The sequence below is a fragment of the Schistocerca piceifrons genome, chromosome X (assembly GCF_021461385.2).
Source record: "Schistocerca piceifrons isolate TAMUIC-IGC-003096 chromosome X, iqSchPice1.1, whole genome shotgun sequence".
Classification (NCBI taxonomy): Eukaryota; Metazoa; Arthropoda; class Insecta; order Orthoptera; family Acrididae; genus Schistocerca; species Schistocerca piceifrons.
This window is the reverse complement of record NC_060149.1, coordinates 29,798,259-29,870,347: the sequence shown is the minus strand read 5'-3', so window position 1 is coordinate 29,870,347 and position 72,089 is coordinate 29,798,259.

The following is a 72,089-nucleotide window of genomic DNA, read 5'->3' as shown; positions in this document are numbered from 1 at the left end:
CCTTGACGATGTTTTTATGGGCAACCACACAAACTTACAATTCTTGGTAATTGAACTACGTGATGTGGCTGGAAGACCAGAATAGGTATTGCACACTCCAATCGCTTCTTCCAATGCCTCTTTGTCGCCAACAGCAGAATATTTTCATTCACATTCATGAACTGGTATATTCGCACATTACACTCGTTTCTGATATTTAAAACATGGCCTTTGACCTGTTAGCGGATCCGTGTTATGGACATCAAAACCTTTTTGTAAAAGCTGAGCTAGTTACAAAAGTGTTTCCCGTGTATATTCATCTCTCCCTTCTCCAATGTGCAGTACTTCTGGATGAATGGTGCAGAGTTGTGCTTCGCGAGGACAGTGAATTACGACTTTGCTTCAGTAGCGGTCTTTGGCGAGTATTCCGCATACCAGGAGAGCAGCTGCTACGGAGGTATACCATATAACTCCTAGATTCGTATGTCAACGTGTGGGAAGCCATTTATTTACTTCATGTATTACGTCAAAAGCAAACATTGTACACGTATTTATAAACACAACTTGAGACCAGAACGTAGGTGGTATGTGGCAAGTCCACTGCAGTGCAAGACCATGGGCATGATTGGTACTGCAAGTAGTGGGCTGAGCTCTGCTTGCTACGCGGCTATTAAAAGTGGTCTGTTCAGACGTGTTCCATGTAGTGATTATCGTGCTGTTTCATATTTAATCGTACGTGTTATTTAACTATGACTCAGGAAACTACTGCTAAACTAAGGTCTTGTTATAACCGTACCAATTAGTCACTATGGCTCGTCACGTCTCCAGTAATTTTTTCTACAGCTAGTCATTGAACTTGTTGCTGCTGAGTTGTTTTCCGCAGCTCCTCTGCCCTGTGACGAAGGCTCGACTTTTGCTCTCTATGGGTCATTGCTTTCTCAGACGGCGTCTCGCTCTTCTGGCCTAACATCTGTGTGCCATTTGTGACAGAACCCTCAGCACCACAGATCCTGAAATACTTATCATCGCTTTCTACTGTTAAAAATCCATGACCAACTTTTTTTTGTAATAAATTTTCCTCTCATGACTTTATTATTACGCAGTGCTGAAAGACAATGTAGTGACACAAAAGACGCTAAACCTAGCAGTAGAATATTTTGTTATTACCATCTTAGTACTTTTCATACTGTCTCACGGCTGTCCACAATCGTGAGCTACTTGTTTTCAATTATTTGTTTATGACAGTTATTTTGTCTATCAACAAAGCTATCTAAATAATGAACACTTGAGAATATATCCCATCTATACAATTAACTATTAAAATGTTATTCGTTTTTTCAGTGTTAATTTGGACGCTGTCATTTACACTTTACAATTTTTGAATTTATTGTTAAAAATGTGCCTACTGTATAATTAACATTTAGATCATCTACACCTATCATTGTCTAGTGCCCAGTACGCTTCCAACTTAATATGAAGTTAAACATTAGACTTCTTATGCCCATTCATTAAGTACTTCCAGAACATTGAAATTATAATACCAGTATTGGCATAACGTGACTGTGGAACCAAGTGAACATAAATACCGTGTGTATGTGTGTGTGTGTGTGTGTGTGTGTGTGTGTGTGTAAGCTGGTTAAAATGTAGCTTATCGGAATAAATTTGTCATGGATACCATGAAGCAGTGCAATCACCACGACGAATATCACATGGTCCAGAAAATAATGTTCCTGTAACACCTCCATCTGATGATGAAACTGCAGTGGCTCAAAAAATAATTAATGGTACAATAAATCATAGAAAATTCAGAAAGTAATTCGTTGCTTATTAGACAACACAAACCGCCAAAACAATGTTTTTGTTTGGTATCTTTTTTGGGTTCTCTACAGTAGCTAAAGCGACATTTTGCTTCTTAAAATTACTTTCATTTCCTGCCGAATATTCTAACCGCTAAGTATCCTCTGCGGCTTCTGGACCTTAACTTCACCTCCCTCCCCTATTTCGCAACCCTTACTGTACAAGCCAATGTTGTGGCACTGCAGAATTTTCCACTGCATGAATGAGAGCGATGGAGAATAAACTACTGCCTCATTAGGACCTTCTTTGGTTGGCAGCTGCGCGAAAAATATTACACATTCAGTCCCACATTCACAAAACATAGACTGCACACTCAGATATTTGTTGACATTAATTTTACGCGTTGTGCCACCAGAACGGAGCCGGTTGAGAGACTTTCAGGTACAAATAACATACGGAAATACAGCCGGATGACGTCTTCGACAGCCGCTGGTATTTCGACAGGTGCACACACTGTCATTTGCAAGGCACAAATATCCCAAGGAAGCGCTATGATAGGGAGTTTTAAACTTTGGTTTATAGAGAATGTCCGAAAAGGTAGCACCTCCTCCGCCCCCTCACACACACTGTAAACACTAGCGCCAAACCAAAGATGACCGACATCAGGCGTTATCTATAGTGAATGTTAATAAGGAACGGGTGAGGTAGGATTAACTCTGTCCCTCAGTTTTTTGACAAGGGAGAGCGCAAGATTCGACGTTGAATTTAAGCAAAATCCATCATCTCTATTTATAATTTCACTTGCTAATTTAATTTCAACTTCTTCTTTAATAGCAATTTCGCAATAGCGCGTTCCGCATGCGAGAATCTCCGTGCTGTTGCTATAGCAACACGGGGATTCTAGCATGGAGGGGACAAGTTCTCCTTGTTGGCTCCCTTGGGAACGCCTATGGCTGCGTCTGGGTCAAGCAGCATATCGTTAATACTGTGTTTCAACATTGCAGGAATGTTTCTCTTAATGAATCATACTAACTTACATCTCTGCACACTAACAGCAAGCTGCTATCCATCGCAAAAAATAGAAATTCTGTTCACGTCATCCAGTCACTTAGTGACGACACACTTCCGTAGACATATCGGTGCTCACCGAAACCCATAGATTAGTTCTCTAGGGCACTTCTGACGTCAGTTTTGGGTCTGATAAACACTTCCAGTCCAGGCCACTGTGCTGAAATACGTCATAAGTATGGAAATATGTCATAAGTATAACTATTCCCTTCTTTGTTGCTGCAGTTCTCGGTCAGTTTCTAGAGAAATTCGCTTTCGCGATTAGATCACGAAATTAACAACGAAGATATGCAGAGAATATTAGTGAGAAATATGTGGTCTTCCACTCTTTTAGCTGAAAAAAATGGGCGTCGTGGTCTTCGGTGTGGAAGCACATCCGTTCGATTCCCGTGATTTTTCCTGAGGTAGGGAACTATTGAACGGGGTCCACTTAGCCTAATGAGGCCAAATGAGGAGCTGCATGAATAAAGAAACAGCGATACCATCAGGATTCATCTACAGGTAACAAAGGCTCGAGGGATTGGCGACACGAAACTCTGCCAAGAAATATGGCAGAAAATCCAAAGATATTCTGATCGTACATAAAGTATACCAGGGCAAGACACAATCAATATCCTCACTGCACGACATCAATGGGAATATTACCGATGACAGAGCCACTAACACGGAATCATTAAACACAGTTTCCTAAATTCCTTCGCCACAGAAGATGAAGTAAATACTCCAGAATTCGTATGAAGAACAACTGTCAACATGAGTAACTTAGAAGTAGATATCCTGGGTGTTGCGAAGGAGCTTAAAGCACTTAATAAAGATAGCACAGCAGTTAGTTTCTTTTCAGAGTATTCTGATACGACAGCCCCATACCCAGTAATCGTGTAAAATTGCTCGCTCGTCTAAAGGTCCGTACCAAAAGACTGCAAAGTTTTACAGGTCGCACTAATACTTATGAAAGGAAATAGGAGTAATCCGCTGAGTTACAGACCTATATCACTAACGTCGATTTTCAGTAGGATTTTGGAACATATACTGTGTTCGGACGATATGAATCACCTCGAAGGTAACGAGCTATTGACACACAGTCGGCACGGACTCAGAAAACATCGGTCTTGTGAAACACAATTAGTTCTTTATTCGCAAGAAGCAATGAGTGCTACCGACAGGGGATCAGGAATACAGTCCATGTTTCTAGATTTCCGGAAGGCATTTGACATCGTTCCTCGCAAGAGACGTCTAATCAAATTGCTTGCGTCTCTAATGACCTCTTTGTCGACGGGACGTCAATCACTATTCTCTCCCTCCTCAAATTACGTGCCTATGGAGTATCGCTTGAGTTGTGCGACTAGATTCGTGGTTTCCTGTCAGAAACATTACAGTGCGTAGTGATCGACGGAAATTCATCGAATGAAACAGAAGTGATACCCGGCGTTCCCCAAGGAAGTGATAGAGACCCTCTGCTGTTACAAATCTACATAAGAGATTTAGGAGAAAATCTAAGCAGCCTTCTTAGATTGTTTGCGGATGATGCTGTCATTTACCGTCTTTTAAAGTCATCATAAGATCAAAACCAATCGTGAAATGACTTAGACACGGCATCTGTATGGTACGAAAAGTGGTAATGGTCTCCGCATAACGTCGAGTGTGAAGTCATTCGCAAGAGCACGAAACGAAATCTGTTAAATTTCGTCTACACGAAAACTCACACAATATTAAAGGCTGTCAATTCGACTAAATACCTAGGAATTACAACTATGAACAACTTAAACTTGAATCAATACATAGACAATGTCGTGGGGAAGGCAAACCAAAGACTGCGTTTCATTGGCAGAACACTCAGAAGATGCAACAGGTCTACTAAAAAGACTACCTATACTACTCTTGTTCGTCATTTGCTAGAGTACTGGTGTGCTGTATGGGATGCTTTCCAATTAAGATTGACGGAGGACATTAAGAAAGTTCAAAGATCGGTAAAACGTTTTTATCATCGCGAAATGGGGGACAGTGTTTCACGAATATTAGAAGCGAGAGCGGGTGGCAGTCATTAAAATAAAGGCGGTTTTCTTTGCAGCGCGATCTTCTCACGAACTTTCCATTACCAAATTTCTCCTCTGAAAGTGAAAATATGGGCAGATGATCATCGTAATAAAATAAGAGAAATCAGGACTCGTACAAAAAAAAAAAAAGAAAAGAAATTGGTGTTCAGCCGGCCGTCGTGGACGAGCGGTTCTACACGCTACAGTCTGGAACTGCGCGACCACTACGGTCGCAGGTTCGAATCCTGCCTCGGGCACGGATGTGTGTGATGTCTTTAGGTTGGTTAGGTTTAAGTAGTTCTAAGTTCTAGGGGACTGATGACCTCAGAAGTTAAGTCCCATAGTGCTCAGAGCCATTTGAACCATTTTTTTTTATGTGTTCATTTTTCCCATGCGCTGTTAAAGAGTGGAACAGTAGATAAATAGTCTGCAGGTGGTTGGAAGAACCCTTTGCCCGATGCTTCAGTGTGAATTGTGGAGCAGTCACGTAGACGTAGATGTAGATGTACACATGCTGATCCCATGTTCTACTATTCGAAATTGCTCTTCGAACTGAGGCCGTAAAATAAAAAAAATCTCACAATCACACGCAGGCAGCAGTCGTTCAGTGGAGGACAACCCAGAAGCCTATCCCTTGAGCGGCATTTACGCTTTACTACAATATTCTTGTCATCGTGCCTTTATTCGGTGATCCATGCTGTTATCGATTCTGTCTCTTATGAACTTCGTACCTCGCAATCTTGGAGGTCTTGAAACGAATCTAACAAATACCTTTCAGTCTCTTATAACTATTTCAGTAGATTCACTATTAACTATGTGGCGGTGGGTATTTCTTATCGTGCGATGTACTTGTGTTTCTTACCGGTACATTAACGGTAGGAGGGTGGAAACTACGGTTGTTTGTACGCTCCATTACTTGCCTAATATTATCTTCACCATAGTTTCGGGATGGAAAGATGGTCCTTGAAATTTTTTTAGTAGTTTCTAGTAAAATGTATGGCGTCTTTCTTCACGAGTCGCCAGTAACATTTTTCAACATTTCTCGTATGAGAGAAACAATCCTGTGACCATTCGTACCACCTTCGAAGTACTGTGGAGCGGAATGACAACCACTGCCTCCTAATCGTAGGACGATGAAGGCGGGGGAAGAGGCGGCGTGTTTTGAAAGTTTTTTCTAGAACACGTTATTCTACGACACGAATACTAAATAATACGAGTACGTAATATGTCAACCTTGCACATATACATTCAATATTATTTTAACAATACTGTCATACTGATATTTCTGCAGCTGGACATACGTCTCAAAATCAAAATAAATAAACCTAAGCACCTGAAGCATTATTATGAAATGAAGTTAATGATTTTAGATTTACAATTTAATCATGCCAATCACGTTGAAGAATAGATCATCTTTTGCAAATGTACTTCACTTTACGTGCGCTAGCTTTAGAATCCAATGAACACAGCACACAGCAGAAAAGTTAATAATTATATAGCGCTACGCTGCTTCTTAAATGACATACTAATTCGTTTTTTCAGTCATACTGGATTTGTCAATCGCAACATAAAAGTGTTCAAATCAAAGAGATCTCGGGCAGCAGGTAGAGGTTTTGCGCTTTGACACAATGAAGAAAACATTAACAGTGTGAAAATAGTAGTTCACAAACGTAGTACTCACTCCTCTGTTCAGTATTTCGCGCTCGGTCATTCGGGGGTTGGGGTTGGGCGGATCTGGTGAAAGTATAAAACTGTACTTTCAGACGGTCATAACTGCGTGCTACCAGAATTATGCCCGAAATTTTCGTGTGGCATCTTTTCATGGGGCTTATATCTTTTGTCGCCTTAAAAGATGAGATAAAGTTGACAGTGTTTCCTTCGTAAGTGTGGTTTTCTAGGTGCTGCACCAAAGTGGACGCGGCAAGCTGTTGCTGACACGCAAGTCCCCCTGTCGCTCTACATCTACAGCTATATCTCTACTCTAAAAGCTAATGTGCAGTGCACTGCACAGGGTACTTTCGACTGCAGCAATTATTAGGGCTTTTTCCCGTTCCATTCATTTATGGAGCGCGATAAGAATGACTGGTTAAATGCCTTTATGCACTCTGTAATTAACCTAGTCTTATCCCCGCTGTCATTTCCGGCCATTCTGAAAATACTCAGTTCACAATCCTCTACAGCCTGTAAAATTTTGACACTAAAGATCTGAGTCTCACTGTACTTCCAAATCTAACCAGTTTTACACACAAATGTTTAGTGCGCAGTAGGCCAGTTATGCAGCTGAAACACGTGACTGATGATATTAGCCCTAAATTCAACTTCAACACACAGTTCTTGATTCTAATTGCATCTGTGACACAGATCTGTGCTTTCTGTGGTAAACATGCAATATTTTTTGAACGAAATCCAATAATCCCATGGGCGATCAAACGCAGATGTGCGACAGATTACATGCTGCCCAGCGCTTTATGAACTCTGTCTTTCTCTTTTTTTTTCAGAAGTTGTACGCATGAACAATGTAGGAAAATCATAGTTCATTTGCAGTAATAACAAAAGGAAACGTTATTTACGAGAAACGAGTTGCCGGAATCGGCTGGAATGTAGTAGGGAATATGGGTGTAAAGTGATACCACAACTTTGGGGGCAAATTTGATTAGAAAACTTGAAGCTGTCCCCGGCTTTTAACGGGGTTGCCTCCTGCGTTTTACACGAAATTGCAGTGTCTGTGTTATTCTGAATTACGATGCAAAGTTCCTTTCGACTGCAGCCGCTATGAAATACATTAAATGTATTCGCAATGGCGAATATGGGCAACCATCAGCAGTAGGATGGAAGGACGATAGTGAAAATTTGTGCCTGATCGGGATTCGAACCCGAGTTTCCCGCTTATCGCGAGCGGGCACATTATCATTTTTTTGTTGATCTCTTTTTGTTTTATATTGTTCGTGGAATGGACGTCCGATGACACCCTTTCAGGTTTTTCGTTGATCCTTTCACACAGGTTTTTTTTTTTTTTTTTTTTTTTTTTTTTTTTTTTACACACACAGTGGGTAGCTAACCCTCTGACCGAACACGCTGAGCTACTGTGCCGGCATCATTTGACTATCCGTGCGTGCACAGCTCACCGCCCGACCCAAATTTCCATACGCCGTCAACCATGCTTGCATGTCCGATGGAACTTTGCATCGTACTTCAGAATAACACAGCACTGCAACATTGTATTTATCCGCCGACACGGGGCAAGTGACTTTCAAGTAAAATGTCTCACTTGTACGGGAATATACACAATGGATGTACGAGTACAGATTATAGACGAATGGTTGACAACATAGAGAAATTGGGATCAGACACTGAGTCGTGCACGGTAAGGCGACCGCTCGCAGTAAGAGGGAAATCCGGGTCACGATACGGCACAAATTTTCGCTGTCGTCATTCCATTCTACAGCTGATGGTTGTCCATATTCGCAGTTGCGAATAAAATGGTTCAAATGGCTCTGAGCACTATGGGACTTAACTTCTGAGGTCATCAGTCCCCTAGAGCTAAGAACTACTTAAACCTAACTAACCTAAGGACATCACACACATCCATGCCCGAGGCAGAGTTGCGAATACATCTAATGTATCGTGCGTTTTATGTCGGAGCCAAAGCAGTTGGTTTTCCTGTAGTTTGTCTTCCTTTTGGGGTTCCGGCATGTCGCCCTCCCATAACCACTAGTTCGAGGTGCCTCAAGCAGTCTAAGACACTGGAGTCTATTCTGCACGACGGAGGTTCAAATCCCCGTCCGGACATGTTGATTTAGTTTTCCGTGATTTCGCTACGTCGTTTAACGCAAATGCCGAGCTGGATCCATTTCTCTTCCTAATTCGAGCATATTCTCTGTTCATAATATCCTCCTCGTCAACGGGACATGTAACCCTACTACACTGTCGAGCCACATTAATGTGACCATCTGTTAAGAACCTGACCGCTGCGAGACGTGCAGGAAGATAGTCATTGAGGTTCTGGAAGGTACCGACAGGCATGTGGAGTCATGCCGATTCCAGTGCCTGGCCAGATCGCTAGGTCTCTCGGTTGAGGAACCATGGCTCGAACAGGTCGATCGATTGGGTTTAAATACGGCGAGCTTTCTGGGCAGGAGAGTACGGTAAACTCAGTCGAGATGCTCTTCGAACCACGCACGTCCATAGCGAGCTGTGTGACACGTTACACTGTCCTGCTGATAGATGCCATCACGCTGAGGAAAAACTAACTATGTGTAGGGGTGGACACGATCCCCAGGGATAGATGCGTATTTGGGTTGATCCACTGTGCTTTCCAGAACGACAAGAGCGCCCATAGAAAGCCACGAAAACATTCCCCGGATCATAATACTCCCTCCACCAGCTTGAACCCCTAAGGTCAGTGTGGATAGCCCCTTGGCTGACGGAATGGCCGTGCGGTTCTAGGCGCTATAGTCTGGAACCGCGAGACCGCTGCGGTCGCAGGTTCGAATCCTGTCTCGGGCATGGGTGTGTGCAGTGTCCTTAGGTTAGTTAGGTTTAAGTAGTTCTAAGTTCTAGGGGACTGATGACCTCAGCCGAGCCGTTCTAGGCGCTACAGTCTGGAACCGCGCGGCCGCTACGGTCGCAGGTTCGAATCCTGCCTCGGGCATGGATGTGTGTGATGTCCTTAGGTTAGTTAGGTTTAAGTAGTTCTAAGTTCTAGGGGGCAAATGACCACAGCAGTTAAGTCCCATAGTTCTCAGAGCCAGAGCCAACAGAAGTTAAGTCCCATAGCGCTCAGAGCCATTTGAACTATTTTTTTGATACCCCTTGCTACATCTGGGCCGTCAGTTGCCCGTATACATTTCCGCAGTCGTCATCCACCCAAGTAATCTATGGCCCGTGGTGCACCAGAATTGCTTCGGTGACGGTTTTGGATAGGTCAATTTTGCCATTCACGGTATACTTTAACCACGCCGTCAAGCGAATAATTTACAAACTTAGCCGTTTCGGAATATGCTTCCATGCTTGGCCAGGAAGTTAATGATCATGCCCTTTGGATGTCAGATAATGGCACCGTTTCCACCTTATATCAACTACTGAATTTTTTTTCCGCGTCCCCCGGGGAATGCTTTATATACCCTTCACTGCTGGTGCTGCCTCCTGCCCTCTGTGTGTGGTTATTGAACGTTGACGTCGAACATAGGCGATGGTCACATTAATGCGACTGGACCGTGAAGTTTCAGCTCGTGATTCCGACGCCCTATATGGAAGGCGTTCTTACCATAAGAGCAGTACTCTAATATTCTGTTAGCTTCATGGCTGCTACATAGAGGCGTTACGTGGTCGAGTAACGTATCTGGAGCGGAAGCAAAATTTCACTAAAAGACAACATCTTTGTGAACTTTTTGATCTACCGCATAGAACAGTATATCAACAGCTCCTGGCGGACAGATCACAGAATTGAACATAGTGTAGCTATTAAGCGGCCTGTGTGCCATGGTTCGGAAACCGACTACTCCACCACTGTGTATAGTTTTTTAATGTGTTTCTAAATGCCTGAAAGGTCTGATTTATTGGCTTATGCTCTGTCGTAAAATGTGATACTGCTTGGATGTGAGAATTTAGCAAACTATCAATTACATTTTTGCTGTATAAATATTTCAAACGGCGTATGAGAATATAAGTCCAGCAAGTTATCATTCAGTTAACGTAAAAAGTCTATGAATCTTACACTTCCCAATGTTGCTTGGGAAATTAGCTTCGCTGTGATGCGAAATAATTACTTTCTTTGCTTGTTTAGTAAGAGGATGTAGAAACAATTTTTTTTCTGTGCTGGATCTAAAGTGAAATTAAATGTATTTTTCCAGTGAGTGTTTCCTAAGGAAGCATTATAGGTAGCATAGATAGATACTCGTCGATTTCGGAATAATGGAGTACAAATAGAGTTTTGATTACCTTTATCAGACTTAATTTACAATGAAATCTCGTCCTGCTGCTTAAGATGTGAGTCTATTTTTTAGACGAATGAAGAACGTCTGGTGGCTTCATGAAGGAAACATTTTTATACGACATGAGAAAAGACTACATTAAACCGTGCTACTAGTTCGTGGGCACCCGAAATTATTGACAGTCGTAAGCAAATGGCCTAATCTGCATACGATGATCGCTGCCATTTATGTAAATTATATCAATACGCAAGTACTTAAGGTTAATGAGTACCGATGTAGTCTCACCTGTAAGAGTACTTTGAACTGAGCCTCAAGGCCTCATTTTTTCGACCAAGGATTAAATTGCGTGCGTGTTTCGCATACATTAACTAAAGTTATTGCTGCATCTAACTGCCTCCATGCCCGCAGAGAACATTTGATGAAGACATAGTAACAATTTAAAGTTGAAATGAATCTTTGTATGCATTACCGGCAAGCCAGAGAGGGGCCGTGGGGGAGTGTAATACCTACCAGAATATCAAAATGTTTCTCTTTATGGAAACCGTTTTCAGTACGTAACAGCCAACATTATGCTCTACTGTGCTGCTTAACGTATTCCTCAGCTTTTACTCTAACCGTGGCCACACAATAGCAGCTTACAACGATGAATACCAAAATACTGAAAACGTCCAACGAGCTTTCACCATTAACGACCTTTTATTCGTCAGCGTGATGTACGTAAAACAACAAAGAATTTCTCGCGCTAGAATACGAACGAGTAACAAAAATTCGACGGCATTTCAGTCAGAGGAGGAATAAATTTATAGCTGCACAGTCATGCGATAAAAGAAACCGAGCGCTGAAACGCTCCTCTCGTATTTTGAGGACTCACGTCCGAGTTTTAGTATATAGTGCCCGCACATTCATCAAGTATAAATCAGATCACATTCTTATTTTAAAAAGAATCACATTTTTTATGCACAGTGGGAATAACTTTGTATGACTCTCTCAGAAGGCGAAATTGGCTATTTCAAAATATATAGTTTCATTCCTTACATATGAATTGGACAAGTCATTGAAAACAATTGTCGTTCTATACTAAATGGTTACTGGATATTCATCAACATAAAAGAGCTGAAAACTATTCTAGCGAGATGGAAAAAGGTTTCCATTAACTGTAAAATAATTACATCTGCATTCTACGAATAGGAGTTATAGTCTCATTTCTGTGATCAGTCGGGAATCCTTTACTCCCGCAACAACGAATGCGACTAACGAGACCACAGCTTTCTCCTGTCCCTATTCCAGCCGTGCCACAACCCTTCTTTAGACTTCTCAACCCGAAACATAAGCGATAAACCATCACAGTCACCATCATCATAATAAGTGCAATACACCTTCGTGAAAACTGTTGTTATTAATAAACACCGATCTACCTTCCAACCAGACACTGACACGGTCATCCCGTTTTTAAATTTCAGATGAATGAACCGGCGACAGCCACATCATAAGCTCAGTTATCCTATTTGTTTTTTTTTTTAATTATTTTGCTCTCTTATCATTTTGGGCTGTCGGTTGAGCACTAGGCATCTACTTTACACTATAGTTTTGCTCTATTTACTCACTATTTTTTAAGTAAACCGCGATCTCAGCTACATTGGCACCATCTGTTATAGCAAATAATGTCCAAGGAATAGTACAAAACTCAGACATTCATCACCTTTCGATTTTTTAAAAAGTTTTTCAGGAAAGGAGCTCTCCACTTCCCGGACATGAACATCGGTAGTTGCGGAGCGTCACAAATTATTTTTGACACTTTGCAGTGCTTTCCATAATTTGCGTATAGTGCCTGTTTAATACTGTTTGTTATAAATATCGTGCTTTCCTGAGTTTTCATGCCGGCCCCTGGGACCGAAAGGTTCTAGGCGCTTCAGTCCGGAACCGCGCTGCTGCTACGGTCGCAGGTTCGAATAGTGTCTCGGGCATGAATGTGCGTGATGTCCTTAGGTTGGTTAGGTTTAAGTAGTTCTAAGTCTAGGGGACTGATGACCTCAGATGTTAAGTCCCATAGAGCTTGGAGCCATTTGAACCGAGTTTTCATTCGTTTCGTATCGCCTGTGATTTAAGCCCTAGGTTCAGTAAATATTGGTGATACGTTTACAAGTCAGGTTAACGTCTTCCTGCCGTCCACTCATTCTGTGTTGTTTTGAATTCATTACAATGCTTTACATAATATTATTGTTGTTCGAAAAATCTTGCTTTTTAGTTTTAATTCCCTTCGTGTCTCGTATCACCTACGTTTAACGAACATCTGCCGACTTATTCTACTTCTGCCTGACGCCTGGAAGATAGCTGCACAAATCACACAAAGGTAAGTTTTTACCAATCATTACTTTGTTAGAGTTTAAATGTGTTCTAGTACTTTTTAATGTACTGTACGTGTAGTGTCATGTGTAACAAATGTGGATGTTGTCGTAGGTTAGTTGGTATGGGAGAAAAATGTCAGGATTGTGGGTTGTTGTTTCACTAGTGAGAATGCAGCGGGGAAGCCAAAAAAGTGACAGAGGTGGTCCTTCCATGGAGTTTTAGATTGTGTAGTCGAGAAAAGAGAATGGTGGAGCAGGGAAGAAAGGCTTGTGCCCTTCAGGCATAATTAAAAATGGCATATTTTGAATTAGATGAGCTGAAGGGAGAAAGAGACAAAAGGATCTGCCAGAAAGTGACAAGTAATACGTAAAAGGCGAAAATTCATAAATCACAGTCCAGATTCCTGTTACCTGAAGTAGGAGAACAACAAGTTGTTGAGCTGCGTATAGTGCCCCAGACTCACAGGAACGACTTTAGGGCTGCATCGGTAGAAAAGTCTCTTAGATAGAAAATAGTCTTGCTGCTAGCTAGAGGTCACGGGAGAGGTGCAGGAAATTGCTACAGGCAGAAGTAGGTGTATAAAACCGTGTCACAGGCATCGTGAAACCTAGCGGTTTGCCAGGTGACAAAAAACATAGGGGCTTGTGTAGAGATTTTGATGGAGAGGATAAGGTACTTATAGTAGGAGGAACAGGAAACAGCCTGGCTACCAACGTAGAATATAGCATTAAAGGTGACATGGACGAAACAGGAGCAGCAACAGCAGCAACACACATTAGTATGGGGTTTGTGGATGTTTTACGGCGACGTGACCAGCCCTTGGTTAACACAGCTTTTAGCCGTGTGAACAAAGGGTTGATCAAAGTGCTTGTAACTAAAACAAAGTCTCATATCCGTGCCATGCCTGTTGGTGCAACTGGAAGAGTGGGAAGGAAAGATTTGCTCAGCATCTTGTACAAAGTGCTAGGGGAGGAGGGGGGGCACAAGCACACAAGACAAAATCCCTGTGATTACCGGAGTCAAAGTGGCACATTGTTTTAGGTTCGATTCAGTTTACAGTTAGACAGTATTGAACGAAATCAGTGCAGAACAGCACCATAATTTATGTAATAGTTTCCAGAAAAATAAAATCAATTTGTTTCATCACAACATTTGAAGGTTGAAAAACAAGATGGATGAGCTGCTTGTTTGGCTAGAAAATGTGAAAAAAATTCTGATGTGATAGATATTATGCACCTCTCTGAATACTAAAATAACCACAGGGCTGAAGAAGTTAAACATCAGGGATTATAGAATAAAATCGTTTTTATATAGTGTTAACATGGGAAAGGGAGGAGTTGCAACGTATGTAAAAGTTGGACACAAAGTCAAAAATATTGAAACAAATAGTTTTTGTGTTTATCAGAGCCTAGAATCATGTGCCTGTGAGTTGTTACTGCAGAAAACCTCTCCGGTAAATGTAACACTCCTAAGATCCTCGCCAGGAAATTTTCAGTTGTTTATGAGAAAACTGGATTCATTATTGAGCTACCTGTCAGAAAAAAAGAAACAGTTAGTTCTTTGTGGAGATTTCGTTGTAGATTTCTTAGAAGATATGGGCGGGAAAAATGAAATACAATCATTTTTTGGGTGCTCTAACAGTCCACGGGTGTACTGCCGGTTCATAGTGTCCAACGAGCACAATATTTTTGCGATGAGACATGACGCCATCTCCAGGTGCCCCTTTCGCTCCGTGGTCACGGAAACGCGTCGGCCTCTGTGGTAGCCTTGATGTGAATGCTCTGTCCACACAGACTGTTTCTTGCTCAGAGTCTTCTTAATTAAACTCAGTGCTGGTTCCCAAGCCTTGCGAATATTATTGCTGCAATCTCGGTTGATGAGATCGTCCATGGTGTGAATTCCTCTGGCCTCTCTAACCACGTTGTCCCAGTATTTGGAACTCTGTGCCGAGATCCTGATACGTTCGTACTCCATCGCGTTATTCTCGGAAAAACAGTGCTCTGCGACCGCTAACTTGCTGGGATACGTCAGTCGAGTGTGCCTCTGGTGCTCTCGGCGACGATCTTCGACGGTGCGCACTGTCTGTCCAGTATATGTCTTTCCACATTGGCTTGGGATCTGTTACATACGCCGGCCTTCCGCAAATCGAGATCATCTTTGACACTTCCTAATAATACACGTGTTATATTGGTCGGGAAAAAGACAGTTCTTACTCGTTGCTTCTCCCATATGCGTCCGATTTTTTCCGATAGTGCACCAGTGTACAGTATAAAGGCATTGGCTTGCCTCTTCCTACGTGACTCCTTCCGTCTCCAGAGGCTGAACTGTTGTGGTGGGCCAGAGAGAGCGTCTAATCTGCCATTATGGGATCCGTGTTTTCGGAATACGGTTCTGAGATGTTCCAGCTCGTGGAGAAGTCTCTGTGCGTCTGAGGTCTGAGATGGTGCGCGCACTGTGTACTAATGTTTTTAGTACCCATATTCTCTGCAAACGGTGGTGGCAACTGTTAACATGCAAATACAGATCATTGGGAGTTTTCTTCCGATACTCCGATACACACCGTGGTCCAGGGAACCATCAGCTCTTCTCTTGACCATGACGTCCAGGAATCGTAATCTTCCTTCTGCTGTGGTCTCTATAGTGAATTTGATGTTGTAATGTATGCAATTCAATTATGTAACGAAGCCAAAGAGTTTGTCCCTTCAAGGGAGCCGGATGACGAATGTGTCATCCACAACACGGGAGAAACACATGAGTTTCCATTTGGATGACGCCAGGGCTTCCTCCTCGAACTGCTCCATACACAAATTCGCAACCACAGGAGAGAATGGGTTGTCCATTGCGACTGCTTCTGTTTGTTCATAGTATTCTCCGTTAAACAGAAAATTCGTAGAAGTCAGGATATGCCTCTAAAGTTCGGCTGCCTTCTTGTAAAATTTCTGACCAATAAGGTCTAGTGACTGTCGTAGAGGCATCATGGTGAATAAAGACACGAGGTCATAGCTCATCAGGATATCTGAGTCTTTCGCCTTGAAGTTGTCGAGACGTTTTGCAAAGTTCACAGAATTGTAGATGTGATGAAGGCATTCACCCACACTGGTCTGGGAATCAGGGCAGCAGCTCCGTAATTACTTTACTATTGTATTACTAGCATTGACTCACTCATTTTTCCCACATTCTGCACACAGTTTTGTCAAAATTCCTGTTGATCAAAAATCTGAAAGAAATCTTTACGAAGTCTTTTTTTTTTTTTGTAGTGAATCAGATAATTTTTTTATCTTTTATGTGGAAATCAGATTATTTGGTCATCTTGGCTTGTTGGTGTAAGATGGTGGCACTATTCCCTATGAGCATAATAACTTCTGTCTGCATCATCTGGAATACGCATTACAACAAAACAGTTCCACCATTTCTGCAGACAGCCGTGCAAGACCAAAGATTGATAGGAGTTGCATCATTGCTCAGGTGAAGAGCCTACTAACACTGACATTTATAATATAAGAGTCATCGTTATATTCCTTATAATCAGCCACGATCATTTTGTTTCCAACAGCATATCTATGCGAACAGTCGACAATACCCACTCTTACTCCACATTCGCCAGAATGTAATTTCTTTTCTGTAGTATTTATCTCACCAAGTACAGGAACCGGTTTTCCAGGATTTGCTAGATTTTATTTTAATATTTAACTTTGTGGCTCAATGCCCGCTCTGATGCCACAGTCAACGTAAGTTAAAGAGGGAAAGTCGTGTGCGCCATTTTTCTATCAATCGCGTAAACCATGTTCTTTTCGTTATCATATTAACAGCAGTAGAATTTGAGAAACAGCCCAGCATTTACCTAAACGAACGTGGCAAACCACCTAAAAAACATAATCAGGTTTGCCAGTTTATCATCCTCGGTCGTTGATCCGCCACGTGGATTCGATCCGGCTCTTAGCCTACTAACCTCAGAGTCTCACAAGCCAGCGCACTGCCTGTTAAGATGAGCGTCTGTCCATGATAAGCTGCAATTTTGCATTAGTAGCAGGTTCCCACGCTAATCCAGGTAAATTCATATCATGAGCTGGGTCCAGTTCGTACATTTTGAGACTGAATGCCACAGAAACGTAACCTGCAATTATTTTACCAATCTACTCTGCTGAGTTCGTTTCAAATGTTTGCATTGGTTTATAATTATAAAATAAGCATCGTAATTCGTCAGATTGACTTACTGGCACCGAAAAATTCGATCTATATTTTAAGTTACAGCATGTGTGATCCCTGTGTTTCACATTATTTTGTTTGAAGCATTCGTTACTTATATGGCACATTCCTGCTGCAGAATTGCCACTTCTTCTACTCATCTCTTTGTTTCGCAACGAATAATTTTCTACGCACTTGGCAATGAGGTAAAGGTGTTTGTCGATCCATTCAACACAGTCACCCCCTCATTATAGCTGAAATCCTAAAAATACATCCGTGTATGTACACTGCACATGCAAAACAATATTATATTATTTCCGGACATGAATTTCGTCCCTGACATTTGGTTGTGGTAAGTTTTCGATATTTGCATATGTGACAATTGATTGATGTAATCATCTGACAAACGTGTCGAATTTTATATACTGTTTTCATACTTTGGGCATGACCCTGTTATTTTAACTTAATTTGATTCATCAATTTAGATGATTTAGGAAAGCCTGCAACTGTGTCATTCCCGTTTCTAAAAAAGGCCGTAAGACAGATCCACATAATTATAGACCTATATCGTGTTGTCAATCTGTTGTAGAATTATGGAACATCTTTCATGCTCAAGAATTGTGACGTTCTTAAAAATTAACAGCTCCTCTATAAAAATCAACATGGATTCCACAAACAGAGATCCTGCGAAACTCAGCTCGCTCAGTTCCTCCATGAGATCCACAGCGCAGTGGATGCCGTGTTCCTTGATTTCAGTAAGGCATTTGACACCGTCCCGCATTGACGTTTAATGAAAAAAAATGCGAGCTTGCGGAGTATCGGAGCAGACCTGCGATTGGATTCAAGACTTTCTTGCAGATAGAACTCAACATGTTGCTCTTAATGGAACTAAATCGACTTATGTAAAGGTACTATCCGGAGTACCATAGGGAAGCGTGGTAGGACCGTTGCTGTTCACAATAGGGCCTATATATAAATGATCTAGCAGAAAGCGGCGGATGGTCTTTAAGGCTTTCGCAGATGATGCAGTTGTTTATACCAAAGTAGCAACGTCAGAAAATATTGAGAATTTGCAGAACGACCTGCGGAGAACTAATGGATGGTGCAGACTCTGGCAGTTGACCCTGAACGTAAATAAATGTAACATATTCCGCATGTATAGTAAAAGAAATTTACCACTGTACAACTATACTATGACAAACACCTGGAGACAGCGTCTGCGGTAAAATATCTAGGCGTTACTATCCAGAGCGACCTTAAGTGGAATGACCATATAAAACATAGTGGGAAAAGCAGACACAACACTCAGCTTCATCGGAAGAATCTTAAGGAAATGTAACTCATCCACGAAAGAAGTGGCTTGTAAGGCGCTTCTTCGCCCGATTCTTGAGTATTGTTCGTCTATCTGGGATCCTTATCAGGTAGGACTGATAGAGGAGATAGAGAATATCCAACGAAGAGCGGCGCGTTTCGTCACCGGATCGTTTAGCTGGCGAGCGAGCGTTACGGAGATGTTAAACAAACTCCACTGGCAGACGTTACAAGAAAGACGTTGGGTATCACGGAGAGATTTACTATTGAAATTGCGGAACAGCACTTTTCAGGAGGAGTCAGACAACATATTACTTCCCTCCACATATATCTCACGTATTAACCACGAGGAGAAAATTCGAGAAATTAGAGCCAATATAGAGGTTTACCGAAAATTATTCTTCCCACGCACTATTCGCGAGCGGATCAGGATTGGAGGGATCAGATACTGGTACCTAAAGTACCCTCCGCTACACACCATTCGGTGGCTTGCGGAGTATGATGTAGACGTAGATTAAAATAATGAAAACTGAACCAGTTACTTTTTTTTTGCCGATTAATTCAACGCGTTTCGAGAATTTATTCTGATTTTCAAGTGTATTTGTACATTTGTTTCCATGAATATATTTGGTGATGGTGATGTTAATGCTACTACTTGCTAGCCTCGATAAGTTTTTCTGTGGTTTATATGATAACTTCTCGTGTTTGCGATCGGGAGCGCTGTCAGGTTCATTTGTTTTTACGATCATGCTGTGTCTAGACGTACAATGGAACCACTTCAAAATCTTTGCCTTCGTATTCTTTTTTCCGTGCTATAGCCTTCCACTCCTGTTCAGAATACTGAATATCAGACACATTAACAGATACATTTTTCGTTGCTTTTCTATGATATGGTACTATGAGAACAAGTTCACAAAACAGTGAAAGACATAAGTGGAAACAAGACCACTGAAGTAAACGATATTTCCTCAGGCTTATTGATGCCCCTGGGAGCCCCGTCCATGACTAAATTATTCCAACTGATTTGCAAGATATATGAGACAGGTGAAATAACTTCAGACGCTAGGAGGAATGTAATAATTCCATTTCCAAAGAATACCAGTGCTGGCAGGTGTGAATACTATCGAACCATCGGATTAATAAGTTATGGTTACAATATACCGACATGAATTATTCAGAGAAGACTCGACAAACTGTTAAAGGCCTACCTCAGGAAAGTTAGTTTTGTGTTCCGTACAAATGCAGGCGCATGCAAGTCAAAACTGCCCCTCAGCTTACCGTAGAAGATAGGTTAAGAAAGGCAAACCTACTTTTGTAGCATTTGTTGATTCAGAAAAAGCTTTAAACTGTGTTGTCTGGAATACATTCTTGGAAATTTTGAAGGTAGCTAGGTTAAAATACAAGGAGTCAAAGGTTATTTACAACTTTTAGAGAAATCAGACTGCAGTTATAAGATTCGAAGGACATAAAGAGAGGATTAGCCGATCGGTCTAAGGCGCTGCAGTCATGGGCTGTGCGGCTGGTCCCGGCGGAGGTTCGAGTCCTCCCTCAGGCATGAGTGTGTGTGTTTGTCCTTAGGATAATTTAGGTTAAGTAGTGTGTAAGCTTAGGGACTGACGACGTTAGCAGTTAAGTCCCATAGGATTTCACACACATTTGAACATTTTGACACAAAGAGAAGCCATAGTTGAGAAGTGAATGAAACTGAGTTTTAACCTATCCTCAATGTTATTTAAACCGTAGACTGAACAAGCTACAAAGAAAACTCGGAGCCAGAAATGTCCTTTAGTGGTTTGAAGAACTATATAGTGAACTCACACTGATGTCTCGGCTACCAAATTAGCGTGATATAAATCCTATGGAATCCATCTGGGTCGCTATCGGGCGCCATCACAGCGTACGCAAATCAGTGGACCATTTTTTGTACGAATTACATGATCTGTGCATAGACATGTAATGCCACATATCTTCACAAATCTACCAACAAACTGTAGGGTCCTTGATACGGAGAAGCAGTGATGTATTTTGGATCATCAGTTTATTTATGTTACATAGGTCCACTTACACCTTGTCTACTTTCCTTTGATGCTGTAGGATTCGGTCATCCTTGATTTTGTTTCTTTGGATGTGGCAGCATCTGCTAATGATCTGTCTTTTTATTCTCCTGGTGTGTGTGTGTGTGTGTGTGTGTGTGTGTGTGTGTGTGTGTAAATAATGTGTGATTGCTAATATTTGTTTGATCGTTTAGTATTTCTTCCTTTTCTGCGACTGTCTTTTGAATTTATTGCAGTGTAAGGAGACGTTTTTTGTTACTGAATCTGACTATTTTCATATTTAATTCTGTTGTGGTAGAGTACTAATTTTGTTGTGGGAGATGTTCACGAATGTTGAATGTTTGGTGCCATATTTCTATACTCTTTATACCTTCTTTCAAATGTTCTGCTCGTCTGTCCTAACTATAGAGCAGCAGAGCTAATACACTCAAGTTGGTAAATGTCAGTCATCCTTTTTCTTTAAACATCTGTGTACGAAATTATTAGTTTGGTAGGCTACTTTTATTCGTTGTTTGTAACCAGTTCTGTGTCAGTTTTATGCTGTTGTAAGCATGTACGAGCTTCTGTGTTTAGTTTTAGTGTTATGCCATTATTTTGTGGTATTGGTGCTGCTGGTATGTATGTTTGTGGTCAGTGTTCTGTGTCCCTGGATATGGGTGGGTTTTGCTTTACTTCTGTAGTTTTATTTTTATAACTCTTTCTATTTTCTTATTCAGTTTTGTAATTAGAGATACTTGGTATCTATGGTTTATTGTTATTTCAGTTATTATGTCCAGCTCTGTATTGTAGTTGCGTTTGTGTACTGGCACTGTGTTTAATTTGTCGAGCATGTACCTGAGAACTGTTTATTTCTGAGACTGGTGGATCGTTTGATGATTAATGTTGTAATGTCTCTACTGTCGTGGTTTCCGATAAGTACAGAAGTTGTATTAGTTATTTTCCTTTGTGACAGATACATCTATGAAATTTATGTGCCCTGCTTGTTGTTTCCCTGAAGTGAATTTTACATTTTAGTTTAGTGAGTTCATCTCTCTGTGTAGGAGTTATATCTTGGTTTCTAGTTCATCTACCAAATATTTCTTCCTGGTACGATTTTCTGAAATATTCTTTCCTCTATTTTCTTCGTGAAGATATTTGCTAACTTTCCTGAAATGTGTGATGCAACTGACAATGCTTTCTCCTGTGGGGAGGATTCATTATAAAATTCGAAGTAGTTTCGGTCTGTAATAAGAAATAGGAGTTTCCTTATTTCTTCTTATTTTCTATACCTTATTACGTACGATCGTAATTCGCAGCATCAAAAAACATTACACCAGATGAAAGTGGACCTGTAAAACATGAAGACATAAATATTTTTAGTGTCAGTGAAATCCACTGTACAAAATCGAGCACTTTTTTTGTAGAAGATCGTTAGGAATGATGTAGGAAGCAAAAAATTTTGAGTAATAATAGAAATTCAAAACATGAAAAATGTCTAATAACACTAATTTAAAATATGAGAACCGCTTGCGATGTCGCCAAACAGGTATGCACGAGAAAACACATTGTTACAGTGATTTAAAATAATGCGAAACGCAAGACTTTTAGCACAGTCGCAGAAGATTGTAAGTGTCCTGTATTACTAGCAAATAACAAATAGCTGAGCATGGCGTCAGAGGTGGTTTTGTTTACTGTCCGCGAAGACATTATGTTGTAAACAATAATGCCAGCGGAATACAATCTCAGCTAAGTCTGAAATTCAAACCGATGAAAAGCAGAATAAAAAGCTATGATAGCCACAAGAAACGGCCAATTATATTTTTCCTCTATACATTTATGTTGGGAAGATGAATGTACTTGTATCGTTACCATCGTTGAAAACACATGCAGGGTTCTAAACAATTAGGGCCAACGCTTTGCTGTAGCAGATGGAGGAAGCGGAAGAGGACAGATGGGATCATGGTCATATTTTGTCCAAAGTCTCCATTACCCTCCTACTGAGTTCAAAGCAATCTGAAAATTGATGAACGTTTTCCTATTTTAGTTCCTTACATTTAACCAATGCTTTTAAGATTTTCTAAATGTCTATAGCTCATAGACTGTGAGGCATAGCACATTCATATGAGCTCGTTTAACCATCCCTAAAAGAACTGGTCCGTGTTTCAGATTACATGTTACAATAAGTGTCCTGTACAGCGTGCGATTTGTGCTTTTAGCAGGGGGGGGGGGATGTCTTAGGGGGTTAGTATAATTATATATGTCACTTGCTTGGACCGTGGCGTTACCCATGGTTAAACAGATATTTATAAATACATTCCTGGAAATTGAAATAAGAACACCGTGAATTCATTGTCCCAGGAAGGGGAAACTTTATTGACACATTCCTGGGGTCAGATACATCACATGATCACACTGACAGAACCACAGGCACATAGACACAGGCAACAGAGCATGCACAATGTCGGCACTAGTACAGTGTATATCCACCTTTCGCAGCAATGCAGGCTGCTATTCTCCCATGGAGACGATCGTAGAGATGCTGGATGTAGTCCTGTGGAACGGCTTGCCATGCCATTTCCACCTGGCGCCTCAGTTGGACCAGCGTTCGTGCTGGACGTGCAGACCGCGTGAGACAACGCTTCATCCAGTCCCAAACATGCTCAATGGGGGACAGATCCGGAGATCTTGCTGGCCAGGGTAGTTGACTTACACCTTCTAGAGCACGTTGGGTGGCACGGGATACATGCGGACGTGCATTGTCCTGTTGGAACAGCAAGTTCTCTTGCCGGTCTAGGAATGGTAGAACGATGGGTTCGATGACGGTTTGGATGTACCGTGCACTATTCAGTGTCCCCTCGACGATCACCAGTGGTGTACGGCCAGTGTAGGAGATCGCTCCCCACACCATGATGCCGGGTGTTGGTCCTGTGTGCCTCGGTGGTATGCAGTCCTGATTGTGGCGCTCACCTGCACGGCGCCAAACACGCATACGACCATCATTGGCACCAAGGCAGAAGCGACTCTCATCGCTGAAGACGACACGTCTCCATTCGTCCCTCCATTCACGCCTGTCGCGACACCACTGGAGGCGGGCTGCACGATGTTGGGGCGTGAGCGGAAGACGGCCTAACGGTGTGCGGGACCGTAGCCCAGCTTCATGGAGACGGTTGCGAATGGTCCTCGCCGATACCCCAGGAGCAACAGTGTCCCTAATTTGCTGGGAAGTGGCGGTGCGGTCCCCTACGGCACTGCGTAGGATCCTACGGTCTTGGCGTGCATCCGTGCGTCGCTGCGGTCCGGTCCCAGGTCGACGGGCACGTGCACCTTCCGCCGACCACTGGCGACAACATCGATGTACTGTGGAGACCTCACGCCCCACGTGTTGAGCAATTCGGCGGTACGTCCACCCGGCCTCCCGCATGCCCACTATACGCCCTCGCTCAAAGTCCGTCAACTGCACATACGGTTCACGTCCACGCTGTCGCGGCATGCTACCAATGTTAAAGACTGCGATGGAGCTCCGTATGCCACGGCAAACTGGCTGACACTGACGGCGGCGGTGCACAAATGCTGCGCAGCTAGCGCCATTCGACGGCCAACACCGCGGTTCCTGGTGTGTCCGCTGTGCCGTGCGTGTGATCATTGCTTGTACAGCCCTCTCGCAGTGTCCGGAGCAAGTATGGTGGGTCTGACACACCGGTGTCAATGTGTTCTTTTTTCCATTTCCAGGAGTGTAGATGTTAATGCCGAAACTCACTATTCACGCGTATGCACTATCAGAGAAGCCATCCCTTGTTATATCTTTAAAAGTACATTACAGGTAAACCTTATTTACAAAATCATCTACCTACAGGTATACGAGGGGAATTCAAAAAGTAAAGGCACATTTGTGAAAAGCTGTACTTATTCTGATGATAGAAAACTGAAACATGCGTTATTTTTCTACGTAACCTCCCTGGACTTCAATGCAGTTTTCCCGACGTTTTACGAGTTTTTTTTATTTCGTCAGAAAATACGTTTATCGGTTGCATCTGTAAGCAATTTTGCACCGCAGAAATGACATCTTCATCACTTTCAAATCTTCTTCCCTGTAGTGCTTCCGTTAAGGGTCCAAACATGTGAAAATCGCTTGGAGCCAGGTCTGGACTGTATAGTGGATGTTCCAGCACCTCGAACGTCATCTCCTTTATTGCGTCGGCTGTCCGTTTGACAGAATGTGGGCGAGCGTTATCTTGTTGCAGGATGACACCTCTTCACAGTTTTCCACGACGTTTGGATCTGACTGCAGGTTTTAGTTTCGTACGCAACACATCACATCCACCATACAATATACCTGTCTCTAAAGCCTCGTTTACGGTGGGGCGACGTCTTGCGGCATTTTGGCATGCTACAGAAATGAGGCGTGCGTCGTTTTGTCATTTAGTTCTAAAAGTTTTGAAATGCTTAACTACTGCATAACACGTTTTCAAAATTAATAAGCAAACATATTAATAGTGTTAATAGTAAGACTGTATTAAAAACTTTCAGTGTTCGGCTCCACAAATTTAAATTATATGTAAAGTTTTACTCCAGGTTGGGATGCATAACCTAAAACCAGAGGAGGGGATGGTCTGATGCAGAGGGGGGGAAATCCCCCCCCATCCCCCCCTCCAAATCGCACACTGGTCCTGTATATGCGCATCGATGAGCTGGTACTGTCATGGAAGGATGTGTGACCACGCCCTTCCACTAGAACTGAACCAAAACACCGTGTTTTTCAGAGCATCGAGAAATGGTGATTACCTTACCTTTCTCTCCAATGATTTAACTTAAGGGGAAAGAGTAATTATCCACTATAGCTATTCGAACCTCTGGTTGTGTAGTGTGAACGTGCTGAGCTGATACGTGTCGATGCCGGCTCCGCCACGGAGGCAGGCCGAGCTCGGCAGCACTGAGGTGTCGCCGTTTCATTAGTCCAGCGCCGCCGCCGCCGCCCGTCATCCCGCTCGAGTCCTCCCCCGTAATTCTGTGCGTGCGCACCTGCTCTGCCTCTGCCTCGCCGTGAATATTTCAGCAGGCCATCTCGCGCCGCGGCGCCGCCTTTCCGGGTTCTAATCGCCGGCCAGCAGCATTTCCCCCGCGAAATGAGTGTGCCGCCCTCTCTCGCGAGCATCTTCACATAAACGTATTACTGTAGCGACGCGTTACGTAATACTACCATCCAAATGAGAATTTAGGCTCAGATGGGCTATAAACCTCTGCCCTGTAGAAAACAGGGTTATTACACTTTTTTTCTACCAAATATCGCAGGGTCTGTTCTTACAACAATGTGTAACAATGTGTTCTTATTATGAAGATACAAAAGTAGTAAGCGCCCTCATTGTTAAGATCTGTTTCAATAGCTATCTGGTGGGTGCCGGCCGGGGTGGCCGAGCGGTTCTAGGCGCTACAGTCTGGAACCGCGCGACCGCTACGGTCACAGGTTGGAATCCTGCTTCGGGCATGGATGTGTGTGATGTTCTTAGGTTGGTTAGGTGTGGTGTGGGTACTGTAAGACCTTCGGTACACACACCATCAGATTATTTGACTTGTCGCTCTAACGAAGTTGGCGAATGTCAGCAATATGTCTCGTGGTCTGATCGTGGCGTGTTTATCTTCTGCCGTTAGGTCAGACGATAGAAATGTCACTTGCACGCTTAGAGTAGCAGATTGACGGTGGCCGACTTGAAACAGAACTTGATTAATTTTCACACACATTTATTAAAATAATAAAAAGCATAGACATTACGTAACTTGATTCTGGATGCTGTTTACAATTGACAATCTGAAGTTCCTTTGGTCTTGGTGCGTTAATCTTATTCTCACATATCTCTGATACTTGACAATGTATCTATACATTTATCTTCATGGCTATGTACAGGAATATGGCAATCTTATTAGGCGCAGACTGAAACTTGACTATCGACTGGTACAGACTAATGCAGACTAGAACAGACTGGTGCAGACAAATGCAGACTGGTGCAAACAAAAGCAGACTGACTAATCGGAGGTCTGTACACTCGTTATAATATCTCGTGCATTCAGGTATCACTGCACGAGTCTGATCCGTGAGGAGAAAAGGTTCTACGTTAGCAGCAATCTCATTGGCTACGTTACATATTAATACGCGGATCAGCGGAAGCAGAATTTGGTCCATCTCTAAGGCAGCGCCATCTCCTAGTGCGGAGACGGACGAGCGCTGCGCCTGCGCTGTTGCGCTTAGCGGGGCGCGCTCTAGTAGGAAAGCTGTGTACGCGCTGACTACGCAGAACTATGTACACAACATTAGGTTTAAGTAGTTTTAAGTTCTAGGGGACTAATGACCTTAGAAATTAAATCCCGTAGTGCTCAGAGCCATTTGAACCATTTGAATAGCTGGTGGTAGTGACTGCACCATGTAAGTTCGTCTACCAACCCGTTATGCACATTTAGAAGTACATTATAGCAACTGTCACGAAAATACACACCTCAAGCTCATCAAGCTACAACATTGCCAGTTAGTGATAATTTTAAATATTTGTAATAATTCCGAAAAAATATTAGAGATCTCTATTTTTAGTCTAGAATACCTTGGAGTACATTGCAAAGGAAAGTTCTTAACGGCTGTTACGGAAAGAATAAAAAGTAATGTTACAAGATATTTTGAAGGCAATTTTTTTTTACTTCAACATGTGGAAATATAGAACCACTGAAACATTTGGATTGAAAATAAAATAAAACATTCTCAAAGTTTATACACGCATGTGATACGTATTCTAGGGTGAAAAAATAAAAGTATTTCGAGTTAAGAATAAGATACTGTAACAGATGTAAAACTATGCACCCTGTTTAACGAAAAATATCACCGCTGATAAATTTATGTTCTGCTGAACCTTGTAGCAACTTCCAGCGAGAAAATAGTTAAATAAAATATGAAATTAATTTTGGTAACATCTGAGATATACATCAATGATCCAAAACATTATGACCAGCTGCTTAGTAGCGTATTGTTCCACTTTCCAAGCACAGTAGAACAGGGATTCTGCCTGGCATGGATTCTACAATTCCTGGGGAAGATTCCAGAAGTACGTGGCATCAGATGTCCACGCACAGGTCAAAACATTTCCTCAAATTACGGAATGGTGACTTACGGGCACGCAGCTGGTGCCCGATATGTATTCCAATAGGTATAGATCAGGCACATTTGCTAGCTAAGACAACAATGTCAGCCGGCCGTGGTGGCCGAGCGTTACTAAGCGCTTCAGTCCGGAACCGCGTTGCTGCTACGCTCGCAGGTTCGAGTCCTGTCTCGGGCATGGATGTGTGTGATGTCCTTAGGTTAGTTAGGTTTAAGTAGTTCTAAGTCTAGGGGACTGATGACCTCAGATGTTAAGTCTCATAGTGCTTAGACCCACATCAATGTCAGTTCACTGTTATGCCCCTAAATCCCCCCAGATCGTGGTATCACGGTTCTGACTTCGCAACAGCAGCAGTTATCCTGCTGGAAGATAAGATCGCCGTAGGGAGAGACTAAAGCAGGATGCAATGCAGGTTGTCCAAAATAATGTTCGCGTAGTGCACTGGTTTCAAGATGCCTTCTATTACCACTGCAGATCCGATGGAAGCCCAACACAATGTACCCCATAGGACAATTCTGCACTCACCAGCCAGCGTCTGTGGCTCGGTGCATGTTTGGTACAGCCATTCGCCTGGACAACGGCGTGTAAGGACCCAGTCACTGATCCGGCGTAACAATGAAAGCGATTCATTCGACAGGCGACACTTTCTTATTGATCCACTGCAATAATCACTGACGATGTCGTTAGGTCAACACAGGACCATGTAGGAGTAGTGTGACGTGGAGCTCCATGTTCAACAATGGCTTTTGAACGGTGAGCTCCGAAGCACTTACGCCTGCACCAGCATTGTACTCTGTCGTCTGATCCGCCACAGATCTGTCGTGGATTTCACAGAGGGGGATCCTCCGATCTGTAGGTAGGTTTTGTGATGAGACGTGGTCGACCAATACCATACTGCCTACTCGTTATTTCACCATCCTTCAACCACTTTCCATCGGCGCGCACGACAGGCGACCAGCTTCGCCGTTTCAGAGATTCGCACCCCTGTCAAAACTGCTTCTATCAGTGGATTTCCGTATTTGCAGCCCGTATCTTCGCTATAATGATTGCCCATTCGTCTCTCTTCTGCTTACATTCTTTCCTTACTGCGTCACATGCCCGCAACACCAACAGAAGGCATTCAACCTCGAGGTGGGCAATCGTCGCAATGTTTCGGCTCATCAGTGTAATTACCGTATAGTGTCACGTATGACAGCATTTAAATATCTACGAGAGACTCCGTGCGCGACAGCAAGCGACTACTCGTATCCCGCCGCCAGGATTTTAGTTCCGACAGCCCCCCTTAATACGACCGAAAATGTTCCTTACCACCAGATTTCTTTTTCATTTGCAGCTCTTGCCGACCCTTATTAATGCACCCATCACCCGATATACGCTATACAAAAGTAACTGTAAGTACTGTCTGGCGAATATTCCCGTTGAAGTCTAGTAAAATATATTTCTGCGTGGTTTTTGTGAAATCCAAGTTTTATCGCAGTATACTACAAGACAATTGTGCTCAACACGCAGAAAGCGCATTTCACACAAAACTTTGTTATTGGTTCTGCATAGCTTTGCATTCCATTAAAAAATTTTTTCCATTATTACACTTTCTGAATCAAAAACAAAAAATCACTCTGTATTTTTATAGCCGTCCGATACTCTGCTCTGTCGTATTATCGAAGTACAGTACTACGCACTAACTTATTGACAAAATCGTCAAATTCCGTAATTACCGTTTTCATTTGCGTCACTTTCTTGGAGAATCAAAACACGTGCACATATATAGAGATTCTGCCGATGTTACTGCACTGTTAACAGGGGATACACTCTATTCGGAAATACCACAAGGTTTTGTTCTAATTTTACGAATTTGTGCAAAATTTGTATTATCCCTGGCTTCTTCACTGTTGGCGAGATCGGTAAAAAAAGATATTCCGCATGTTCGATACGACAGTTTTAGATTGTGTTCGAATGTCTTTCCGCCCTTTACGCAAACCGAGCGGAGTAGCACTCCACGTAGACGCCTGTTCTTGCATTTCGCTCGTTACCAAAGGCACGTCAATGCACCGCTCGACGGAAGACTGAACACACAACATCGTACGGAAACAGGATATTGAGTTGGCGTTGAACTACTGCATGTTAATAGTGCAACTACGGCAACACAGCTACGAGGCTGATGAATCGCAGTGCTTAGTGCCGGCGGACTCTAGGAAGCGGATTCGACCTCGAGGAGTCTAATTTCGTGACGGTCACGTATTCACAATCGTGAAACAGGAGCTAGACTTAACTAACAGTTACTAAGGAAAATAATAAAAATTAAATTTTTAACTAGGAAATAAAACTGTACAATAAACTGCTTGAGGGAATTAAAGACAACTAAAATGGGAACATCTAAAAAGTCTATTGAAACATCTCTCTAAAATAACAAATATTACACACACACACAGTATTTGTTCTAAATCATTGCCACGGGCACTCAGAATGTGAGGGACACTTACATCGCAACAGGTGTGGAAGACTTTCCCAAAATCCAGACGGACTCAGCTTAATTCAGGTGTTTGCCTCGTTTGGGTAGATCGCTAATGTAAAGTCTGACGGACAGAAAGTCACCTGCAGGCACTTGAGCACAGCACAGGTATTCCCATTACCATCAAGCGAGTTTGTTATCGGGTGGGTGGCACTACAATTACTACATTATTTAGAGTACTTAGAATAAGGATTCGTAAAAATTAACATAAATTAATAATAAACTTCGATGCTATTCTACAGTATGCAAAGTATAGTACATCTTAACGTCAAATAGTCTGTCCAAATTTATAATGATTAATACTGAAACGTATTGATAATCGTGGAACAAGAGCTAGACTTAACTTACAGCGACTGCAATCTCCACAGGGAATTGCCACACAAACAACGAGGGATGTTTGACTCATCGAGTTGACCTTTCATCTGCCAGACACACCTTCATACAAAACTGACTCCATCGAGTTAGGAAATGAGACAATTCATCTCCTCCCTCCCCTCTCTGCCAAATTACTGAGTCATGTCTATGGCCATCAAATCGGCCTCAAGATTTATGTTTATATTGATGATAAAGTAACAAAGATAATCTTTTTCATGTTTTAAGCCTTTGATAAATTTGTTTTAATACATTTTGGCACCCAACCTAGAGCGACTTTATTTGTCTTTCGCTTGAATTTACTTCATCAACCAAAGTTGGTATGCATATCATTTACTGTCTCGAAGGAATCACTATAGGTTAAGAACCACCTAACTATCAAAGGGCTATGGGTGGAGATGAAAAAGCAGTGTAACGCAGAACGCGCGAATAGCCATTATTTATATATCCAGTATTTGAGAATGAGAGCACGTAGTGACTTGCCACAAACATTACATGTAATTTCAAACCTTTACGAAACATTCCTCGCTGACAACTCCTATAAAATGATAAAACGAAAACTAGGTTATTCCTTACCACAGTATGGCTGTTCCTGCTGTAAAACCACAGCATGAGGCATGAGGTTTTAATTTATTACTTCTTTACTACTAACTGGATCAGCTAACTGTATTAGCGACACATTTCACAAGACAATCTTCACATATACCACTGAATGTACCAACAAAATTATATCATTGTAGGACACGCAGTTCAGATTTGACGTCAACTACTGAGATGTTTGAAAAAGTGCCACATCACACATGGCGCTTTAATTTATTATTTGTTTACCACTAACTCTATTCACAACACATTTCGCAGACAGTATTCCCATATATCAATGGGTTTACCTGCAAAATTATATCATTGTACGACACATAGCTCAAGAGATATTATGTCATAAACATAGAACTGCGTAAAAATGAAACCGCAGAACGAAATTCACTAGTGATACAGGTTAAATATGTGTATAAACAAATACATGTGAAATACGTTAAATGTTCGTGAAATATATACGTTACATAGAGTCACAGGTAAAAAGCTGCTCCTAACTCCCTGGATTGATGGATTGATTTCAGCCAAATTTGGCACACAAAATACTTACGGTCTGGAAAGATATACGTTACATAGAGTCACAGGTAAAAAGCTGCTCCTAACTCCCTGGATTGATGGATTGATTTCAGCCAAATTAGGCACACAAAATACTTACGGTGTGGAAAGATGTGGCTGTCTATACTGATCAGCATTGTCAACTTCGTGGCGCAATTATGGCACTGCCGAAAACTTCAGTTAGTAAACTACGTGATATGTTTGAAAGAAGACTGTTAAATGCAGAGAAAAGAAAAGTAACACACTGAATTGGATACATGTTAAGGTACCAATTATCACAATGTTTGTACCCATGCCGAGGACATAAAAATTGTCTAACTAACTACATTTTAAAAAATGCACGATTTCATTCTTCGTTCCCATATCGTGTACATATTTTTCTACGTTTAAGTTCACAGAACCATTAATGAGAATTTTCATGATTCAAGTGAATCGAGAAAGGAAAAAAAGAAAATTGGGATTTAAAATCCCATCCGTCACGAGGTCAAATGACAGGGTTGCTGCAAGAAGCCCACAAGAGCGTATTTTGAGGTATTTCATGAGATATGTTCTGTTAAATTCAAAGGCAAGAATATAAATACCACGAGACAAAACAGTTTATATTGTAGAAAGCCCTTTATACAGTACATGCCGAACTACTTGTCGCAGGGTCGTGTTGGATAGTCAGTTCCACAAGAAAGTGTCCGCCGTTATCATTACGAAATAAAAGACACTGTTGTAAATATATGTTTGCATGAAAATACACGTTATTACTAATTACACAATTACCTAACAGTTAATCCGATCGCCGCCATTATCGGTTATAGCTTGGCGCCATTTTCGCATGCTTTTCTTGAGATTTTCTTCATATTCTCTCGGTAACGATCTCCATATCGTCCTGATTTTATATGACAGCTGCTTCAAAGTATGTATAGATTTTCCTCTAAGCTTCATCTTAATATACAACCAAATATTTCTATCCGATATGTACCCGGAGACACTGTAGGCCAATCCATCGTGGCCGGCCTGGGTAGCCGAGCGGGTCTATGCGCTACAGTCTGGAACCGCACGACCGCTACGGTCGTAGGTTCGAATCCTGCCTCGGACATGGATGTGTGTGATGTCCTTAGGTTAGTTAGGTTTAAGTAGTTCTAGGTTCTAGGGGACTGATGACCTCAGCCGTTAAGTCCCATAGTGTTCAGAGCCATTTTGAATCCACCGTGGACACCCCATAGTTTTATAGCCACGCTGTACAGAGACGGCTATGATTTTTCGGATCATTATCCTCTTGGAGCACCCAGTTTTTCGAACCAAATAGTTTCTCAACGGATCTCAGAAGTCATTTTTGATAAATATTACACATTCGTGCAGTGTTTAAATTGGCTGTAAATAAGTGCAAATAGTCGAAATTGCAGTCGACGAAACAAAACATTCAACTCTCACACTGTTTATCTGCACACTGTGCAAAAGTGCATTGACTACAGGTTCGAGACCACTAACAGACGTGTCGCTGCTGGCCGGAGTGGCCGAGCGGTTCTAGGCGATACAGTCTGGAGCCGCGCGACCGCTACGGTCGCAGGTTAGAATCCTGCCTCGGGCATGGATGTGTGTGATGTCCTTAGGTTAGTTAGGTTTAAGTAGTTCTAAGTTCTATGGGACTGATGACCTCAGAAGTTAAGTCCCATAGTGCTCAGAGCCATTTTGAGACGTGTCGCTGCGGACGCTACATTTAAAATGATGGCCAACACTTTCTTGTAGAACTGACTCTATTCTAAAATACAACACAGTTTAAGTGATCAGCGTAATCCCTAGTAAACGGCTTAGCTCTTTCTCTCGCCAACTGCTTCAAATGTGAAAGAGCACCCGCTTCAGCATGTGATTCAATCAGCTGTGTCCTGATTCCCCGGTTTCTCCTTAAGCGTTTTGCGACAAACCTGAACCTAGGTGACCGGACGGCCATCCTGCATTGACTCGACCTCAGTAAACGAAGGCAGAATACGATTCAACACAGGAGGCTCGCTACGTAAAACGTACAGTGTGGTTCATATAAAGTTCAGTAGTGCTGAGCACTTTTCCGAGACTAGTTCACTAGAGATGCACTCCTTCATAGAAGCGACGTAGGAAAATGGCTCTGAGCACTATGGGATTTAACATCTGAGGTCATCAGTCCCCTAGAACTTAGAACTTCTTAAACCTAACTAACCTAAGGACATCACATACATCCATGCCCGAGGCAGGATTCGAACCTGCGACCGTAGCGGTCGCGCATTTCCAGACTGAAGCCCTTGAACCGCTCGGCCACCCCGGCCGGCCGCGATGTAGGAGAAAGGAATTGTAGACGGAAAGGACCCAGAGCTAGCTGATAAACACAGACTGGCGCTTGTTGTACTGAAACTGAAATAGCGTGTCTGGTTTAAGGAAATACGTCCAAAATGACTGTAAAGCGAATAGGCTCAACACCACCTTGACTACAGGTGTGTGCGCACCTCGGTAGCGTCTCACACAGATGGATAAATCTATAACGGAACAGCATTGTGACACACGCAGCAGCTATACGGAGTTTCATTTAAGAATTTCAGAACTGAAACTACCTCTTTTTTTCCTCTAAAGCCTCATAATTAAACTAAGAAAATTTATACCATTATGCAAAATAAATGTATGAAACTCAACACGTTTTCTGGGCACATAAAGCGGTCTTCACAGTTTACTGCAAACCGCAACTGTAGGCCTGAAGACAAACAATAATTTTTAATTCGTTGTTTCTCTCTCACCTCGGGGATTTACTTTCCCTTGCAGTAAAAAGAAAACATTCGCATGCACCAAGAAATAGACGTTTCCCTTTCGGAATCAAGCAACAGGTTGCTACAGAGCATAAGAATTTATTTTCCCTCATTATTTTAGGAAATTGTCCTCTCCATTTATCCTTCATTATGCACTGACTGCACGCGAAACCTATACCACTGTGACAGAATGAAGTACTACCTGAGGTAACGCTCACCTAGATAAAAAAACTTGACAAAGATCTTTTATTTCTCCGATTTCCCAGGCCATTAGGAACCCTATACACGAAAAATGTGTACATATTTTATGTTCGTGACTAAAAATATTGTCTTTGGGTGCTATTATTTTCATCTTAAGGCATTTACCTTGAAATCATTTCGTTTCCTGTGTTGCTTAATCTTTTAAACACTGAATTCATTAATACAAGTTTTTAAGGTAATTTATTTCAGTTCACAATTATTTCTCAAGTAGCTGCATTTGTATAATTGACCGAAATGATAGAGTAGATATTTTTATAAATGACCAAATGATTCTCTAGTTCTTCAAAATAAAAATCCTGGAAACTCAAAATTCTGGTCGGAATGATAGGCACCACTAAACATTTTACATCCACAAACTGAATGAAAATTTATTCTTTAGCACAGAAAAGTTTTATGACTGCACGAATCAGTAAACTGTTACAAAGAGTCGAACAGATATAAAACACACACAGTAGGGCAGTTAAAGCTACTCAGACGCTTGTCTCACTGTAGAAGCAAAGCGGTTTTGTTTTGTCAGAACATAATTAAAACGAAGGTAAATATTTTATTTACTGAATACTATAAACACAAAAGTGGATAAGAATCACGCAGTATACATCCAGCATGGCACAAGTATTTAGTCAATTAGGATTAAGAAATAATTACATAACTTCTTATTACTCTCCCAAAACACACACTGATACTAAAACAGTATTACCTCTTGCAGGTTCACCACATAAAAAGCAGTGATGCCACATTCAGCTATAAGCACATGTTTTATATATTGACAGGTAAGTTCTTCAGAAAACTTGATACACATTTCACTGCTAGATTCGAAAGACACTGTAAACTTCTCTAAAATAAAACAGTGCTCACTCTAATTTTCTGTAACACCTTATCATAACACGCTTTGTCTTATTTATCAAAACATAAGTATAATCCGTAAGAAAGATGAGCTTCTCATGTAACTATAGAAATTAAAAAATCGAAAGGTATTTCTACAGATGTAATACGTGTAACACCAAATCATTTGAGAACCACAGAAACTGAACAGTGGCACTTCGATGGAGAACACTTCGTGTCACACTACTGTAGGCATAATATAAGAAAAGGAGTAGTGGCTACATATATAAAAAGTGGAATAGAGTTCCCCTCCATATTCTTAAATGAGACCTGCTATTAACAGTTATTTTATTTCTGCAGTCTAAAGGCCAACAACTCAATGTTTCTGAACTTCACAGAGCTACTAGAGTACTAATAATACTTAGTACATATAACTAGGGTCTGGATATGTCAATATTTATTTCATCTTGGATAATACTGACAGTTTTCAAAGTATCGATTGAGGTAGCGTATCTCAATCTTCTATTTATTCCCCATAGCAGCATCCCCAAGTAAAAAAGGAGGACATAGTGCAACACATATTAGTAATTTATTTCTAAATCCTGCTGTCTTTCATGATACATATGTGAATAAGAAAGTAATTGGTTCCTCTGACTGTGATGGTTATCAGGCAACTGCAAAGCATCTTCATCAGACACGTTTAGTTCAAGAAGAACGAAATTACAAACCCTCAGAATAATTAATGGTGACTCGATCGTAACATTCAGAGAGACTTCACTGCATCAACATTGGGATGATGTTTGCTAAAGGCATACAAGAGGTAAGCATACCTGTCCAAAAAAAAAAAAAAAAAAAATGGTATGAATCCAGTTTTCCTTTAAAACAGTCCAGAGATAACTGCAGTGGAAAAGCAGAGGGAAACCCTACCACCACTAAAATGTGTGACATTTAACTGGTAGACATTAGGCAGAAGACCAGAAGCATCAAGATACTCAAAACAACTAAAAGAGTACCTTACCACTCCCATAACTTACCAGTATAACTGGACTCAGATATGTAACTTCCAGTTCTGATAGTGATATTAGCCAGTTTTAAACGGTTCCAGAGTGTTGACAAATTATAATTTTCTCTTAAATGAACGAAGTTAGATAAATGCTTAGCATGACGCAGTAAGTAAAAACAACAGCTGTAAGTTATATAAGGAACTGCAGAAGAAGGAAGGAAGGTTAGGGTTTAACATCCCGTCGGGATCCTTCGAGACAGAGCACAAGCTGAGATTGTTTCAAGGACGTAAATCGGTCATGCCAATTCAAATGAACCATCCCGGCATTTGCCTGAAGTGATTTAGGAAAATCACAGATAACCCAAATCAGGATGGCTGGACACGGGTTCGTAACGTCCTCCTCCAGTCCGTTAACCACTGCGCTACCTCGATCTGTGATGTGCAGAGGGATTTTTTCCTCAAAGCAACTACATTTCTCCTATCATGTTCTGTTTTGTTTTCAGATGATGCTGTCATTTACCGTCTAGCAAAGTCACCAGAACATCAAAACCATTTGCAAAATGACTTAGACACGAAATTCTGTATGGTGCGAAAAGTGGTAGTTGACTCTGAATAAGGAAAAGCGTGAGGTCAGCCACATGAGTATGAAAAAAAATCGGTTAAATTTCGGTTAAACGATAACTCGCACAAATTTAAAGGCTTTCAGTTCAACTAAATACCTAGCAACTAAAATTGGACGGATCACATTGGTAATGTTGTGGGGAGGGAAAACCAACGACTGCGTTTTATTGCCAGCACACTTAGAAGATGCAACGGGTCTACTAAAGAGATTGCCTACACTACGCTTGTCCGTTCTCTGCTAAGGTATTGCTGTTCAGTATGGGATCTTTGCCAGACGAACTGACGGAGGGCATGGAAGAAATCCAAAGAAGGGCAACTCGTTCTGGGTGATAGCGAAATACGGGAGAAAGTGACACAGATATGATAAACGAGTTGGGAATGGCAATCATTAAAACAGACGCGCTTTTCTTGCCAGACGAACTGACGGAGGGCATGGAAGAAATCCAAAGAAGGGCAACTCGTTCTGGGTGATAGCGAAATACGGGAGAAAGTGACACAGATATGATAAACGAGTTGGGAATGGCAATCATTAAAACAGACGCGCTTTTCTTTGCGGCGAGAACTTTTTACGAAATTTCAGTCGCCAACTTCCTCCTCTATAAGTGAAAGTATTTTATTGTCGCTATCCTACACAGGGACACAAAATCATCTCAAATTAAACATGAGAAAACAGGGCTCGTGCAGAATTCATTGTTCCCAAGCTCTGTAAGAGAGGGCAACTGTGGAGAAATAGTCTGAAGGTGGTTCGAAGAACCCTTTGCCAGATCATTGGGTGTGAACTAAAGAGCAGTCATGTGTATGTAGATGTTATTTGCATACTTTACAGGAATAGCCCACAGTTTCTGCTTCTGGCTGTTAATGTATATTTTGACCTATTTAGAAGAATGGGAATAATGGAACATGATGTAGCAATGAATGACAAAGACATAAGGAAAATTACTTTAAACACAGTAATAAAACAGGATCAATCAAGAAAACCAACCCTTCCTCCCAAATTTGTTCTCACCACATCGAAATTTGTAATAACGTTATTGAAAAGGGCCAGTTCTGTAGAAGCGCTAGAAGAAGAGCCATGTTAAAAAGAACGGTGTTAGTTTTTTTAAATAATGGTTCCAGCTTTGTCTTCTTGCTACTTTTTGGTTGTGTCGCCCCGTGTGAATATTGTTTATTGCAGTGTTTTTTAATAATGAATTTATTACAACCCAGACAATCATTTTCAGAGTGTTTTCAGTCGTATGACTGGCACATAAATCAGCCTGCTCAAGACATGAAGAATCTGACCTGTAGCTTGTCGTCTTATGTTTTGCTCCTGCAGTGAATTTTTTTCGGTTTCTGGACTAATAGGTTTAGGAACAGTGACTCAGCAGTATATGACACCCTTAACAAGAAATCGACCCCAGTAGGGTAGCCCTCATCCTTGTAAGTTTCTTATAATCCAAGAACGCGTCATAATGACTGACTCTATGAGAAACCGGACTATCTTTACAAAAACCAAATTTCAGTTTCTTATGATTGTGTATGTGCAATAGCCACCAACATACGTTACTACTGGCTAGCAACTGCTAAAATCAGTAAGGTCAGAATCTGACATTTAGAGAGAAGCAAAGTTGTCTGAAAACGGTGTATGTTCTGTATTACATACCGTCCAGGCTTGTGAAGCAAAAAAATAACTAACTTTGATTGGTACACCTGATTCCAGATTTTAAATAAATCCTTAAAAAGGTAGAAAATCGCAATCTTTACTACACTTCAAACATTTGTCTCAGTGAAATATGAGAAGTCTTTCCACTTACAACTTTCCACCACAAAAAGGTAATTGTGATGAACTATGCTGGGCCCACCGACGTATTTAAGTACTTAGATGGACCCAATACCTTTTAACACTTTCACAGTGCAGTCACTGAAAATCTATAAACTCCATATTTTTTTTCCTAGAGAACAAAGATAGAGTGCTTTCAGTGATAACCCGTAACAATACTTCAGTAATTTATCACATATTAAATTATAAAGTTCTTGTACTTCAGGAAACTGAATCTGAGTACCCGCCAAATTTAGTAAATTTGAAAGTATACCCATCAGTTTTCTGAGTGATTTATTTCTAATACATTTCAATAAGTGCACAGGATCAATTACAAAAAAGGGGCCTTGCGTTGTTTGCTGGATGTGGATACACAATACTCAGTTTTGGTTTGTTTTAGAAAAATGTCATAGTCTCCCTGTTTACAGATTTTTTGTCACTTACTGATGCTAGCACTTCGAACCCTGTGTCGTCTAGGTCAAGAACTACCTTCTTCAGAATAGGGCGCAAAATTCCGTAGTTACAGAGTGAACAGGTAAAATGTGTACAACATCCCTAAATGGAGATATTGTGCCACTTATTAGTTGAGGCTCAAAGCATTTCCAACAGTATTTCCGCCTCTAAAATGGAGATATTATTTAGTAAAGATCTCATTGGCCATAAAAGTAGCAATCGGTTCTACGGATTGCGACAGAGTAGCCTTATTCTTAATGTAAAATGACAAACTATAGTCAAGTTTTTCTAATTCAGGGCCTCATTAAGTCCTGAACAAAGTCGTCTCGTTGTGCTCTGATATGACATCAACATTTTTCCAAATTCTTCCATGAACCGGTGAGAAACTGGGAAAATAATTCGCTCATGAGAACAGAATAAGACACCTGGTTCGCATCTTAACCCGTGCTTGCTTGTCACAAAACTTATTTGAGGCTTTAAAATTTTACAAAGGCTTTTATCATCACAGATTTCAACATGTATATGTAAAATGCCTTGCATTATCTCTAATAAATGCTGTTTCTCATAAATATCTGGAGATTTACAGTTTTAAGTACACTTCAATGTACTACCTACACAATTAAAATATTTTTTTTTGTGGGAAATTTGCAGTTGTTCTACAGGTTAATTCCTCAATGAAACTCTGCTGCACCGTCTCACTGTTTACTAATTGTTACAGAATAGCACCAATGAGTTACAGATTCTGGTGTCTCATTATTAAATAAAATTACACTGTTTTGCCAATGATGCTCCATATCGAAGATGTACTTGAAACTTTATTTTAACTTTCGTTGGATCAGCTGAATTCATACTTTCATCCGTGGCTAACTGAATTTGTGCTGCTTGCAGTCGCATTCGCGTTTCATCAGGTGATTCCCAGAAATCCGTTTGCGATGAAAAGTAGACTGGATAACCAGAAAATATCAGTGGAATATATTCTTATTTTATCCCAAGTCGTTCGATATTATAGAGGTGGAGCCCCTCCACGCCCACACCGACATGATGGCCAACTCAATAGGTCTATGCTATCTCTGCATAATGGTTAGTTTTCACTAAAGTGAGGTGTCGCAGGATGTGAGTACTGCGATGTTGGCGTACGTCTGGATAAGGTTAACCATTAATACGTGCTTCCCCCATGAACCATGGACCTTGCCGTTGGTGGGGAGGCTTGCGTGCCTCAGCGATACAGATGGCCGTACCGTAGGTGCAACCACAACGGAGGGTTATCTGTTGAGAAGCCAGACAAACATGTGGTTCCTGAAGAGGGGCAGCAGCCTTTTCAGTAGTTGCAGGGGCAACAGTCTGGATGATTGACTGATCTGGCCTTGTAACATTAACCAAAACGGCCTTGCTGTGCTGGTACTGCGAACGGCTGAAAGCAAGGGGAAACTACAGCCGTAATTTTTCCCGAGGTCATGCAGCTTTACTGTATGATTAAATGATGATGGCGTCCTCTTGGGTAAAATATTCCGGAGGTAAAATAGTCCCCCATTCGGATCTCCGGGCGGGGACTACTCAAGAGGACGTCGTTATCAGGAGAAAGAAAACTGGCGTTCTACGGATCGGGGCGTGGAATGTCAGATCACTTAATCGGGCAGGTAGGTTAGAAAATTTAAAAAGGGAAATGGATAGGTTAAAGTTAGATATAGTGGGAATTAGTGAAGTTCGGTGGCAGGGGGAACAAGACTTTTGGTCAGGTGATTACAGGGTTATAAATACAAAATCGAATAGGGGTAATGCAGGAGTGGGTTTAATAATGAATAAAAAAATAGGAGTGCGAGTTAGCTGCTACAAACAGCATAGTGAAAGCATTATTGTGGCCAAGATAGACACAAAGCCCATGCCTACTACAGTAGTACAAGTTTATATGCCAACTAGCTCTGCAGATGATGAAGAAATAGATGAAATGTATGACGAGATTAAAGAAATTATTCAGGTAGTGAAGGGAGACGAAAATTTAATAGTCATGGGTGACTGGAATTCATCAGTAGGAAAAGGGAGAGAAAGAAACATAGTAGGTGAATATGGATTGGGGGGAAGAAATGAAAGAGGAAGCCGTCTGGTAGAATGCTAACACTTGGTTCAAGAATCATAAAAGAAGGTTGTATACATGGAAGAATCCTGGAGATACTAAAGGGTATCAGATAGATTATATAATGGTAAGACAGAGATTTAGGAACCAGGTTTTAAATTGTAGGACAATTCCAGGGGCAGATGTGGATTCTAACCACAATCTATTGGTTATGAACTGCAGATTGAAACTGAAGAAGCTGCAAAAAGGTGGGAATTTAAGGAGATGGGACCTGGATAAACTGAAAAAACCAGAAGTTGTAGAGAGTTTCAGGGAGAGCATAAGTGAACAATTGACAGGAATGGGGGAAAGAAAGACAGTAGAAGAAGAATGGGTAGCTCTGAGGGATGAAGTAGTGAAGGCAGCAGACGATCAAGTGGGTAAAAAGACGAGGGCTAGTAGAAATCCTTGGGTAACAGAAGAAATATTGAATTTAATTGATGAAAGGAGAAAATATAAAAATGGAGTAAATGAAGCAGGCAAAAAGGAATACAAACGTCTCAAAAATGAGATCGACAGGAAGTGCAAAATGGCTAAGCAGGGATGGCTAGAGGACAAATAAAAGGATGGAGAGGCTTGTCTCTCTAGGGGTAAGATAGATACTGCCTACAGGAAAATTAAAGAGACCTTTGGAGAGAAGAGAACCACTTGTATGAATATCAAGAGTTCAGATGGCAACCCAGTTCCTAGCATAGAAGGGAAGGCAGAAAGGTGGAAGGAGTATATAGAGGGTTTATACAAGGGCGATGTACTTGAGGACAATATTATGGAAATGGTAGAGGATGTAGATGAAGACGAAATGGGAGATAAGATACTGCGTGAAGAGTTTGACAGAGCACTGAAAGACCTGAGTCGAAACAAGGCCCCGGGAGTAAACAACATTTCATTAGAACTACTGATGGCCTTGGGAGAGCCAGTCATGACAAAACTCTACCATCTGGTGAGCAAGATGTATGAGACAGGCGAAATACCCTCAGACTTCAAGAAGAATATAATAATTCCAATCCCAAAGAAAGCAGGTGTTGACAGATGTGAAAATTACCGAACTACCAGTTTAATAAGTCACAGCTGCAAAATACTAACGCGAATTCTATACAGACGAATGGAAAAACTGGTAGAAGCGGACCTCGAGGAAGATCAATTTGGATTCCGTAGAAATGTTGGAACAAGTGAGGCAATACTAACTTTACGACTTATCTTAGAAGAAAGATTAAGAAAAGGCAAACCTACGTTTCTAGCATTTGTAGACTTAGAGAAAGCTTTTGACAATGTTAACTGGAATACTCTCTTTCAATTTCTGAAGGTGGCAGGGGTAAAATACAGGGAACGAAAGGCTATTTACAATTTGTACGGAAACCAGATGGCAGTTGTAAGAGTCGAGGGGCATGAAAGGGAAGCAGTGGTTGGGAAAGGAGTGAGACAGGGTTGTAGCCTCTCCCCGATGTTATTCAATCTGTATATTGAGCAAGCAGTAAAGGAAACAAAAGAAAAATTCGGAGTAGGTAATAAAATTCATGGAGAAGAAATAAAAACTTTGTGGTTCGCCGATGACTTTGTAATTCTGTCAGAGACAGCAAAGGACTTGGAAGAGCAGTTGAACGGAATGGACAGTGTCTTGAAAGGAGGATATAAGATGAACATCAACAAAAGCAAAACGAGGATAATGGAAGGTAGTCAAATTAAATCGGGTGATGCTGAGGGAATTAGATTAGGAAATGAGACACTTAAACTAGTAAAGGAGTTTTGCTATTTAGGGAGTAAAATAACTGATGATGGTCGAAGTAGAGAGGATATAAAATGTAGACTGGCAATGGCAAGGAAATCGTTTCTGAAGAAGAGAAATTTGTTAACATCGAGTATAGATTTAAGTGTCAGGAAGTCGTTTCTGAAAGTGTTTGTATGGAGTGTAGCCATGTATGGAAGTGAAACATGGACGATAACTAGTTTGGACCAGAAGAGAATAGAAGCTTTTGAAATGTGGTGCTACAGAAGAATGCTGAAGATAAGGTGGGTAGATCACATAACTAATGAGGAGGTATTGAATAGGATTGGGGAGAAGAGAAGTTTGTGGCACAACTTCACTAGAAGAGGGGATCGGTTGGTAGGACACGTTTTGAGGCATCAAGGGATCACAAACTTAGCATTGGAGGGCAGCGTGAAGGGTAAAAATCTTAGAGGGAGACCAAGAGATGAATACACTAAGCAGATTCAGAAGGATGTAGGTTGCAGTAGGTACTGGGAGATGAAGAAGCTTGCACAGGCTAGAGTAGCATGGAGAGCTGCATCAAACCAGCCTCAGGACTGAAGACCACAACAACAACAACACGTGCTCATTTGGAGATAGATTGGGTCGAAGTCGAAAGAAGGGTAGCGGTTTGAAGGGCAGAGGAAAAAAAGTGCCAAAGCAAGATCCAAGGGAAAAAAACAACTGTGATTGTTAGGCCGGGTGGTAAGAACAGTAGCGGATGTCTTGCTGCCTGTGATAGGTCGTGCAAGGGTAGGCTTTGTTAGTAGTGGGTATCATGCATGTCGATACCTTTGACGTTGTGCGGTGGTGTTGCTCGGAGGGTGCCGCTGGGTGCCGGTGTAGAGGTCTCGTTCAGCGTCAGCAACCTGCAACAGTTAGGTTTACTATCGTTTTTGAGTCCGATAGGTCTTATATCGGATGCAGAGTGTAGGGTGATGTTCGCGAATTGTTTGTGCGTCAGTGGGCGAGCTCTTCGGTGTCCCTGCTGTGTTGGTCGGCCCTAATAGCAGCTGGTAATTACCAGTCAGTGTTGCTGACATGCCGGGGCTTACCGACGTTTGTCGCTTGTTAGTGGATGTTAGTTTACCACAGTTGGCTATGCCCTGGCTAGTATTGTCTCTGGCCGCTTGTGCTTCCACCTATGGTTGTGATCGTAGTTTCCCAGATTGAGGATGAAAGAATTGTTCGAGTATCTCGAGTTCCTGTATAGTCGTGTGGCGTGTTTTTCGAATACTTCCTTGACGGTATCAAGGCGGTATTCTTGGTGAAGATCCACGGTGCGTGTGTAGCGTGGAGCGTTGCTAATGATTCGTAGCACTTTGTTGTGTATGATCTGCACGCGGCGCAGTCGTGTAGGAGCTGCACATCCCCAGACGGGAGCAGCGTACGTCATCAGAGGTCTAATCACTGCCATGTATATGGACCTCGACACCCTCCTATTCAGTGTACTTTCCACGTTGAGCATTGAGTAGAGCTGATTGAGCCTCGCGTGCGCTCTATTGGCAACGTACTCGATGTGGTCCCCCCATGTAAGTTTCCGGTCCAGCCAGACACCTAGGTATCTGACTTTCTCTCGGAAACATATTGGGCGTGTATGTAGTGTTATCGGTCTACCGTGTTTATTTTTGCGCAGTCTTTTCGGTCTACGTGTAAACAGAACTGCTTCGCACTTGTCGACGTTTACTTTAATACGCCATCGCTCCAACCAAGGCTCAGCTGTTCTGAGTGCTGTCTGTATTCGTGAATTAATGTTCGACTGTTTCCAGTCTTGCGCAAGGATGGGGGTGTCATCCGCGTAGATGACTAACGTCATGTTTTGTGTTGCTGGGAAGTCGTTAATGTACGGGTTGAACAAGATGGATCCTAGGATGCTTCCTTGGGGTACTCCAGCTTGGATACCATGTTGTGTTGATCGTTTATCCTGCACGTTAGTGTTGAAACACCTGTTCGTGAGATATTAGTGTATGAGACGTACGAGTCCGTACGGGAAACCAGCTTCGCTTAGTTTGGGTATGAGGCCGTTGTGCCAGAGACGGTCGAAAGCCTTTTCGATGTCCAGGAACACAGCCCCCGTGGCTTTGTTCATGTTGTAGCCGTGCGTTATATGTTCGACTACGCGGAGGAGTTGTTGTGTTGTCGAGTGGTGATTCCTAAAGCCGAATTGCTCCGGTCTTAGGGTGTCATTGGCGATGCAGTCCCTAGTGATACGTTTTAATATTACCTTCTCAACAATCTCGCTGAGCGAATACAGCAGACCGATGGGTCGGTAATTTTGTCGGAGGGAGTGGTCTTTCCCTGGCTTCCTGAACATCAGGACCTTGGCCGCCTTCCAAAAGTCAGGGAAGTGTTGGTGTTTTAGGATGACATTCGTTAAGTGTGTAAGGTATTCTACGGCTTTATCCGTGAACTCCTGGAGGACACGTTTTTTCACTCCATCGGGCCCAGGGGCTTTCCTAGCGTTGGTCTGCTTGATACTCCATGTGATTTCATTTGTGCTAGTGCATCTAATTTCGTTGCGCGAGGGCTAGGCTACAAGTCTTGTAACCTCCTGGTCCGCTTCAAGTGTGAATACTGGGTCTGAGGGAACCAGATTAGGGTCGTTCGAGGTCTGCAGTTAAAATCTGACCTGTTTTCTCGTCAAAGCGTCATGCTGTCAAAATAGTACATCTCAATTGGAAATGTTTGACAAATATCTTTTGTCAAAATATCTATGTTGTTGACAAACAGTCTTCAGCTAGCTTCGGAATAATCTTGTCAGCAAGGGTGTTGAATTAAGGAACAAATGATCTTCGTAAAATATACGCAACTATTTCCAAAAACAACTGAAAAATATGGTGCAGTGGAAACAAATACCACGTTATTAATATATCAACATTTATTTACCGGTCAGTAATATGTAGGTGCAAAATCCTTGCAGCAATCCAGTGATTCCTCAGGTTCTCATGTTTGAGAAATCAGAACATGTGCACTTGCATTCCTTGTTGTGATTTATAATTTCGCTGGTAACAGTGAAAGCAGCATTCCCATACTTGGAATAAGAACATTATGTATTATAACACTTTCAAGTGGTAGTCTCTTTCAACACATAGCACTCGCGAACTGAGGCTTCGTATTACAAACGAACAACACTTAGTGACGTCACGTTTCAACATGGTTGCTATGTGTAGAACTTTTTTGTATAGAAGGCTTTGACTGAATTAGAATCGAGCGAGTACACTGCAAAACTATTCAGAGCCTAGCACCTGCCCAGGGCTAGAAAAAAAAACCACGAGACGTAAACACAACGTAATAACCGAAATTAAAAAAAAAGGAATATTGGGAATCCTAATAGTTACAAAAGAAAATAACATTCCGCCTTCACAAATGAATAAAAAATGACCCAACGGCTTAACCAAACATCATGAGGAAAGCTCAAATCGAGCTTCCTGAGGAGCACAGGAGCCGTTTGTAGCTACTGACGCCGCGTCATTGCCCTCCAAGCGCTAAAGGAAGAAGAATCAGCAACTGCACTCCCTGTACATCCCGCTATCTCTGCGTTCAGCTGCACGACCCAGAATGCGTTCTGAGGAATTAGCTTCCTGTACAGTCTCGCGAGTCTTGTTTTTAGCTGAAGTTGTTTAACACGGCAGGCTTGACACCTGAAGCAAAACTAATACGGTACCACACTCTGTATTCTGTACTAGTCGTCTCAAAAGTATCATCAGCAAAATAATCTTAACTATGGAATAATTTTACTACCAGGTTCAGTTTAATACAGGACAGGGAGAAAGAGGTAGTAATCGTTTCAATAAGTTAGTGACTATGTAATTGTATGAAGATTCTTCTTTTATTCTAAAGTAATCCATCCATTGGTTATCTTCTTTGATAGATTTGGTAAATTCGTTATCTAACAGACTAATTTCTCATGACAAAGGTTCAGGATGAAACCCCAACCTCAGTGAAGTTCCATTTCGGTCACGATGATTGTTGCTACGAACCCAAGCATCACTAAGAATATGTATACTATAACACTCCTGAAACGACAACTGACATTTAACATGAATCGAAAACAATCTTCGTCTAGCACACAGTTTTAATTTTCCAGGAAGTTTCATGTAGAATGTCAATAACGTTCTTTTACTTAAAAACCTTTATGAGTTTGCACATAAAAAATTCAAAAGCATTAATTTTCGGCACGTCCTCGTGTGTGTTCTTTCTCTTGAATCTCGTTATACATTCTCTTTTAAACACTGGAAACACCTGCGTAATCTTGCATTATCAGTGCAGTTCAGTAGAGTGCGTTATTTATCTATTTGTCAACGAAACATTGTGTACACTGTTTCATCTGTCAGCATGCGTCGGAAGGTCACTTTAAGCATATGAGACCTCCTCCGGCAATGGTACTTTAGTAATTTTTTAAATTTATGCTACGTGAAGTGAAGAAGTCAAATATCTGCCTTTATCCGTCTTCAAAGGAATTCGACACAACTATCAAGAGTTCTCGAGATAATCGACTTTGAAAATATCCGAGGAAATTTAATTGACTAAACTTAAGGGGATTTTTTCGCTACGGGTCGTGTGGCTCACCCGTTAGTATTTGAGAATTGTTCACTGGTAAACAATGGATCACTAATTTGAATCTCCCTACGGTCAGTTTTGCGTTTTAATTTTTTCTTTCAGTTCGAATACCTAAATCATTTAAATATAAAATTCATCATATATACGCTATAATTAACACATATCTAATCAACATTTTTTGTAAAAAATGCTCATCTTCTTGTTTCTAATTACACATAACGTGCAAATTTCCAGTTTTCATTGCAAATATAAATTCTTTATTATCGACATCTTGTAAAGGAGCGTTAATAAAATTGTAATGTTTCTTTATTTTAAACAATCTTTATTAACGATCTTTTATAAAATAATGATAGTTAAGAATTTATGTTTGTAACACATGTAATATGAAATGAGAAACAAAAAATGATGAAGATATATGTGTCAGTTACCATATATTTGATGAATTCTATATTTAAATGATGTAGGGATTCGATCTGAACGGGAAAAAAGTCCATGTGAGATTCGAACCAGTGATCCGTTGACAACCCAAGTGCCATTCTCCGAGTCTTCAGTGAAATACAGTTCCTCAGAAATCTTCAAAGCCGATTTTCTCCAGTATTTTTCAGAGTTGCATTAACCGATTTTGCATATTAATATTTGAGTTCTTAAATTTACATACGATACATATAAAAAACACAAAATTCGGATTGCCAGATAGTCTATTTGTTAGCTCGTGCAGGCGTCTTCGCTTTTCAGGAAGAAGAGTTTTCAAGACGGAATACTGCACTGCGAATTGGCGTACACCTCAGCGGCGTCATTCTCACATTTAATCGTTATCGTGACAAAGAAGATCAGCCTTGTAGTACTCACCTTCGATCAAAAACGCCAGCTGATGACCGTTACCTATAAATATTGGTACGTAGCTACTCCGAGCAAACTGCAGAATATCTTTCCGCAGCTTTTTTAGAGACAATGTTTTCAGCTGAGTCGATTGAGACAAAAGCAACCGTCTCCACACGACCACTTTGGCCTCTAGATGACTATTATGAAAAACAATGCAAACCCTCCATGATTGTGGTGTGCCGAGCACGTGAGCAAGAAATCTTGACGTTGGATTTTGCTCAACGACGTATGGGATTTTTCTGACACCTGATGATCGTCGCAGAAGTGTGTGGAAGCAGCTAGGTACCTACGCACATCTCAGGCACGTAGCCCCAGCAGGGTTCAGCAGGGAGGTGGGTCAGTAATGTTTTAGGTCGGTATCATGTACGGATTTCGGACGCCAGTCAGCACTATCCAGAGAAATTTGAGGACTGTGCAGTTACGGAATAGGATCCTCCAACATATTGTCCACCTTACAGCCGACATTTCGCTGATGGGTTTATCTTTCCAGACGATAATGCACTTGCTCTTGGCCCCCACCTCGTGAATACCTACTCTCAGGAGATGGGAATCAATCGAATGAAATGGCTTCCAATACCTACTGAGATGAACCCGATCGAGCACGATTACCCAGCTGCTCATTTTGCTTTTCTAGGATGTCGTAAAATAGTGCATTTTCGAACAGGTTGCCTTTATTTGGTTTTTCGTCCACAGTAAATTTATTGTTTTTTTTCATGATGCTTATCCTTTAAATGCGTGCTACCCTCGAATCGAAACCCTGATGTTCCCGACATGCAGGTTGTGCAAAACTTTTTTGAACGCTTTATTACGCTCCATACCGACCGCTGAGGATGGAACGCTGTCAGTGTTAAGTGCGCTAAATAGTGCTAACTAACCACTTGTAGTGACAAGAAGCATTCACTCTTTATATCTATTCCGTCAAGTGCCAATTTTTTTCGTTAATGACAATATTTATATTAACAAATAATATGATAGTTCTTAATACTCGTAGAATTCCAGTAACCTTGAGGTACGTTTGCTCTGGCTGTTATTCACCGAACTCGAAGGGAAGGCTCGTTTAAACCTGTCTCCCGTGAACAGGTGATGAGTTTATAACCCAGCACCTGATGGTGTGAGAAAGTGAAGCGCCAAACACAGTATTGTATACTATACGTCAAGCGAAAATAGCGGTTCAAAAATGGTTCAAATGGCTCTGAGCACTATGGGACTTAACATCTGAGGTCATCAGTCCCCTAGAACTTAGAACTAGTTAAACCTAACTAACCTAAGGACATCACAAACATCCATGCCCGAGGCAGGATTCGAACCTGCGACCGTAGCGGTCTTGCGGTTCCAGACTGCAGCGCCTTTAACCGCACGGCCACTTCGGCCGGCGACAGTGGGATTCTGGAAGGTATCGACAGGGATGTGGAGCTATGCCGACTCAAGTGCCGTGATTAGCTGCGCTGCTTTTTTCGGTTGAGGATTCTTGGTGCCGACAGAGTGTCGACTGGTTTCAATGCCGAATATACGGTAACCTCATCCTGGCGCCCTTCGAAGCACTCACTTACACTGCTAGCCGTTTGACAAGTTGTACTGGTAGATGCCATGGTGTCGAGGAAAAACAAACTACATGTAGGGTCTAGAAGGATGGAGCCGTTCTTCTGTGCCTTCCAGAATGCGGGATTGCCCATGGAATTCCACGAAAACCTTCCGCAGACCATAAAGCTGCATCCTTTGCTTTCAGACGTTTCACGCCGTACATGCCCACGGCTGTCTGTCCGACAGAGCATAAACCGGGTCGGGCATTACTCCTTTCTCTGAAATTATGTGTCCTAGAAATTTGACCTCTCGCCTTCCAAACTTGGATTTTGTTATATTTACTGTGATTCCATACTCTTTCATGATCTGTAAAAACTGATTTAATGTGTCGTTGTGATGTTCCCAAGAGGGTTCTGCTATACTCACATCATCAACATAACAAGTAATGTTTTGTAAAATTTCAGGACTGAGTATAGTATTAAATCCCCTAATAAACGCTGCTGATGATATGTTTAAACCAAATGGCAATCGTTTAAACTGGTAGCATCTACCGAATACGATAAATGCTGTAAATTTTCTACATTCTGGGGCCAATTCTATTTGCCAGAAACTACTCCGTAAATCAATTGATGAAAATATCTTAGCACCGTGGACGTTTTGTATCAATTCCTCTAATTTTTCTGGGCGATCTGTCTCAGTGATTATGATTGTGTTGATCTGTCTGGAATCAAGCACTAACCTGATGCTCCCATCTCGTTTTTGTACAATATGGAGCGGGCTTTTATATGTGGAGGTAGCTGGTTCAATAATATCGTCATCTAAAATTTTAGATATCTCCTGGAATACTTTATTCCTGTATCTTAATGGGATTGTATAGGGTAGCACTCTAAATGGTTTGTGCTGTTTTACTTCAAACTTGTAGTGAAAGTGCTTAATACTGCCAGTCTTAGGTAAAAATACCTCTGCTTTATCTCGTAAAATACCCTCTAATTCTCTTTTACTGTGTTCCGAAATACCTTGAACTTCTTGCAATTTTTCGTCGATTTCTTTATGGACTTCTAACATGAGTTGAGGCGATTCCCCCTTTTGTGCATCCCATTCTAATTCTTTATCCTCTTTATCTCGCACCATTCTTAATTGTTTGTTTATAACTGGTATTTCTTCTAATTTTAGCTTTGATCAAAGAGAAGTGTGAAATTCCCGAATGTTACGCTACCTTTCCCCATATCTATTTTCGCTCGTCCCTCATTTAAAAAATCTGCACCTATAATCAAATCTACAGTTACTTTAGGTATAATCACGAAGTTGGCTTCCATCTTTTGACCTTGGCACGAAAGAGTTAACCTTGTTTGTCTCGTAACTTCCACAGCATTGTTTCTAATAGGACCTCTTACTTTAATCTTACGTGTTTTCAGAACTGACAATTCCTCATTGGCATTACACTGCATGAATAAATTTTCTGAGATCGCAGTCAGTTCACTTTCGCTATCAATTACAATATTGACTGGGATATGCTTTACCATGGCCTTCACAATTGGTTGAATTTGAAAGGGTTGGTTCTGTTCTTCTTCTTCTTGCATCAACGAATCCTCCACTGAATCATACATGACTCTTTTTTAGGAATTTCCCTTGTGAATTCGATCTTTCTGTAGGATAAGCTTCGACTACAACTTCTCTCTCTTTCATTTCCTCTTCTCTATTTCTTCCTTCATTTACGCTTTCTTCAACATCCTCTACTTTTTCCTCATCCTCGTCTATCTTCTCCTTCTTCGTCGCTACTTCCACATAATCGCATCTAAATACTCTAATTATCGCTTCATAACTTCCTTCATTATATACGTTGGGTTGTGTGCCCACTCGTAACTTATTTTCAACTTCTGCCGACTGTGCATTATCCTCATCGAATTCACTTTCCCTGGTTTCCATCTCAAATAGCTCTGCAATACTCATTACTTCGTCCTTTCCACCTACATTCGTTGTGCATGCCTCTGGTAATTCATCTTCCTCGTCAGTATTCTCCCAATTAATTTCGTCCCAACACGATATTGTTATTTTCTTGTCTTCGTTTTCATCTGGTCCCTGCGGATTTGTTTCTTCCTTCTTCTCTTCTCGTGATAAGATTTTTACTTCTCTGTTCAAGGTGCTGCAATTGTCCTGGGTCGGTGCGTCATTCTCTTTGGCATGGGCGCTTAGCTGTCAATTCGAACGTTTATCGGGGTTTGGTGGTCTTACCTCCACCTCTTCTATCTGTATTCTCTTTTCTTGTTCAGCTTGTTGATAGTGGTTTCTTTGTTGATAATTTGTCGGTCTATTGATTCTCCAGTACCCGTTCCGGTTGTCGTTATTCCCTCTGTAATAGTTGTTGCCGTTCCTGGGTGAATTATAGTTATTGCCACATTCTCTTCTAAATCCATAACCGGTTTTTTGTTGAAATCTATTGTCGTTTCTTGGTACGAAGTTATCACATGGTTCGTAATTATTGATTCTTCGTACTGTGTCTTGTGGGTTCCACTGCTTTTTGCTTTCGTTTTCACGTGCGCTTCGTCTTTTTCTTGCGTCATCTTCCGAAAATATGAACTCTAGTTCCCTTAGAATACTTTTAAATGCCTCGACGTCATTGCCTCCGCGACCTACTAATGATTGTTGGTATTTCAATGGTAGCTTCATCGCGCATAATTTAATCAACTCTCCGTCACTGTATGGTACATCTAAGCATTGATTTTTCTTTGCCATTAATTCGAAAAATTTCACGGGACTCTTCTCTCCTGAATTTTCAAAATATGGGTTCTGTAATAATTCGTACTTCACTCTGTTCTGTGCTTCGCTGGACCAATATCGTGAGAGAAACTTCTCTCTGAAATTTTCTTACGATCGGCATGTCGCTGCAACATTCTGCATGGTTTCTGCGACTGTTCCTGACATGTGTGCGTATATAAAGTCTAATTTGTGTGCTAGCGTCCAGTGTTCTGGTAATCCTACTCGGAATTGATCAATAAAAGTTCGTGGATGTAATGAGCTTCCATCTCGAAAGTGCTGAAATTTTCTGACTGTGAGGAAATGATCGTTGTCGTACTTTGTCATAGTTCCATATGAAATTCGCGATTCTTCGCCAGTTTTGTTTCTGATCATTTCTCCCGTCGTTCTTTCCGGTTGTGGTAGATGGTTCAAATGGCTCTGAGCACTATGGGACTTAACTTCTGTGGTCATCAGTCCCCTAGAACTTAGAACTACTTAAACCTAACTAACCTAAGGACATCACACACATCCATGCCCGAGGCAGGATTCGAACCTGCGACCGTAGCAGTCCCGCGGTTCCCGACTGCATGCCTAGAACCACTAGACCACCGCGGCTGGCTGGTTGTGGTAGATCCATTGGATATTGTCCACTGTAACTTTCGCCTACCCTTGCGTAGTATCGTTGGAATGGTACGCAATAATTTTCTTCCATCTGTTGTGAACGTGTAGCTGAATGCATTGCACTGTACTCTTCGCGACCTGGCTTTCCTTTGTCACGGCCCGCATCTCGTGGTCGTGTGGTAGCGTTCTCGCTTCCCACGCCCGGGTTCCCGGGTTCGATTCCCGGCGGGGTTCAGGGATTTTCTCTGCCTCGTGATGGCTGGGTGTTGTGTCATGTCCTTAGGTTAGTTAGGTTTAAGTAGTTCTAAGTTCTAGGGGACTGATGACCATAGATGTTAAGTCCCATAGTGCTCAGAGCCCCCCCTTTGTCACGTATGTTACTTTCTGCCTGTGATTGGAATCGCAAATGCGTAATATCTTCGTTAATTGCTTGTTTTTCCGGTGCTGTTACAGATACGGATGTGGTTGCAGACTCTGTGCTTGTTCGATCCTGTTCACTACGCTCTTCAATGGTTTGCAACAACTCTGTTCGCAATTTCTGAAATTGTCGCTTCGTTTGCGCTTCTATTTTGACTATGCGGTTGTCATATATTTTCCGCGCTGCTTTTGTGATACGTTTGTGTAACACACTGTTTTCAACAATTTCACGCGCTGTATCTGCTGCTTGTCTAGTAATTACGTTTATCTGTTTCTCTAGTTTCTTGACTTCTCCCTTGGTGTTGTTACGTAATGTTTTGATCTCGTCCTGAATGTCATTACGCAATGTTTGTACGTCCACTTGTACCTTGTCGATGTCTGTTCTTAATTGATTGTAACCTGTTATTAAGTTTCCTATCACTTCTCGAGATTCTTTTGCCTCGTCTTCAATATGACTTAGGTGTAACTGAATTTTTTTGATTTGTTCTTTAATCTCACGCATTTGTCTCGTGGTTTCTGCATTTTGTTTCGTCATTTCTGCATTCTGAATTTTAATTTGGTTCGCAATTTCTTTATTTTGTCTTGTCATGGTTTCCGTCATTAATTATAATAATTCTGCCAGATTGGTGGGTCCTACTGCGTTTTTTTCCGACGTCCTACGCTCTGTGTTTTCATCCAAGTGTTGGTTTGCAACCGATTGCATTGAATTGTGCGGTGACACGTTTCTGCTCGAATTCCTTGTTCTCTGTGGTGAGGGAGCTCTGATTACTTGTACTATGGGTTCTACGTATTCAAGACGCAAGTTAGAATCCTCATCGACTGTCTCTCTACTTTCCTGCTCCTCTGTCGTATGCTGACTTACGTTTTCTATGCCTTGACGTACATTATCCTCGTTATAGTGCGTTATATGTCCTATTTCTCGCGATACTGCATCGTCTGTTGTACTGTCCTCTATTCTCTGTCCATTTTCATGCTGGGTCTCTACCTCAATTCGGTCAAGGTCTCGATCTGCTGCCATTGCTAATCTTTCCGAATCCCTTATTTTCTGTTTTAAAAGCAATTCACGCGCCCTACTTCGCGTCAACATGCGCTCATACGATCTCACGCGTTTCATAAACTTTTTGTTCACACGACTTGACACTACCAAGGCTGACAATCCATTCACTTACTTGTTGGGTCAGAACCAACTTGTCAACGATGTATCCGCCACCTGTGCGCTTGCATTGCAGAGAAAACTTAATTCTAACAACAATAAAATTCATAACTTAATTATGCTATTGTCTCTGCCAGACTCACTTTTTCTTGAATACTTTTACTATCTATCGCTGCAGCTACTGTTTTCCACTATATATAACTTTAGGAAAAAAATATTTTTTTTTTTTTACAAAAAATTTTCAACAAGATATTTTTCTGACCTAGTTAGGCATTTGGTCGACCTTCAATCATGGTATTTTACAATCCTGGCAGGGTCGCCATTGTCTAAACATTCTGCGTGGTGTCTGTTTGTTCTATATCGTGTCTCCCTACCACTTTCGCGCAACGATGCTCTGAGTGTGTTTTTTAGGGAATTGACTAGTTTGAACCTGGGACCTGTTCATGGTAAGGAGACGTCAGTCCACTCATGACATGTAGAATTCAGGAGTTCAGTGAGACTAGCGATGATATAACCAAATACTTAATGATTTCAGCGTCAGCTCCACTGCACTCCCTGTAAGAGAATCTTAATACTAACTAAATTTAGTGGAAGGGGTTCAAGGCTTTCCTATTTTTACTTAGCTGGTAAAATAACGTCGAAAAAGCGGTTAAGTTTACCATTGGAAATTTTATTCCACTCACAAAACATTGTTTATAAATTGCACTATTGTTAAAAGGAAATGTTTTAATACAGGATGGTAAAAACCGACTGCGTTCAACAAAAATGTGAACGAATATTCCCTGAATGGGTTTCCAAGTTCTACAATGGATCGAAGGATGACCTATGCCATATCAAATCTATAATCTAGGCTTAAATTAAGTTTCACAAAAGAGAAAACTATCAAAATGGTCTACAGTGGCCCACAATTATCTTTAATTACTTATCTAACTTGTCGTAAATTACAGTGGCTGATGTGGCTTCTCAATAACTATATAACAGAAAAACCATCGCATTTCAGATTTTTACTTCACGTGGCAAATGTGAACACCATGAGCTTTAATTGACGATCGGCACTAGTATTACGCAAAAAGGGGATGTAACAGATGAGACTTCTGCAGTTCTGAGTGAAGCCTTATGCGCTCAAAAATGCGGCATCGCGTGCGTTCATTACCTTGTCGGTGTTCGTCAGGGGGCGGCAGGCAGCACAGCTCCGCTCACCTAGCCGTCTCGGAAGTAACTCTACCCTAACTTCTCCTTACTACAATTTACCGAAGTTGGTTTAAAAAAAAAAACTATCTGGCTGTGTTTTCGTCTGACCAGTCAGGGTCTCAATGTTAACCTTAAGCTCCGCCTACAAAAATTCTGTCTATCCAATGAGAAACGTTATACTTTTCGTGCTGGGGCAATGTTTTTAAAGTTTGCAACGTAACAGAGAAGCGAAAAAGTCTCACGCTAAAACTTGCAGCTGGTGTGGTCCTTTTAGCGTTATCGTAAGATCTATACTGTTCTTCTGGAGGAATCTATCTTTTAACGTGGGCTGGGGGGTGGTCCTAACGTAACAGAGACGCGAAAAAGTCTCACGCTAAAAACTTGCGGGTGGTGTGGCCCTTTTTGTGTTATCGTAAGATCTATACTGTTCTTCTGGAGAGCTCTAGCTTTTAACATGGGCGTGGGGGGGGGGGGGGGGTGGTCCTAACGTAACAGAGACGCGAAAAAGTCTCACGCTAAAAACTTGCGGGTGGTGTGGTCGTAGCGGTTAGCTGGCGACGTGGGTGTCCGTCCCTTATCGTAGGGCCTTCTCGCTTAACACGGTTATGCTCTCGGCTTCTGTTCTCGTTTCTCCCCTCGGAACTGCGTCTGTCTCACGGTGGGAAGGTATGACATGCATTTAGGCATTCTTGTGGTATTCCATTTTCTCACTCGTTACTCGTATTACTTTGGTTAATTTAATGTCACGATTTATTCAGAGCTATGTGACATACTACTGGATTTGCTTATCATGTCAGGGTTTTCATGGAAGGTGTTGGATTTGCCTGACACCTTACACTGCCACCTATGCCCCGCGGTGCGCCGCAGTTGCCGTGGCACCGGTTTTGGATAGCGTCATTTTTCCACGAACGGTATGCTTCAACCACTGAGGCACGTGAAGAGTTTACAAACGTAGCAGTTTCGGAAATGCTTCCACCCTTGGCTCGAAAGAAAATGCTCATGCTCTCTTGGGCGTCACATAAATTTCTTCTTTTCCGCATTATGACAACAACTGCGCTACTTTCCATGTCCCTCGGACATGCTTTACGTATCTTCCACTGCTTTTGCTGCCACCTGCCGTCTTTGAGTGATAAGTGCACGTTGAACTCTAACATGGACTATGGTCACATTAATCTGTGTATGATTTCGATTTTACGATAGACGGACGAAGAAAAAGGTTACACTGCAAAGTTTCTCTACGAAAATTGCTTTAACGATGTAACAGACCCCTACACAGAGAGTAAAACACAGCTTTTTTACTTTCTTTGGCAGTCAGAAAGAAAATAAGGCACACAGGACGACATGTTCTCAATGCAATTGTTCTTTTCCGAAGACGTTCCGGAAATGCAATCGTAATCAGTTCTTCTACTGCTCCGTTAGTTTACCTGCCAAATTCTCAGTTATCATCTGAGTGAGTAGTAAGACATGGTTACAGCATCATTCCCGAAATAACGCCACCGAAACGTGAAGATCCAGATGCTGTGATTATCTATATATATTTTTCTTTTCAGGTAAATATGTATTGTGATTTATGACAATAACTTTTCGATTTAATTTTATTTATTTACGTACCTATTTTTATAAGGTGCGCCGGCCCCGGTGGCCGAGCGGTTCTAGACGCTTCAGTTCGGAATCACGCGACTGCTATGGTCGCAGGTTCGAATCCTGTCTCGGGCAAGGATGTGTGCGATGTCCTTAGGGTAGTTAGGTTTAAGAAATTCTAAGTTCTAGGGGACTGATGACCTCCGATGTTAAGTCCCATAGTGCTCAGAGCCATTATAAGGTGCGCATCTATCAAATGGCTAGACTTAGATTAGAGGGGAGCGGGGATTGAAATAATAAGCCAACTGAAACTAAATAAAATAATTTTAGTGTGAAACAAAAATAAAACCATTAACGAATCAAAGGCAATTTGAAAGCACGCACAGTTCCACATTTGTGAAAGCAAATTCTAATATTGGATAGCACTGAGTACCGTGTAGGTATACCCACTGCGTTGATGATGATGAGGTTTGGTTTGTGGAGTGTTCAACTGCCGGTCATCAGTGCCCGAACAAAGTCCCAATTTTGACACAGTCCAATTTTTACGCAATCCAATCTAGCCACTGTCACGAATGATGATAATTTATGATGATGATGAAATGATATGGATAACACAAACACCCAGTCCCCGGGCAGAAAAAATCCCCAACCCGGACGGGATTCGAACCCGAGACCCCGTGATCCAGAAGCAACGATGGTAGCCACTAGAGCACGAACTGCGTATCCCCATTACGTTGGACTGAGTTTGGATCCACAAGGTGGTGGAGACGTTGCTGCTCCACCCTGCAACCGTCTTGATGTCATCCTGTTTGAGACGACCTATTACAAGTTTCAGCTGCCCCAAGTATGCACAATCGTGTTCATGTCAACAGATACTACAGCCAGCTTCGATAGGTTCATCCCTGTCTCGTGGAGGAAAACGTTCATGCATTGGGCGCAGTGTGCTCATGCTTTATCGTCTGCAAAGATGACCCTACGCCGATATCTTGACTATAGGGCTGGACAGCTGGTTGTTGGATCCTGTCCAATGTTGTACGGCATTCAAATTACCGCCGATGGAAACGAGAGGATATCGATATTCGAATGTAACTGACCCATCTCGATCCTGAATCTGTGATACAGCGCGTCTGAAACATACGTTGGTTCCTGGGTGCGTCGCACTCTTCCACGACCATCAAGTATCGCGCAAATCTTATTCTTCGCTGAACAGACCCCGAAACGAGTTCTCCAGATGGTCTCTTCCACCAACTTTGCGAACCACTGACTTGTGGGAGGGGGTTATTATTGTTCCTAATGGAACTTAAGAGGCAAAATTTATCGTGTTGAAGCTGTTGGGTACAGTTTGGATAGATACACCTCTGCCTGACGCCTCAAAAAAGATAGCACGCAGTTCTGTTGCAGTCCATTGATTGGTGTTGACTGCGAATGATGACTTCAAAGCAGATCGTTAATCTTATGTTTCTCTCGAGAGAGTTAGAATCTATGACTGATGTTGCTTTGGTATACGTCATTTTGGTAGGGAGATATCTATAGTGTCAACTCTGTTACTGTACAACGAGTATGCGCGCAAAGTCGAAGCTTCAAATGATTCTTAGTGACGTATTCGCAGACTGAACAATGTACGCAAGTAGGAGCGCTACTGAACTTGAGGCCTATCCGTTACCAGTACAAATATGTCCTCGGTAGCTGCACCTCCGTAGAATCTTCCAAAAAGATTGGTGGTTAAAAATGGAGTATTATCATTCAAGTAGTCTACACCAGATATGCAGTTCAAACACCTTCTTTGCACTTATATGTAGAATAAACCACGGTTTATGTCCAGTTCGAGTCTCATCTTCCGAAATTTTTCCTCATATAAACTGTTGGCCACATACTACACTCAGTTCTTGTTCTATAACAAGATTTTCCGAGTGCAGTAATCTAACGCTAACGTAATTAAGCACGAAACTCTATGCTTGGCAAACATAAAATCAGCACAGTCTCTGAATAATGTTCTTAAATCTCTGTCTTCCAAACAGTCAGGTCAGTACGAACTCTATGTGCAAAGGGAAGTAATAGTGCAAACAAGACTGTTCACAGTGTGATCCTCTTATCACAGAAGATGACGATCGTTACTGAAGTTTAATACAGTCCTTCATTTAAAACAGTCACTACATTATTGAATAACAACCCGAACACGATATCTAGACAAATTGCAGTACATTTCCCGACTTGTAACTTGTACTAACTTGTCCGCTTTAGAGTGAAAGACAATCCCTAGGCTGTGGCTAAATCATTGCTTTCAAGAGAGCTAGATCAGCAAGCTGCCAAGTATAACATAGGTGCTGCCGGGGGCTTGACACCGTACTCCAGCGACAGAGTTCATTCAAATTCCGTAACGGATAAAATTAAATCTTTTTATCCCGTTACGACGGACGTAACGCCTTGGATTTTTTCAGATCCATACTGCCTCAGATAGAAAACATTTAATTATAATCATGAGAGATTACATGACATTTATAATGTCAGAACGTAGAATCATTGGGCCTTTTATGCTAGTTCGTGAGTTGCTTGACGGATATGAAAGCTTACAACAATCATCCCATTATTTTAGTTTTTGGTCATTTAACTGATACGTCGATTACAACATTCAGATTCACTCATGACGATAATAAACATCTATTGACGGAATGTACACACGGTTTCACCTATCCGATTTGAAAACAGGCACCCCTGTTCACCGGGAGTAGCTACTGTCATTCGGTGTTATCAGGCCTGGAAATGTCATTGGTGAGACGTTCCGAAATTTTCAATTTCACATGCGACCCCATGAATTGATGTGACACCCTTGGTGTGGATCGTAATCGAATTGTTCGGTGCCATTCCCCCTTGATTACGGTTATTATCTGGGAGACGGGGGAGTAGAGGGGAGGGGAGACAGACAGACAGACAGACAGACAAGTAAGTTTCGCGCGTATGTCAAACGCCGATCAATAAATTCCTCCACCTTCGTTTCTACCAACTGCTTCAAATCATTTTACATGGCTCCCACTTCATCATTCTACAAAATTCGTATGAATGAGAACATTTTGTTTTTCCTCTCAAGCTTAAAGCCTTCAGGCCATGTCTTACGTCTAACCAGATATCTTTAGAGATTGTGTTTACAGTAAACGTTGCAGTGTGAATAGCACATGAGTTACGTAAGCTTCCTCCTCGAAAAGCAATATATGTTGCACACAAAACAACAGATATATGAGATAAAGAATAACTACAAGATAACTGGTACTTAACCTTGATTCATCTTCTGCATAACAAAGAAAAACTGATAAAGTGCGCAACGACACAGCGCACAGATTATCTTTTACTCAAAGTGGCTTATTCTTGTGATTTTTGTGTACCGAATCGTAATATGACAACTAAAATCGTTATCATCCATTACTTTTGAATGAACTCTTAGTTTTTCAAAAATTTTGTTTTAGCCATCTTAACCATGTATATTTTGTACACTACTTCAATGAATAAAATAAATTTAAACATAGGTGTCAGTAACTACTATGACAGGAAATTTGGTTCGTCTTTATTCGTAGCTGTTCTTTAGCCACGACTGAAATTCTCTTTTATAAATGGTTCAAATGGCTCTGAGCACTATGGGACTTAACATCAATGGTCATCAGTCCCCTAGAACTTAGAACTACTTAAACCTAACTAACCTAAGGACATCACACAACACCCAGCCATCACGAGGCAGAGAAAATCCCTGACCCCGCCGGGAATCGAACCCGGGAACCCGGTCTCTTTTATATCTTTTAGTGGATGTTTCTAGTGCAATGGCTATTTGTGGTTATAAAAACTGTACTGGAAGTTTTTTGCTGGGTTTGTGATTCAGAAATATCAATGGACATTTGCAAATTTCGTGAAGACAGTGCGTTCCTCAAACTTTGGGGATGAACTTGGTACTCACGGTAATCCATAGAGTCCGCATGAAGTACGCTGTATATGTGTAGAAAATCACAGGAAAAGAAAAATAAGCATCTAGATTTTCTATTCCAGTGATACAAAGAGAGCCAAGAAATCATCCTAGCGATTTTTACTCCTTTGACATTGATGCTACCACTTATAACTAAAAAATAAATCAGTAACTGTGTACCCTAAGCTTTCTGTCTGTTATTTATCCAGTAGGCCATGATCCAGATCATTCTGTTTCTAAACCACCAGAAGGTTTAGATGGCGATATCCTGTATATTTGTAGGGATGTCCAGTCTATTGCAAATATTTGCAGATAATCATTTAACGCTTGAGGGTGGCATTTTAAGCCCAGAAACACTTAACGAAATAAATTAATACTGTACAATATCCATAATACTCTGTTTTTCATTTATAACAATTGCAAGCTCATGACAATTTTCATTGTATTTCCAATAATTTAGAACCAAAGACCTCTTCGCAAACCGATCTAAGTGATTAGGTTACGAAGTTGCGCCTAACGAAGGAAAGAAATCTGCTTGGTTCCAGACTCAAATAAAATAACTTTCTGGCAGCAGGAACAAACGTTTATTCAAAGAATAGATGAGAGCACTTCGTCAGTATTTCAAAGAAGAATTTCAATTAACATACTGCTCAGATATTCCAGGTGAGTCGAATGAATTTGGAAACGAAAATAAAAGGTAAAATGGGGACTGTTCATAGATTCTTCTTGAAGTAGTTCAAGGGCTGTTTTGGCACACAATGGTAATAGGCCTGCCTATATATCAGTGCCTGTTTCCCATCCTGCACATAGAATAAAAATTATGAAAGTATTGATTTAGTCTTAAATAAAATAAACTGTTCTGTACATGTCTGGAACATATGTGGCGATTTAAATGTGCCATCTGTGCTTCTTAGCCAGCAATGTCGCTACACTAAATAGCCTCCTTCTTGAATTAGTGTAGTACAGCAAAGCTTCAACATCGATCCAGAAAAAACTTGTCTACAAGAAAATCTTTCAAGCTTGGAGAGAAGAACGTTTCGCATAAGAACCTCGTGGATTCGAAACAGATTCTAAAGCCGCTGTTACACATTATCTGGGAATAGTGATACACTTTACGAAAGCCTTAAACAAAATTGAAAATGGTTCAAGTATCTCTATGAGGAGTGGAAATGAAAGTGTTTGATGGACATCTTCAGTGCTAATTTAAATAAAAAGTCACTGTAAGCTAGATAGAGACTTGTTTATCATTGAAGGTAGCTGTTATTAAGTTTTAAGACAAAAAATAAAACCCATTATATTTCTTTGTAGCTGCTGAGTCTCAAGCCTCACATTTTAAACAATGATCTTGATATTTCCTCGGAATTTGAACGATTTCAGTGAGAAACAGGGTGAGTGTTTTCATCAAGAGATAAAAATTATCAAAAGGTGGTATCGAGGCCGTTCGAACAACAATATTGTGAGACACTACCGTTGATCACTTCACCGAGATTCACGGCAGGACATTAATTGGGGAAAACGCTGTAGTTGATGCTTTATTGAGAAGAGAGAAAGGAAATATAAGTCAATGGAGACATAATTATTATCCAATAATATGTGTTTTCTTGTTAATACTTTGCGGCCGAAGTGGCCGAGCGGTTCTAGGCGCTACAGTCTGGAACCGCGCGACCGCTGCGATCGCAGGTTCGAATCCTTCCTCGGGCATGGATGTGTGTGATGTCCTTAGGTTAGTTAGGTTTAAGTAGTTCTAAGCACTAGGGGACTGATGACTTTAGAAGTTAAGTCCCATAGTGCTCAGAGCCATTTCAACCATTTTGCTAATACTTTGAGAAAACGTTCGTTCACATTGAAAACTTAAATTACTTTCCACTCCAACTACATATGTGTTACTAATGTTCTACCTTATACTGAAGTCTCACTGTGACAAAAATGTAACTGACAGAAAAAAATCTTGCGTTACATATCGATTCATTGTTCAAAAAAATAAGAAACTAAGCTGCTTCCTTAGAAAAAATAATCAAAAAAAATTTTTGTTGGCCTGTGATATGGTCACAGGTCACTATTCCCAGCAATGCACAATGCCCTGTCACTATCCATCTTAAAGCAATTATAATAACAAATTGTGCATACCCTGAGAGACAACCAAACAAAGAATTAAGAAAAGATCAGTTGACAGTGCAACAAATTCTGTATCTGTAAGTGTTTCATAAGATAGTAAATATTAAAATGAAGATTTTGAATATTGGTGTACAATCTAAAACATCTAGCACAAATGAGGGTTGATGAAAAACTACTAGCTATCACAAGGACAATTCTGACTATTTTGTTTATTCATTCATTATTCAATCTCGAGATCTGTCACCTAGTATCTGATCTGGCTGGTGTTTTTGCAAAGCTGCAGAAAGTTATATGCAAACTTAATTAAACATTCGCTTTAAGATTTGTTATTTACTTCAATTATTTTCAATAACTGATGAAATTAAATATAATATAAACAAGTAAAAAGATGTAAAACACGTAAATCGTTGTACTACATTTATTGATAATCTGCACAAACATCGCAGCAGATAGCTTACTGGTAGTTCCTAATCTTAACCACTGGAACACATCAGGGTGAACCCAGAGTGGCACTAAGTCTGAAGTCAAACTTCGATGGTGATACTCTAAACCCTTTGAAAACAAAACAGAAGTTTGACATGAATAAGGGCTCTCACATTCCTTGTTCAGCTGCATATAAAAAAAGGAAAGAAACAAGGAGGAACAAGGGTGGCTCGAGGAATCAAAGCTTGTTAGCCTTTAAAGACTGGGAAGAACAGTGAGAAAATAGACTGCAGTTGATTAAAAATTTGGAATCAGCAACAGAACAACTTGATCTACCGAAATAAACTGCAATTGCAAATATATTTTGAAAAATATTAAAGAATAATATATATCGACGACAATCAAACCCAGTTAAAATCACTATACAGGAACAAGCACGTGTGAATAGCACTAAATCGATAACTTCTAGACGGCCGGGGTGGTCGAGCGGTTCTAGGCGCTACAGTCCGGAACCTCGCGACCACTACGGTCCCAGGTTCGAATCCTGCCTCGGGCATGGCTGAGTGTAATGCCCGCAGGTTAGTTAGGTTTAATTAGTTCTAAGGTCTAGGGGACTGGTGACCTCAGAAGTTAAGTCCCATAGTGCTCAGAGCTATTTGAACCATTTTTGATAACTTCTATATGTAAACTAATAACAAATCTGTAAAACCAGCATGTCTGTCTGTCTGTCTGAACATACTAATCTCAGAAACTATCAGACATTTTTTCCAGACTTTTTGCCATTTCCCTTTAATTGTGTAAAATTCCTCAAAAGCATATTTTATGCCGCGAGCATAAACAGAGCAGAAGGCCTGACACAGCGTGCTGCAGGTGTGGTCCTTTGCGTCAGGCCAGCTCTGTGTGGCTCTCTCCTGTGTTAGTGCTGCAAACAAGCTCTTCATTTGCGCTCAATCATACTATTTCAACCGTGGTATACAAAGAACCTTTATAAGCTAAAAATAAATTCCAATCACAATGTCCCGGGAATAGTTATAAATAAATACCTGGGCAGCCCCAGATTTCGCAGCTAGTATAGCATATTTAGGAAAACGACTGTCTTTAACAACATTAGAGGCAATGGCTCCATAATTTCGGAACTAGAAAGTACATTTGAGAAAAAAAAACTTTTTCTTCTTAGCAAAGAGTCGTTGTGATGCACCTGCTTTCAGTACTCCAAGATGTAAGACAGCTGCCATGTGAGTTCTGATAATGTAGCTAGGAAATAAAACTAAATAATAATTTTTCTCCCTCTGGCTGTGTGAAGCATAGGTGTCGGGGTACGTAATTGTCATTTTTCTCGCACTAGGGAGTATAATAACCATTCTAGTCAATACCTGCTGGATTAAGGATGCTACTAAACTAGCGCCAGAGAGTACTCTGGAAAGTTTAGTTTGGATAGTTGGCTGATGTGTAAGGATAGCTCGACCACCAGAGGGTGTACAGGACAGCCTAGGCATCAGCATCTGGATATGTGAGCGCTTCTCCAGCCAGGGTATCCTCAACGTGTGTACTTCTTAAAAATAAAATCTCTTCCCCGTAATTCCAGGCGCTTCAGTCTAGAACCGCGCGACCGCTACGGTCGCAGGTTCGAATCCTGCCTCGGGCATGGATGTGTGTGATGTCCTTAGGTTAGTTAGGTTTAAGCAGTTCTAAGTTCTAGGGGACTGATGACCTCAGATGTTAAGTCCCATAGTGCTCAGAGCCATTTGAACCTTTTTCTTCCCCGTAATCACACATGATTGGCTAACTTTTCCATTATTTTCTTACCCGCAATTACAATCGTTTCGCCGCAAGCTGACTGCAGTGTCGCGCAGAAGTGACCGTGTCGCCCGGGCGCGTGGCAGCCAGCGATACCGGGTAGCCAGCACGCGCCTAGCGTTGCAGTTGCACCGCCTCATAGCGCACACACCGCCTTCCAGCACCAGAAGTACACTTCCCTGTTTTATAACTTGAAATTTCTAACACCAATTGTACACGGTGATTTTTACCACCGTGTACAAACTCTAGACATTGATCGATGGGAGTATACGGAAGAAATAATGTCTAATGAACTTACGTCCCGAAATGAGTGGTTTCCATGGTAGAGACAAATCATACATTGTTACAGGGACTACGGTCTAATACGCGCTGTTCTAGGCAGCCACAGTTACTGTATGCACTGTTTCTTCCTACGGGGTGGTACTTTTCCCCATACGTTATGCCCTAGCAGGCTTTCCTGCCGTAGTCATTGACAATGTTGTCGCCCAGTCACTTCTCTTACTGGCTTATCTCGTAGTGGATGTGATATAGCGTTGTACACAGTGGTGCGGTATTCGAATCGAGAGCTTGCCGACATGTTGTTTACTTAAGGAAAGGCAAACGGCAACTGGCGGCGGGCAGCAAGGTTTTATCAGGAGACCTCTCCCCGTCGACAACAGCCACAACATTCGATGTTTGCAACAGTGTTTCGCCGTTTGTCTGACACAGGGTCGTTTCAGAAAGCAGGAAATCATGAAGGACGTACCCGAAATGTTCGGACACCAGACTTGGAGGAAAATGCGATTAACACTGTGGAAAGCGACCGCCCTGTCGGTACCAAGCAGTTGGCCCGCCATTACAGGATAAGCCAGACGGACGTGTGGAACATTCTCCATGACAATTGTAACTACCCTTATCACTTACAGCGTCTTCAGTGCTTACTAGCGACAGACTTTCCACATCGGGAGCAGTTTTGTCACTGGTTTCTTCACCAGGCAACCACGATTCTAGGATTTGTGTCATCCATCTTATTTACATATGAGGTGACATTTACGAGGAGCGGTAGCTTCAACTTTCGTAACACTCATCTGTGGAATAGTATGCATAACCCCCATGGTATGTTCAAAATGTGTGTGAATTCCTAAGGGACCACCTGCTGAGGTCATCTGTCCCTAGACTTACACATTACTTCAACTAACTTAAACTAACGTACGCTAAGGACAACACAAACACCCATGCCCGAGGGAGGACTCGAACCTCCGGCGGGAGGGACCACGCAATTCGTGACATGGCGCCTCTAACCGCTTGGCCACTCCGCGCGGCCCCATGGTAGTGTGACAGCGAATCACCAGCATCGGTGCAGGCGGAGTTTGTGCACCGGGATAATTGGCGACAGAATTTTGGAACCAGTCTTCCTTCCACATCGCCTAACAGGCCGAAACTATCGGCGTTTCTTGCGGATGACTTTACCCCCTCCCCCTGCTGGGAGAAGTGCCATCGATGATTACAAGTGTTACGTGGCTGCTACATGATGGTGCTTCAGCCCACTTCGCCGTTCACTTCCGGACGCATCTAAAATGTGTTTTCCCTGGTCGATGGACCGTAGAAAAGGGTCCAAATCTCAACACGTGCGATTTCTGGTTATGGGGCAATCTCAAAAGTATCGTGTATGCAGAGTCCATTCCAGATGCGGAGAACTGGAGCAGCGTATTCATGCTGCCTTTGACACTGTTCGGATGCAGCTTGGCTGATATGAACATGTGAGACAGAACATACTACTGCGCGTACATGCATACGTTGCGGCACGTGAAAACCATTTTCAACACATACTGTAACTCTGGCTGCATTGTACATGGCGTTTTAGACCTCAGTCTCTGTAACAATGTGTGACTGAATAAATGGTCTCTAGCATGGAAACCACTCACTTCCGGGCGTAAGTTCATTAAACCTTTCTTGTTCCATATTCTCTCATCGATCAGTTCCTAGAGATTGTACAAGGTAGAAAAAATAACCTGTATAAATTGTAAACTGCATTCGAGCTACAACGTCTTGCAATTAAGTTTCCTAAAAAAGTATTTAACCACTCCCATATACGGGGTGATTGAGCTGCCCCTTCCGATCTCGTTTTATGCAGTCCGGAACGTTGTCTTTGGCCTTCAAAAACCACACGCGATACTTACGTGTTCTCTCGCTCACTTAGTGCATACTATTAGTCGTACAGAAAAAATAAACAGGACGCTATTGTAGAAAACTTAATCTAGTCAAGTTTTGTATGGGGATACGTTTTCGCTATAGACTGTAGTTTTCGAGTTATTCCAGAAAAACGCACAAAAGTGACCCTCAAATGCACACCTATTCCCACACCCACACTCAGCCCCCAACGTCAGGATTTCTAGTATACTGTTCATGGCACTCCGTCGTACTACTGTACAAAAATTTGTGACTAAACGTATTGCTTCCCACATTTGACATTTTTTGCTCTTCATTGACTGACATTATTACGCCACTGGCTTAGTGTACGACTTACTAATTGTAAAATTGACGTCTGTGTAAATTTTACGTAACAGTTTTGTGAATTTTAACAGCATAAAACAAACAATTACATCGTTCTATTCGTCTGGACGTCTGACTACGAAACTATAGTGTTTTAAGTGTTAAGTTTTTATTCGAATTGTCAAAATACTTACATTTAGCGTAACGTTTACAGAAGACCTTTTACTTTCGTTACCCTCGAGGGCACTTTTAAATTAATAATGTTAACGAAATAACCTGCGAAATAGCCCAATTAATAGACACAAAAAAATGTCGAACGTCGGGAACAGCGCGTGTAGTCCGAAATTTTAGTGCAATGGTAGGAGGGAGTGCCACGAACAACTTACTACGAAACCTGACTGGTGGGGGATGAGTGTGAGGATGGAGGTGCGGTTGAAGGCCAGTTTTGTACTTCTTCTCGATTAGTTCAAAAACCTTGTCTTCCACCGATCTCAGCGCAACATTTAACTACATTAAGTTTACTACTAAAAGATACTGTTCATTTTTTTCTTAGGACTAACAGTAAACACGTAGCGAGCGAGAGAAGAAGAAAATTTCGTGCGTGGTTTTTGAAAGCCACATATAACATAGCAGATTGCGTAAAACGACATCGGTAGTGGCAGCCGAACATCCTGCACAACCGCTCTAGAATATCAGTGATGTTACACTCATGTACAGTGCATTAACGGATGTGCTCAAAACATCAATGGTTTTATACAAAAAAATGGTTCAAATGGCTCTGAGCACTATGGGACTTAACATCTTAGGTCATCAGTCCCCTAGAACTTAGAACTACCTAAACCTAACTAACCTAAGCACATCACACACATCCATGCCCGAGGCAGGATTCGAACCTGCGACCGTAGCAGTCACGGGGTTCCAGACTGAAGCGCCAAGAACCGCACGGCCACCGCGGCCGGCGGTTTTATACACTCGCTGCGCTTACACAGGTCAACAATCAGCACTGCCACACTGTATTTGCTGGCCGGGGTGGCAGAGCGATTCTAGGCGCCACAGTCTGGAACCGCGTGACCGCTACGGTAGCAGGTTCGAATCCTACCTCGGGCATGGATGTGTGTGATGTCCTTAGTTTAGTTAGGTTTAAGTAGTTCTAAGTTCTAGGGGACTGATGACCTCAGAAGTTAAGTCCCATAGTGCTCAGAGCCATTTGAACCACACTGCATTTATTGACTTCATTACGATGACCTGAACATAGAACTCAGAGTATTTAACCTTTTATGGCAAAAACCAAACATGGTATTTAAAGTTGCATATATATTTACAACTTTCGATAAATCGCTTACTGCAGCCAAACAGGCGCAGAGAGTAAACAAAAGAGCAGTATTCCTTACCTTGCGTATGTGAGTTCCCATTTTTCAGAGCTTCCTGCTCTTCTGTTCGCAAGGATGAATCAATCTGATGCCATCAAATGTTTTGCATCGCTATGTAGCGCTGCGTACCTCGTTCGCGGCGTATGAGTTGTTCAAGGTGATGTGTATTGTTAGTGTCCGCCTTTAGGTACTTTTGTGTGAGTATTGTATATGCGCAGGAGGTGAATGCAGAGACTAGCACCTTTCTAATGAGATGATTTATAGTGTTACAGCGGGAACTGTTGTATTGCAACGTAGAGACCAATACTATGATGTAATTACATATAGGTAGACAACAAACTCACTGAACAGTTCTTGTATTGCTCCCGAAAATAACTATGAGATTGTTGAGGCGAAATATCATCAGTTGAAGCATATCTTTCTCCTTTAGGGTATAAAGACAGATACCAAATGGATAGTGTCTTGAAAAGAGGATGTAAGATGAACATCAAAAAAACAAAACGAGGATAACGGAATGTAGTCGAATTAAATCAGGTGATGCTGCGGGAATTAGATTACGAAACGAGACACTTAAAGTAGTAAGTGAGTTTTGCTATTTGGGAAGCAAAATAACTAATGATGGCCGAAGTAGACAGGGTATAAAATGCAGACTGGCAATGGCAAGGAAAGCGTTTCTGAAGAAGAGAAATTTGTTAACATCGAGTATAGATTTCAGTGTCAGGAAGTCGCTTCTGAAAGTATTTGTATGGAGTGTAGTATTGTATGGAAGCGAAACGTGGACGATAAATAGTTTGGACACGAAGAGAATAGAAGCTTTCGAAATGAGGTGCTACAGAAGAGTGCTCAAGGTTACATGGGTAGATCACGTAACTAATGAGGAGGTATTGAAGAGAATTGGGGAGAAGAGAAATACGTGGCAAAAACTGACTAGAAGAAGGGATCGGTTGGTAGGACACATTCTGAGGCATCAACTGATCACCAATTTAATACTGGAGGGAAGCGTGGGCAGTAAAAACTGTAGAGGGAGGCCATGAGAAGAATGCAGTGAGCAGATTCAGGAGAATTTACGTTGCAGTTGTTACTCGGAGACGAAGAGGCTTGCACAAGATAGAGTAGCGTGGAGAGCTGCATCAAATCAGTCGTTGGACTGAAGACCACAACAACAACAACAACAGTAACTTTTTAACCTGGGATGTGTCGTAGTTGCTACAATCCGAGCCTTTGTTCTATGTCTGTTCAGTCCTTAGAAGGGCATTGGTTCAAAGCAATATACAGGTACCGTCAGTCTTATACTAGAACGGCATTAAACTGACTGCCGTCTGCTGCAGGCAATGTTCCCTCGCTTTGCTCTTTTTGCAGACTGCTTTTCCATCTGGCATCGATCGCGCGCGTTTCCGTTTCTTCTAGGAGCACCTCATTACAGAACATATCAGTTCTGTCGCTTTCAGCTTCGTTTTCTTTTACAAAACAGATCAAAGGCAGAAAACCTAATGTCACTTCCCGCGAAACGTTCGCGCTTTACTAAGTACGCCTTGACTTGTATCCTCCCCGTGCAGAGAATTGTTATTATTTTGGGACTGGAAACGCTACCTATACTGCGTCGTCATCATATGTGAATTCTTGTAGGACTGCAACTGTAGAAGGAGTGCCACACTTCACTCTCTCTCGTCTCCCCCTTACTGCGTAGCCCCATCTGGACAGCGCTGCAGAAAAAAATGCTTCCAAGTATTAATGATATCACGGCATATTCTGCGAAATGACATTAAATTGTAATGTAGTAGCTGCTTACCAAAGAGTCGGTGCTCATGCACGCAACTCCGCTGCAGTCGTCCCAGAAATCTATCCGGGTCAGCTGAGTACCAAATAGGATCGTATGTAAAATACA